The sequence below is a fragment of the Quercus lobata genome, chromosome 11 (assembly GCF_001633185.2).
Source record: "Quercus lobata isolate SW786 chromosome 11, ValleyOak3.0 Primary Assembly, whole genome shotgun sequence".
Lineage (NCBI taxonomy): Eukaryota > Viridiplantae > Streptophyta > Magnoliopsida > Fagales > Fagaceae > Quercus > Quercus lobata.
The window spans coordinates 52,106,155-52,165,077 of NC_044914.1; the positions used below are offsets into that span (position 1 = coordinate 52,106,155).

The 58,923-nt window shown below is 35.2% G+C and overlaps 1 protein-coding gene and 1 pseudogene across 2 annotated transcripts; both read right to left on the reverse strand.

The window, feature by feature from the left end:
- Positions 1–15,800: 15,800 nt before the first annotated feature.
- Positions 15,801–19,745, reverse strand: LOC115967115 (the record flags this gene model as incomplete). The annotated part of the gene is made up of 4 exons (XM_031086195.1): positions 18,479–19,745; positions 18,230–18,358; positions 17,226–17,407; positions 15,801–16,829 (listed from the first exon to the last, which is right to left on the reverse strand). Coding segments are annotated over exons 1-4 (2,607 nt in total), but the record flags the coding sequence as incomplete, so codon positions are not given.
- Positions 19,746–35,412: 15,667 nt separating this feature from the next.
- On the reverse strand, positions 35,413–54,051 carry LOC115967310 (annotated as a pseudogene). The gene is made up of 24 exons (XR_004086433.1): positions 53,927–54,051; positions 48,521–48,695; positions 47,498–47,569; positions 47,339–47,407; positions 47,190–47,261; positions 46,831–46,902; positions 46,633–46,703; positions 46,423–46,494; positions 46,259–46,330; positions 46,063–46,134; positions 45,897–45,968; positions 43,984–44,052; positions 43,391–43,456; positions 42,969–43,031; positions 42,853–42,888; positions 42,706–42,746; positions 42,095–42,471; positions 41,831–42,026; positions 41,395–41,535; positions 40,354–40,476; positions 39,997–40,207; positions 39,651–39,888; positions 37,748–37,943; positions 35,413–35,984 (listed from the first exon to the last, which is right to left on the reverse strand). The product of XR_004086433.1 is annotated as a probable leucine-rich repeat receptor-like serine/threonine-protein kinase At3g14840 (transcript).
- Between the last annotated feature and the right edge of the window lie 4,872 nt (positions 54,052–58,923).

The window sequence follows — 58,923 nt, forward strand, 5'->3', positions numbered from 1 at the left end:
CGTTTCATTTCATTGAAAAATTGAGAATAACTTAAGAGCTTTATTATTATTATATCATAGAATTTCAATCTATGGTATCTACTTTATGATAATTATTTTTTATCATCATACTAAGACACCAATTAGTTTTTAGTATAGGTAAAAAAAATAAAAAAATAAAAAACGTTTTTTAATGAAGCTAACATGACAACAAAAACAAAGCCTATAGCTTATTTATAAAATTTAAAAAAAAAAAAAAAAAAATTATGGACCGATCAAATTATTGACCCTATTAGATGACTCTCTCTTGCTATCTTGCCTTGTAGAAATATTTCCTATAAAATTCTACAATGACTAATAGCCAACCGCAATTACATTTAGTATAATAATTTTCTTAACAAAAAAGTTTTAACATAATACTAAACGCATTTTTTTAGATTACATTCTATGTACTATATAATGCATTGAGCTAGATTACGTACTAGGTACTACCATTACCGTTTTCTAATGCTTACCTAAGCATATCAGCTATCAACTCAAGTACAAGATTTTCTATTTTCTCAACCAAAAAAAAAAAAAAAATCAAGATTGAAAGCTCAAATAGTACAAAATATTATTGCTTATTTAGACCCTCAATTTGGCTAAATTGATTTTCCTCTACTTAACTAAGTGCGGAATGAGAGTAAATAAAACACAATAAACCAGAACTACTCTCTAACGTATAAACATAAACAATAAACAATAAATGTAAAGCACAAAGAGAAATAGAAGAGAGATGCAAACACAAGATAACAATAAGACGTGTTATCAAAGAGGAAACCGAAGTACTCGGTGAAAAACCTCTCTACGGTTCTCTAAGCCGAAATGATCCACTAGTGAATAAAGTTAGAGTACAAGAATATCAAAAAGACCCTCCAAGCCTAATCTACCTAATGTACTTGAAACCTCCGAATTCCAACTCCCAACAGACTTCACCAAGTCTTATCTTCACTATTTATCTGGATCCCGTAATTAGCTCCAAATTGCATCCGACAATCAATGGCTTCTTCCAATGCTTCCTACATGCACCAAAACAACTCACAACATTCAGATTGAGTGAGGTATGTATTTGGGCTAAGAACCTCTCAAGGATTTGTAATTAGAGAAGTAGGAGTAAAGGAAAACTAAGAAAATTTGTGTAGATGATTTTAGATTTACAACTCTAACTCTCTAGTGTATTTCAAGGGTTTTCTCTCTGAAAGTTTTCTTACAATTTCGTGGGTAAATGAGGGCTTAGTGTCGGTAAAGAAGTGAGGAAAGCACATTTAAAAACAGCCAAACTGAGAGTTTCGCGAATCACTCGTAACATGGTCCAGTTGCAAAATGACTCAAGAAATGCCTTCTGGCACTTGACTATTTAGCTTTCAACATATGTTTCTAACGTAGTCTTTCGCAGGCTGTCCAGTGGCGAACTTAACTGTTCTTCATAAATCTTCACCAAACTCTCACACTCAGTCCTTACATTAAATCCCACAAACATACAAGGAAAAAATTGATAGAATACAATCAAATTTGACACAGAATTAAAGCCAACAAAACGTAGTTGAAAATCACAACTTTACAAAGATTTTCTACAATTTACTATGTTGATAAGAGTGAGAATTTTATATATACTATGTTTGTCCCACTTTGTTAGTCCTAATTAGAAATCCAACCTTATAAGGAAGGTCATTAATTTATTGCACAACTTTGTGGATTCATATATAAGTAGTAAATAATTACTCACAGTTTATCAAGGTATATTTGGAAATGTGTCGATAGTATATTTATTGACTTTTTTAAATATTACAAATTTTACTACATTTAGCTTACAAACTAATGTGTTAAAAATCATTATAAAAAAAATTAAAATTTTTTTTGAGTTAGTTGAAACTTACGAATAACATTCATTGCTACATCAGTTTATAAGTTTTAATTAATAAAATTCGTAGTACCATTAGCATTTTTCTATTGGACGAAGTATAAAATATGCATAAATCAATACGAAGATAGAGTTTCTTAAAAGTTATGTAATAAATATGAGAATTCGAGGGGTACATGCATGGTATAGTATTGCATCCGTACTAGTCATTCCAAACCAAGTAAAAGAAATAAAAAGACCCTTTGAATATACACCATTATCAATTTCTTTAAGACTTTCTCCCCTCTTTCCGTGTATGTGTTAAAAATACTTAGGGCCCGTTTGTTACTGTTGTTTAAATAATAGTTTTTAGTGTTTAAATAACATCATATTATATTATATATATAATAAAAGTTGGACTTAGACGCCGTGGTTGCGCCACATAGCTTCACCAAATTGCATAAATTTTAATAAATTTTTAGATTTTCAGAATATATATATACATAGTTTTTGGATAAATATGACAAAATAAGTAATGAAAGAAAATAGTGTTTCATTTACAACTATAACAATTGTGTCTATCTAAAAGAATTACCTAAGGATAGAATTTAAACCAAAAAAAGAGAGGAAAACAAAAAAATGACTGTATTTTTTAGCATTGTAGCTTTTAGTGGGTTCATTGGCTTCTAGTTTGACGTACAGCCATGTGACAAAGGAAATATAAAAGATGTTTCCAAATCATAAAAATTTATATACTAATATAATAATCTCATGTCATGAATTGTGATTATGCTAATGGCTAAGTGCTTATCTTTGATTTGCTACAATCTTCTGCATCACTCTAATTTATTCTTATCATTAAATAAAATTAGATTAACATTATTTTTTATTTGTTAGGATATATTTCTTAAATTAAGGAATAATATTTAACATACAAAAATTTAATTTAGATAATATTTATCATCTAATTAACATTATTTTATTTATTTATCAGAATATCAAGCTACAAAACTTGATTATTAAGGGATAAGCACAATCCAAATTCTTCAAGAGGTGATTAATATAAATCTATCTCAAGAAACAGTATATATCTTCAATAATTTGATAATCTCTATCTATCCAAAAAAATAGTATATAACTCCATTAATTTGATAATTTCTACGTTGATGACATTAAAATATATATAGATATATATATATATATATTTAAATTACTTATAGCTATCAACCACGTCTCTCTCTCTCTCTCTTTTTTTAATTTTTTATATATTACGTTATGTTGAATCAACTCTTTTTCTTTTTCTTTTTTCATTCTATTTATATGACCTTTTTTTAATTCTAATTTTTAATTTTTTATGGGATAAAAACAAAAACATTTAGTAGATATCTTTAATTTCAATAAGATTTAAATGAATTGAAAGTTCAAAAATGTGTATAAACACCTTTGAACGTTTAGACCCCCAAATTACAACTTAACCAATTCAAGCAATATGTCAAACAACTAGTGTGCGGAAACTTAACATATGCTATAATATGAAATTGGTTAAAAACTATCTAAGCCAAAACAAAACATAATCCACAGCAGATAATAAAAAGGCAAAGATAGAGAGGAAGGAAGATGCAAACACAAAGACAACACGCGATGTGTTATCGAAGAGGAAACCGAAGCCTCGGCGTAAAACCTCTCCGCCGCCCTCCAAGCGGTAAACAATCCACTAGAAAATACAGTTGGGATACATGGACAGCAATAGACCCTCCAAGCCTAATCTACCCAGTGCACCTAAGCCCTCCAAGCTTCTTACTCCAACGAGGTTGCGCCGAACCTTTTCTTTTCTAGCTTCCCGGATTCCGCTACTAGACCGTAGCATCAACCAATGAAGATTGGTTCCTTCCTAACTGCTTCCCAGATATCCAACCAGCTCTCTCACAGTATTGATAATGGTGAGAACCAGGTTTGGTATAATGCCTCTCAAGGATTTGACAATGGAGAGGAAGAGAGTTGAGAAATTTGAAGAGACTCTAAGGTATAGATTGTGGGTGAATCAATCTTGTTTTTCTTTAGGGTTTCTCTCTCAAAATTCTCTCTGGAAGCTCTCTTTCAATCGTGGGTAAAAGGGGTATTTATACTGGAGTGGGAGAGGAATGTGAAACGTCAGTTTTTACAAAACAGGGGTGGCTCGCAGCTTGACCTCGCGGCTTGACCAAGTCGCGAGATCCAGTCGCAAGATAACCGTATGGCCAGTTGTCCTGTTTTGTCCTGTAGTGCTCCAGCTAGCATGACTGTTCATCTTCCAGCATGCTTGGCACGTGTGCTGCGTCTGACGGCTTGCAGCCGCGAGTCACCCACGAGTCCCAGCCGCGAGTCTCTATTTTCTTGCACACTCTTGAGCAATCTTCACTCTATCTCACTCACTACCCTTACATCAAACCCACCTAAATACAGGGTTACTAAATGCTGAATTACAAGCAAATTTGGCACGGAATAAAGCCAATTAGATGGTTGAATAAATTCAACCTTACATGAATTATATTTCAAATGGAACTCTACCGATATATATAACCCTATATATCTTTTTTGGAGTAAAGCTTATATCAATATGTGAATGTCTAAATCCCATGACAATGCAGGTACGCATTCTTTCTTCTTTTATTATTATTATTTTCATTTTGTTTATTTTCTTTAGTGTTATTATTGGTTTTTTTTTTTTTTTTCTTCTTGTGATTTTAATTAATGAATTCAAAACATTGTCAAGTTTCTAAAGGCTCCTTCTTTGTTTTTGTATTTTGTTTTTATTAAATTGATTAGGTTTTGTGTATTGATTGCCTTTTGTTTAAACTAATTTTCTTAGCTTTGATCTAATTTATATGCTTAGGGTTAGGGTCTTAGAATTAATGATTAAATATGGTTAGAATTAATAGATTAATTTTAACAGTTTTCTTATTTGATTTTTATGTTACATCAAATTATCAAGATGTTCTTACTTACACTTGATAATTTTTTCTTTTATCTTTATTGAATATATTAAAATATATAATTATTTATACATTTATTTTATAAGCTTTTTCATAAAACCATGCAAAGCACGGGCTTATAACTAGTTATATGTATTTTCACATATTTTTTTACCCACATGTATTTTCAAAAAATATAAATAACGTTACTATAAATATTTTACCAAATGGACCTTTAGTATTCTCAAAAATATAAAAAATAAAATACAAAGAAATCTCTTTAACTCCGAGTCATGAGTCATGACTCACTACTACGCTCCAGAACAATGAAACATCATACAAAATAAAAATAGCCCGCCTTTTACAACAAATTCAAATAGAGAGACAGAGAGAGATATTAAAGAACAAAGAGAAATCGAAGTCGAAGACGATAAGGAAGCCACCATTGAGAGACGTATCCAACAACAAAAACAGTGTGTACAATAATGGCGGAAGGTTCTCGAAACCCTTGTATATGAAGAATCTTAGTTTTTTCAGAGAAAGAAGTAGAAGAAGAAGATGGATCACTTGACCGCCTTCTACTTGTCCAGTCCAATCTCGCCTCTCTCATCCATCAGGTAACTACTATCTCTCTCCTTACGATCCGTTTGTTTCTCGAGAAAATGATTTTGAAAACAAAGGATTGCATCTTGCTCTATGTATTTTACAATCTCGATGAGAAAAATTTGCTCAATCTTTCTTTCATTAGGCGAATGCAAGTTTGATCAGATTTGCACTCTCTCTCTCTCTCTCTCTCTCTCTCTCTCTCTCTCTCTCTCTCTCTCTCTCTCTCTCTCTCTCTCTCTCTCTCTCTCTCTCTCTCTCTCAGCTTTTGTCTTTGTTTGGTTGCTCGGAAAGTGTGGGAGGTTATATTTGTGTTTTTGAATACTTAAGCTTCAAAGTGAAAGAGAAACTTACTGAGTGCATTTCAAATTATAGATTGCACAGTGTTGTAGTTGTAGGTACTTGGATCTTATTGTATGATAAATCTTGTTTTTATTGTGATTTTGGTTTTGATTTTCGAAATGTATAGGAGATGTTTAATTTAGGAAATGATTCAAGGTGCAATTTTTATCTAATTATTAGTCTTACTGTCTTAGATAGTTGTTATAGTTTTATTTTGGTTTCAATTTCTTATTGTTTTCATTTTGTGTTGTACTGTTATATAATTCTTCTGTGATTTGGATTTGTACAAAGTTGAGAATTTTTACTTGGCTGCCTCACTCTTCTGTTTATTTGGATTTGAGTTGCTTGGTATTTTTAGGGAATATATTTTTAAGTGAACAAAATGGGTAGGTTTTTGAAATTGGAGTATGCAATATAAAGTTTTTATTTTCAATGTTTGTTTCATTTGGAAAATCTCTATTTTTCATCACCTACTTATAATTTTAGGCCATGGTGTTGTTTGTGCTTGTATTTTTTCTATAGATATGATAGAATTTAAACCTATGGCATCAACTTCATGATGATTTCTCTTTTATCATTAACCCAAGACACCAATTAGTTTTTGGTGTTAGGGGGGTTCAAATCCCAAATTTTTTATTTGACAACAAGAGACTTTATTAGTTAAACTAATTGGAACTTATGTGTTTGTACTTGTAATTAGACACATACTTTTGCTTCTTCTTTTTTTGGGGGGGGGGGGGGGGGAGATTGAAAATTTTGGTATGAATGTTCACCTTTCTTGTTAGATATCCCTGATTTTTGTTTTAATGTGACATTAGGAAATATAGCATTATAATTTATAGAATAAGATGGGATAAACCTGGAAGGTTGGGCCGTGGGCGCATGAGGACAACTTGAATAGTAAATTGGTCATCTTTTGACAATCTTCACTTTTTTCTGTCCAGCAACATTTCTTCATTTTAGAAGCAAACTATTATTGGGGGAAGGAGATCGGTTGGATACAGATGTGCTCGTTATTCATTGTATTGAATTTACATTTTATTGAAACTTTTGTGCAAAACTTCTTTGGATGCATATTTTTACTAGAACTTGGGTTTTAGCATGACATCAACATGTGGCACTGCCAAAGGTGTTGACATGAAAAAAGTGGAATGTTGTGAGAATATGTTTGTAGTGGTTTAGGTTCAAACTTTCATATCCCAATCTATATTGACCTTGGAGAAGTGGTTAAGGAAGTAACTGTTTTTTCTAGTTTTGAAGAAGTTTCAAAACTTTTCTCCAGCAGATATGAATATGCATATTTGTACTTCTTTTACTATGCCGTGAGCCACTTATTATCATTAAACTAGTTTATGCCTATACACCATTAGCTTTTATTTTTCTGTGATTGATCATTATTGTCGTTTTGTCATTGTTTCTCTTACATGGGTTTTTTTTTTCCCAGACCTTTTTTTTTTGGTTGCTAAATTATGCATGAAATGGCAGGTTGATGAACTTGTTGCGCAAGCATTTAAACTGAAGTCAACGAGCAAACAGGGGAGAATAGAAATTGAATCTTTCACGCATTTCTTGTCTGAAATGCTTTCTTCTTTAAAGGTTAATCCTACCTTCTATCAGTATATCACACTTCCATTTCCATACATTCTCTTTCTGATATGGGTTATCATTTCTCAAAATGTAGCCATGGCTTCTCAGAGTCTGAAAATCAGTTGGGACAGACTGGGGAAAGTAAAATAGTTTCTTTGACTGGTAAAATTTAAAATGCTACCTGCAGCCAATACTTCTGGAGTTATTCAGTTTGTGATGAAAGAACTTTTTATAGCTGACCACTTGCACTTAAAAGAGGCATTCACTAAAGCTAGTGAAAAACCACCGTTTCTGTGGTTACCACTATTGAATTCATCTTCTCTAGCTAAATTGTTAGAGATTTACACTAGTCTTGGTGTTCGAAAAATATCTGAAGCTGTGCAGTTTGACCTACATTGTACTATTTCTGCGAGTAAAAAAATTGAGAAGACAGATTCCCTAATTGGGAAAGGTTTGATCAAATTGGTGTTGGCCCATGCAAATATGCCAATGGAAGAAAAACACAAGACTGCAAAATCTCTCCTGGAACTTCCAGTCTATGGCACTGAAGAAATATCAGTCCAGCATGCCTTACAGTTACCTTTGCAGAAAAGGAGGTTAGAAGTAGAAATTAAAAAAAAGGTGCTTTGGGAGAAGAAATCACAGAGACTGTTTGTCAAGAAATCAACCTGGAATAAATGGAAGAAAGATGTAGAATTCAATTCATTGCTTCTTTTGCACAAGCTATCTCGGAAACAGTTCTATCTAACAGTAGGGATCAAATGGACATGCTTTGCAGAATAATCCAAATGGGCATGGCACTTGGGTTAGAGGAAGATGCAGTGGACTCCCTGCTATGGACACAGAATTTGGAACTATCTTTTGAGGATAAGGAATTCCTTGATCGTTCATTTCCCTCTAGGAATTCCTTGATCGTTTTGGGTAAGCGCAAGTCTGTCAACCTGCCTTCAATTCCAAAAGGTTGGGCTTGTAAGAGGCCGCGTTGACAGACTTCAAATTCTCAACTTCGCTGTAATGGAAGAAGTCCTTTTGGTGGTTCTGCATATTGAATACTCTACGACTGTTGTCTTGTAATGGCAGGAACGACAATACGACATAATGTGCCTGTAACTGTAGCTGTACTTTATTATTGATAGATTAATCTTGAAGAAGCATGTTTTGGATTTGACAAGATTAGGCCTTGCTAATCTAATACAAGCAGATGTGTTTTCAAGCCTTTTTATTAAAATTTAAATATGAATAAAAAAAATACAACAATTAATATATATATATTTTTTTATATTCATGATTATTGTTTTTTATTATCAGGAAAAAACGCCAATTTATTTTGTGTAAACAAAGTTCAAACCTCATATCTCCTATAAATATTAAATAAGAATTTTTGAAATACATAATCTTCTTGATAATTTGATTTGACCATTAACAAAATGAAGTAGTGAAGTTATTACTTTTACGGTCTAATAATTTATATATACTATAAAATTGAAATCTTTGTTTTTTTTTTTTTTTTTTTTTTTTTTTTTCACTTTCTTAAAGCTTATCTTGTAGGATTTGGAGCTCTCACATTTTTTCACATAAGCAAATATTAAAAAAAAAATACTCTCTTTCTCCCCCAAAAACAAAACCTGATTCTTCTTCTAAAAACTAAAACTAAAATCTGATAAAATAAAATAAAAACTCTTTCTTCTCTCACATCATAATCCTCTCTACAATTTGTTTTTGCTTTGGTTTTTTTTTTTTTTAAGCCCTTATGTTAAACTAACAAGTACAATAATACGATATAATATATATATATATATATAAAAGTTCATTTATATTTCTCAACTTCTATTTGGTATTTTTCATAATCCTCTTTGCAATTTGTTTTTCAAAAAAAGAAAAAGAAAATAAAGAAGAAGAAGAAGAAGAAGAGAAGAGAACCGTCCTTAATGGGGTGGTTTAGTGTGCAAAGAAGGTGTGGTGCTGGAGAAAGAGCGAAGAATAGCAACGGCGTTGATGAAAAAGCAAAAAAAAAAAAAAAAAAAAAAAAACTTATCTCTGTTACTTAGAGTCTGTTTGGGAATAACTTATTTAACTGAAACTAAAAATGTTTTGCTGAGAGAGAGTGAGAGATGAAGATCTATGAGTTTCTTGATAAGGATGGAAAGGAGTTAAGATAAGTTAAAAACATGTGGATGTGAAAAAAGTTAAAGAAAAAAAAAAAAAAAACAAATTAGTGTCATGTTTTCATATATTTTGCATTGTAGTAAATAATTAACAATCATCTTAAATTACAAAATTCAATTGCTAAGGAAAGTGCTTTGATTATGGTCGTTTATTGGTCATGTCTTTTATTTATTACAAATTGTCATTTTAATTAATATGTTTATTTATTAAAGCTTTTGTTTAATCCATATTTCCATTTAGTAATTGCATGTTTCAGATTTTTTTTTTTTTTTTTTTTTTTTTTGGGTTGAGAAACAAACACACACAAAGAGGAGAGAAATTGGTTTTAATACAAAGGCACACGATGCACATCACAGACTCCACTCAAAAGATATAGTAACTTTTAATTGCATGTTATAGATTGAGTCTAGGAATGTTTTAGATTGAAATTCTAATCTACAATTAAAAAAAAAAACAAAAAACAAAAAACAAAAACAAAGAATTGTTTAAATATATTTTCCTATACTCAATAGGCTTTCTGATGTAACGCATGAATTAGCGTCTTAGCAACTAGTCAGAATAAATTGCATCAATAATCTATTAATAAAAAAACCACAAATTATAAAATTATTTCCAACAACGCCTTAAAATTGACCCAAACTAGTACATTATGCAAGTGGTATGGGACAAATTCTTGAGAACAAAGTCCTCCACTCAATTGTAGCACATGCTCTGTCTAGCCTTTCTTAAACAAAAGCTTCTCCATGCCGGCCATTCCTCCATGTGAATTTATTACCATGGTAACCAAGGTCAACTAAGCCACGGCCCACACTATATAATACTCCGAAAATTCTCCATTAATCGGCTTGGCTTTGGAATTTACCCTTGTTTCTCATCAGAGGTTAGAATTTCATTATAATCACCAATACATTACCATGGCAATGAAACTCTAGAATGTAGATGTCGTAAATATCCCCAAGATTCATGTTTGCGATGTTCCTCTGGATGCCCATAAAAAACCCATGATTCTCCATGGTGAATTTGGGTTAGTCATAACATGTGCATCAATATGATTGAAAGAATATGTTTGAACATGCAGATTAATATCTTCCTTCCACAACATGGCTAAATCACCTACTCTTCAAACATATGGGACTGCAAGCATCGAATGGTAATGTAAATCAACTTGCAAGCATCGAATGGTAATCTTTGTTTTATTAAAACACTTCTACTGTTTGTTTTATTTCCATCGAAAACAAAATTTTTAGAGCTTTTTCCCTCATCAAGTGAGAGAGAACGGTGCCTACACAGAGGTTCTCAAGTCCCCGACAGTTCCAACTTAAAATATTCATTGTTCTCGGCAGGACTGGGATAGAGCCTCTACTATTTTGCTTGTTGAAATTTCATAATGAATCTTTGATCGTTTTTGATCTCCAATTCCCTCTCCAACATCGGTCTTCAATTTATTTTTTCTTTTCTATCCCACCTCACCAACAACATAGTCTACCACAGACATGGGTTTCTTTTTAATTTTCCTCCACGTATGTGCTTTGGGCTTGCATCTTTGTTGTTTGTCACGTGACAAACTCTTTATTGCCGTGTGTCACAAGGTCAATTTTTCTCTTAAATTTTCTACCTGTGATGGCACTAAACCCACTGACTTAGTCTCAGCCAACACTCCACACTCACACATTGCAGGAAAACTTAGAACAGATTTATCAAGGGAATGCACACACACACACACACAGTATTTACAGGGCACCAACCCCAACCTTTATTACTCAATTTCAAGTACAAAGGAAGCCTGGAGAATACACACGAAATTCTCTAAGCAAATATAATACACTCTGCTGTTGACAGCCCCAACAGCCTAGGATAAATATACAGAATTAACTGTCACAGCAGTTACTGCCAAGTAACTGCCCCTTGTCCAGGACTTGCTGCCACATGTGGTCTAACTTAGGACACCTTCACCTGATGCTGTCTTGGCTTGTTTTCCACGTTTCCAGCCCCTACACAGCAAGTCTGAACATCCACAAAGTCAGGAACTGTTTGGTAACTGCCGATAACTACTGCTGTATACTCTGCACATACCAGCCCAAACTCAACACATCATCATGGGGCTTCTACACATGTTCCAGCAGCCCACACATAATAGTTCCACCACGTTTTAGAAGCCTTAGCCCTTTGCCCAAGCCCTTCTCATCAACATCACAGCCCACATAACATGTCCATCTGTAGCACACCAAGTAACTGCCATTAGCCCACTCACACAAGTCTATGCATTTAGCCAACACCAACTAGCCCAATGTCTTGTACAGCATATCATCATCACAGCAGCCCAGCACTACCTTGCACCCAAGCCACCAAGCCCACATATAAAGCAACCATTAACCAAGCTACCATGCCATGCACTAACACATAGGGTCAGCACCACCTACTGCTGCCCATCATCAAAATCTGTCTTTGCCCACCATGACCCTCCTCTGCCATGGCCTTGGGGCATCATGTGGGGTGCCTCCACATGCTGCCCCTCATCATGCTCATCAATCTGAATCCAGCAGGGAGACCGGGCTTGTCCCCCTCAAAGAGCAATTAGGAGCTTCACTAGATAAGCATGAGGAGCCATTGGTGTCTTGAGAAAACATTGAGCCATGTGACTGGCCTGATGTTGTCCAAGCACTCTAATTCCTCATGCCATCATCAGCAACTTGTAAAACTCCTAACACTGTGTCACCTTGGGCTTCATTGACAAGAGGCATAGTTTCATCCAAACTAGATAGGCACACTAAACCAACTATCACCCAAAATTTCAGGATTATGGTGTAACCCACCCTCATCAAAATTAACCATAATTTCAGGATTTTTAACTACATCCACTAAAGGAGTAGGAGATTGTGATCCATTCCCATGAAAATTGTCAACTGTTGCTGCCCCCGTAAAAATTGTCAACTGCTGCTCTCCATATTCCTTAACCGCAGCATCATCAACGGGATTGCTAGTTGAAGTCCCTGGTTCTGAACAAATTGTTGGCAGAGACGACTGGCTTCTACCATACCTATCATTGCTGCCATCAGCCTCATCCATATTCCTTCGTGATGGGCTAGGTGTTTGATGTCGAGTTGCGACCCTTGGCTTGCGAAATCCTGCTCTCAACCAATCTCCGTACGGACTCTCTCCACTCTCCTTGTACCCTACACTCTTGCATACCTTTGCTTCATGTCCTAATAGCCCACAGTTAAAACAAAGGCCCAATAAGCGTTCATATTGAAAGGCCACCCATACTTTATCCCCTTCTGTGCTCCTATTCTGATTGGCTTATCCAGCGGCATGTCAAATTCTTAAATGTACACACTTCTTGTAATCTTTTTTCTTTTCTTAATCTTAATTATTACTATTTTCCTTGCTGAATGACTACACAATAAAATAAATATTTCATACTTTGAAAATAGTATGGAATCACGTTTGTGGGTTTGATTTAATGATTTAAAAGCCTAATATATATCTATATATACATAAACGTAACCGTAAAGGAAATAATATTTTTTATTAAAAAAAATAAAGAAAAAAATATTTTATTATTGAAAAAACAAAAACGAATGAACTGGTCCAACTGGGGAAATCAAACACTATACCATGCAACAATGACCACTGTACTGCATGAATTTCAAACAAGTTCAATCCAAGAGAATAAATTAAGTTTAGTGTCATAAACTTTTTTATAATTTTAACGTAATTTTATTACATGACAACTCATAAATAATGAAATTATAAATTTACTATTTTATTTACTACTTATTATTCATTGCTTATCACTTAACAAAAGTTGTAAACAAGTAACACGGAACTTAGGCTGTGTTTGAATTGACTGAAAATCATTTCCGGAAATTATTTTCCGTAAAATCCACGTGTTTGGCAGCTACGGAAAATAGATTTTCCGGAAAATCATTTCCGTTTGACCAAAATTTACACTTGTTGACCCGGAAATCATTTTACATACTTGTTTTACCTTCAAATGATTTCCGTAGCTGTGAGAGCAACACACTCAGCCAAAACACCTGAAACACAAGACCAAACGCAGCGAGAGAGAGAGATTGTTCGCAGTGAGAGAGAGAGAGACCGATCCAGACACCGCGCCGATCGGCGTCGATCGTGATCGCGCGACGTCGCGCGATCGCTTGAAGCGTCGATCGCGATCGCGATCGCGCGAAGCTTCGATCGTGATCGCGCAAAGCTCCGATTGCGCCGATCGAGATCGCGATCTCACCGATCGTGATCGCGCAAAGCTCCGATCGGCGTCGATCGTGATCGCGATCGCGCGAAGCTTTGATCGTGATCGCGCAAAGCTCCGATCGCGCCGATCGAGATCGCGATCTCACCGATCGTGATCTCGCCTTCGTTTGTCTGGATTTGATGATTTTTTTCTAGGCTTTGTTTGTGATTTGAGGAATGTATTCGTTTGGTAACCGAGAAAATGTGAACAACAAGTAGAAAATGTATTTTCTATGGTATTTTCAAGAACACAATCAAACATCAGAAAATATTTTCCGAAAATTTTTTTGAAATACAACCAAACACATGAAAATATTTTCTTTTCTGGAAAATAGCATTTTCGAAAAATATCTATTTTTCGAAAATGCTTTTACACGAACCAAACGCAGCCTTACTAAAAAAGACTAGCATTAAAAGTTGTAATTTTTGTGACAAATGTTATTTTAGAAGGATGCAATCGAATTGAGAGCAGCCCAGCCCAAATAAACCATATTCCAAGCTTTTTAGACCGAACCCAAGTCTCATTGTCCATCAAACTGTCGTATCAAAATCTGCTGATTCTGACGAAAATCTCCAGTGTCATCAAGTCACTTTTTACTTCTTCCTAGATCTTTTGTTTTGGAAACTGGTCAAAGTGGTCAGTTTCAGCGTTCAGCTTAAGCTTTAGTTTCTCTGTTTCTTCTTTGATGAGCTTTGGAGACTGGTAATGGAATGCAAAAGTATTTGTTAGCACCGAATGGGTAGCCTAAGCCAGCCATGTTCACCAAAAGAGTGAGGCCATAGGTTTTACTTTATAATTCATCGATCCTTCTTCTCTTTTTTGTAACCGGTAAGTTCTCAGTACTTCAGTTCAGTTCAGCTTTTGTTATCTGGTTTTCTGAGAATGTGTTGTAACGGTATGAATGTTTCTGTCAGCAATTTAGAGAAGCCGGATGAATACCTATATGCGCACTAGTAGCCAAAACAGTGAGGCCATAGAAGCAAAGCTGCATATAGAGGATATAAGGAACAAAAATTATCAATCGGTGAAAGGTGTCCAAACCCTTTAACCGAAGATCTTCAAAATTTTGTGGCCAACCTCTCCTCCGAGCTCTATACCAAAGATGTCCATTTCCTTATGGAGCTCATTCAGGTCTCTCTCTCTCTCTCTCTCTCTCTGAAGAATTAAGTTTGTTATATGTTATAAAAGTAGTTTTATTCTGATGATAGCATGTTTGGAATTTTTGGGTTTCTTTGTGTTGGGTGGATTAGAACGCAGAAGACGACAAGTATTTAGCATGTGTGAAGCCGACTCTGGAGTTTGTACTGACAACCGCTGATATAACAGGAATTGTTGCACCATCTACTCTTTTGGTGTTTAACAATGAAGTTGGGTTCTCTAAACGAAACATCGACTCACTTTGTGGCATTGGAAGATCCACCAAGAAGGGTCAGAGGCACCAAGGCTTTGCAGACGAAAAGGTAAAACATATTTTCTATAAATGCTCGAAAATTTCCATGAATATTTCAGGAGCAAATTTGTTGATGCTAATATTAATTGAAAGATTCGTATTTGACGGTTTGAGAATTTTTTGTGTTGCAAATATATTCATGCATGTGAAAGTTTTTTGGTTTTTTGCTTGTACATCAATTGTTCATTTGAGAATGTTTGTTTGATATGTGTAGTTACTAGTTAGTTTGTGAAAGCTCAGATTTGTGTAATGTTAGAAATACTGGAAGAGTGTATTGTATTTCATAATAAGAGAATATACATCAGAGCCTTATATAGGAGGCGTAAGTGTGCGGTACAAGTAAAGTGTAGTACAAGTGTGCTATACAAGAAAGGTAATTGGGCCTAAAGCCCATAATACAATATACATTAACAGCCCCCCTCAAACTCAAGGTGGATGTGAGACCAGCTTGAGGTTGTCAGCCAAATCACGAGTGCGTCCCTTAGGAAGTGACTTGGTGAAGATATCTGCAAGTTGATCTTTGGAGGAGACGGAGAAGAGCTTGAGAGCACCATGGACAAGATGATAACGGATAAAATGACAATCAATCTCGATGTGTTTAGTCCGTTCATGAAAGACATCATTGTGAGCAATATGAATGGCACTCTGGTTGTCACAATAAAGGGGAGTAGCAGAGGATGTGGACACACCTAAATCCTTAAGAAGCCATCGTAGCCAAAGGAGCTCAGATGTGGTATCAGCAAGGGCACGATATTCTGCTTCAGTACTGGAGCGGGCCACAAAGGTTTGTTTCTTACTTCGCCAAGAAATTAAAGAAGAACCAAGGAGAAAGCAATAACCTGTAGTGGACCTGCGATCAGTGGGATCCCCTGCCCAATCAGCATCAGAAAATGCACGAAGTACAAGAGGAGACTGAGCTGAGTAGAAAAGGCCATGGAAGAGAGTGCCCTTCAGGTATCGAAGAATGCGCAGAACAGCAGCATAGTGAGTAGATCGTGGAGCAGACAGATACTGGCTCACCTGATGAACAGCATAGGAGATGTCTGGACGAGTAACTGTGAGATAAACTAGGCTGCCAACCAATCGTCTGTAAAGAGAAGGATTAGACAATGGTTTCCCCCCCGAGGGTGTCAAATGCGCATTAAGTTCAACCGGAGTGTCAACAGTCTTGCTGTCAGTAAGTCCAGCTCGAGATAAAAGGTCAGAAGCATACTTGGCTTGAGTAATATAAAGACCATCTGTGGAATGAGTAATTTCAAGACCCAAGAAATAACTGAGATGTCCAAGATCTTTCATCTCAAATTGCTGACTGAGAAAATCCTTGAGTTCTTGAATGCCACTGAGGTCATCACCAGTTATGATCATATCATCCACATATAGAAGAAGCAAAATGGTGCCTTTATCAGTACGACGAAGAAATAAGGCAGAATCATACGGACTAGCAGTGTAACCCAAGCGAAAGATAGTGGAGCTGAACTTGGCAAACCAAGCTCGTGGAGCTTGTTTAAGACCATAAAGTGCACGTCGAAGATGACAAACCTTGTTTGAGTCAACAGAGAGACCAGGAGGAGGTTGCATATAGACTGCTTCACTCAAATCCCCATTAAGGAAAGCATTTTTAACATCCATCTGAAAAAGATCCCATTTACTAGCAGCAGCAACAGCTAAGAGGGCACGAACAGATGAGATACGAGCAACTGGAGCAAAGGTCTCTTCATAATCAATCCCATACTCCTGTGTAAAACCCTTTGCAACAAGACGAGCCTTGTAGCGCTCAATGGACCCATCAGAGCGAGTCTTGATCTTATAGATCCACTTACAACCAACCACAGACTGTCCAGGAGGGAGAGGGACCAGATCCCAGGTATGGTTTTTGGTTAATGCATCAAGTTCCTCTTTCATTGCAATCTGCCATAAAGGGTCAGTGGAGGCCTCACGATAGGTTTGAGGCTCGTGAAGTGTAGCAAGGGCAGTGTAACAATGATAGTCAAGTAAATGTGTAGGAATGGATCTTACCCGGGTTGAGTGGCGATGTGGAATGTCTTGTGGAGGATCTTCAGGCGGAGCAGGGGCAGGGGACCCAGGCTCTAGGTGGGGTAGCTCGTCATCAACCTGTTCATCTTCAACCTGTCTAGGAGGAGTATCAAAAATATCTGGAGAAGGGTCTAAAGTATTTGTAGAAGGAACAAGAGACTCATCTGGAAAAATTTCTAAAACAGAGGAGGTAGTTAGGGAAGAACGAAAGTGAGAGAGTTCAACAAACAATCGATGTTCCCAAAAGATAACATTACGAGAAACACGAAGACGATGAGAGACAGGATCATAACACCTATACCCTTTTTGAGTTTCCCCATAACCAAGGAAACAACAAAGTCTAGATCGAGGCTCAAGTTTGTTGTGTTCATGAGGCTGAAGAAGAACGAAACAAGCAGATCCAAAGGATCGAAGGTGATGATACTCAGGAGGTGACCCAAAGAGACGCTCATACGGAGTCTGATTATGGATGACAGCACTTGGAATGCGATTAATCGCATGAACAGCATTAAGAGCAGCTTCACCCCAAAATGGAGCAGGAACTTTGGCAGAAAGAAGAAGGGCACGAACAGTGTCAAGAATATGACGAAGTTTTCTTTCGGCTCGACCATTTTGCTGAGAGGTACCTGGACAAGTTAGATGATGCACAGTGCCATAGGAATGTAACAAAGCTTGAAACGCATATTGAGTATATTCAAGAGCATTATCAGAACGAAAAGTTTTGATACGTTTGGAGAATTGGGTTTCAACCATTTTGGCAAAGTTGCTGTATATTGGTAAAATTTCAGAACGAGATTTCATAGGAAATATCCAACTATAACGAGAATAATCATCAATAAAGACAACAAAATATCGAGATCCACCAATACTAGCAACAGGAGAAGGTCCCCAAACATCAGAATGAATTAACTCAAAAATACTATTAGCAATGGATTCACTGTTATTAAAAGACAAAGCTGGTTGTTTTCCTAACTGACATGAAGTACAATCAAAATTGTCTTTGGACACAGAACCCAACAGACCCCTAGAAGCTAACTGTTGTACCCGAGAAGATGAAGCATGACCAAGACGAGAATGCCAAAGTGCAAGAGATGGTAAGGAAGAAACTGCAGCAGCTGCAGCAGCAACAGAAACAGGAGCAACAGGTGGAAGATGAAGATTGTCCACGGGAAACATACGCCCAACTCTAGGGCCGGTCCCAAGCTCTTGTCCCGTCCTCGGATCCTGCACAATACACCCAGAATAGTCAAAAATAAGGCGATAACCTAGTTCAGCTAATTGTCCCACAGAGCACAAATTATAGGATAGGTCAGGTACATGGAAGACTCCAGGAACAGAAAGGTTGGAGGTCGAAACAAAACCTAGACTATTCCCATGCATGGTGGAACCATCAGCTATATGAATATTTAGTGCAGGGTCAAGTTTGGAGAATAAGGAGGAGTGAGGTGTCATGTGATTGCAACAGGCAGAGTCAAAGAGCCAAGTTTGAGACTTACCGGGCAGAACAGAGAGAGCAGTGGAAAGAGATGCATTACCAGCCATACGAACAGCTTGAGCTATGATCTCCTGTAGTTCAGTGGGAGAGAGGTTGATAGTGGATCCAGAAGACTGGGACTCAGCTGAAATGGAAGCCATCGGCGGAGTAGGCTCAGTATTAGCAACAGCAGCAGTAGATTTGCTGCGACGATAACAAGTCTCAATGGTGTGGCCAGGACGCTTGCAATAGTTGCAGAACTTTTTGTAGGTCTGCTTGCGACGATTGCTAGAGCCAGAGGACTCACCTGATTGTTGAGGTTGCTCTAAGGGTGGAGCAGAAGGTGTAATAGCTAAAACATTGAGCTTATTCTGAGCTTGAAGGGTTGCAAGACGAGCTTCTTCTCTAACCAACTCATTCACAGCAGTATCAAGAGAGGGAGCAGGACTGCGATTTAGTAGCTGGCCTCGAATGGGCTCAAAGTCCTTGTGAAGGGACATCAGGAATTCATAGAGGCGAAATTCATCTCTGATGGAAGCATATTGTTGAGCATCCTTTGAACATGCCCAAGTTGGATCAGAAAGGTCAATTTGGTCCCAAATGAAGCGAAGCTGATCATAGTAGTCATTGATGGATTGCCCTGGTTCCTGTCTGAGTTGATGCAATTCAACCACTAACTGATATTTCATAGAGCCATGAGTAGTGGAGTACCTTTTGGCCAACATATCCCACGCTGACTTGGCATCATCATAGCTGCCCAACAGGTTGGAAATGGAAGGAATGGAAGTGTTCCGAATCCATGTGAGGATCATGTGGTTGTGACTATCCCATTCAATCATACGACCAAGAAAGACAGTATCTTCTTCACTAGCTCCTTTGACAGGAATAGCGACTGCACCAGTACAGTAATGCCAGAGCATACGACCCTTAAGAAAACTGCGCATAGCTTGAGACCAAGATAAGTAATTCTTGTTCCCCTCCAATACAGTATTGATGGGGCGAGGAAGAAAAATATCCTTTTTATCCATTTAGAGACACAATATGCAAAAACAGAATGCAAAAATGAAATCTACGCGAAAAACTGGGTAAGGAGAACCTGGACTGCAAAAGTCAACCCTGGAGAAAAGTCAACGGTCAAAGTCAACGGTCAGTCAAAGTCAACGGTCAACGAGCAGTCAACGGTCAACGGTCAGCAGATGACGTCACAGGATGACGTGGCGCTGACGTCAGCAGATGATTGGATGCTGACGCAACTAGGGCTGACGTGGCACTGATGACGTCACAGGTGACGTCAGCTGGATCTTATGGCGGCGCGTGTGGCGCGTGGGGCGCGTGGGTCTATGATGCAGAATATTCAGGCGGCGCGTGAGGGCGCGTGCGGCACCTAATGACTGCGAGGCTTTCACCGCTTGGTAGATCGGTTCAAGACGAACACAGTGATATCTCCAGAAATTTGATCGGAGCAATATTCGTGGCGGCGATGACACGTGCAGTGTTCTGTGCAGTGTTGGACTACTCAACGACAGCGGCTGCAGGTCCGGAACCCAAGGACGACGGCTGAAGACGTCGGAGTTTCAACGGCGAGAGGCTGCGGCGACTGTTGGGATAGCGGAAGCGATGTTGAGAGTGGAGTAACACTAATACAGAAAAGACTGCTAAGAAAAGGTCAGAGCAGTGGCTCTGATACCATGTTAGAAATACTGGAAGAGTGTATTGTATTTCATAATAAGAGAATATACATCAGAGCCTTATATAGGAGGCGTAAGTGTGCGGTACAAGTAAAGTGTAGTACAAGTGTGCTATACAAGAAAGGTAATTGGGCCTAAAGCCCATAATACAATATACATTAACATGTAAAAACACAAGGTCTTGTTTCAGACCTCCAAATAAAAATTACGGCCAGATAACTTTTACTCAAACTTATACTAAGTAGGGCTGTCCACGGGTTGGTCCGGGTCGGGTTTGTGCCCAACCCGGAACCGACCCGATCAGATCGGGTGGGCAAACTTTCAACCCGCTGCCGACCATCAGAGAAGTCGGTTCGGACGGGTTGGAACATCAACGAGCGGCGGTCGGGTTCGGTCGGAGTCGAGATCTGGAAAATAAAGAAAATCTGGCTAGAAAATGATGAAAATCAGCCAAATCCTTTGAGTTTTCGCTGAAAATAGCCAAGATCTCAACTAGATCCGGCGAGGTTGCGAATCCGGCGCAACCTTGCCGGATCTAGCCAAGAACTCAACTAGATCTAGCGAAATCTCATCGGATCTAGTCAAGATCTAGCCAAAATACATCTCAAAACTCGCCGGAATTATCAAATAACGCCGGAATCTGGGTTTTGCTTGCGCAGAACCTGGGTTTTGCTTGTCGGAATCTGGGTTTCTCACCGGATTATGGGTTTTCGTTGGTCGGTTCGGGTTTTTCGGATTTTGGGGGGGAAAACCCGCCAACCGACCCGCCTGTTACGGGTTCTGGAGGCGGAGACCCGCCGCCGACCGTCACCAGCGTCGGGTCGGCCGGTACTCGGGCTGAATCAGACGGTTTTTACAGGTGGGTCGGGTACCGGTTTTCTGTGGACAGCCCTAATACTAAGTGCGGAACAAGAGTAAATGAGCGCAAATAACCGATATCACTACCTTAAGCCATATTCATCTATTATCAACAATAAAAAGAATGCTTAAGAGTAGAGAAGAGATGCAAATACAAGATATCACTGAGACGTATTATAAAAAAGGAAACTGAAGAACTCGGTGAAAAATCTCTCCGCGACCCTCTAAGTCGAAATCGATCCACTATAGAATAAAGTTGGAATATACGAATAGCAAAAGACCCTCTAAGCCTAGTCTATCCCATGTACTTGAGCCCTCCAAGCTCTTGCTACCAACTGTCTTTTCGAATCCCGTAATTCAGCCCGATTGCATCCGCCAATGAATGGCTCCTTCCAATGCTTCTTAGTAGCACCAAAATCTTACTTTATACTCGGTATGAGTGTGGTAAGTGTTTGGGCTAGCAAACCTCTCAAGGATGTAAAGATGGAGAGGTAGGAGTTAAGGAAAACCATAAAAAAATGTGTAGATAATTGTGAGTATAACAATCTCTAACTCTTTAGTGTATTTTCTAGGGTTTTCTCTCCAAAAAGCATTCCTTACAATTTGTGGGTAATGAGGGTATATATAGTGTGGGTAAAGACTTGGTAAAGCAAAACTTCACTCTTTGCCAAATAGAGAGTTTCGCGAGTCCTTTATGGGTTGGCCTTACTCGCGAGACACTCACGAAAACCTCCAGCCTGGTATGACCCTTCATCTTCCAGTCATGTGCTTTACACATGGCTCTTTCGTGGGTCAACTTCTCGCGAGACACTCGCGAAAACCACTTGTTCATTCTTTGAAGCTTGAGTCTTCACACTCTCTCACACTCATCCCTTACAATTAGAAACCCACATACATACAGGAAAAAATGATTGAAGAAATTACAATTAAATTTGGCATGGAATTAAAGCCAACACAAAATAGTTGTAAATCACAACTTTACAGTTTGTGTATTGGCCTACAGGGTTTTTGTATTGTGTGCCCTTTGGCTTGCGGAAGTTTGATTTTGGTTTTATCCATTGATAGATCAGAGAGAGGGTCTGCACTTTTCAAGGTTTCTGTCAATAGTTATTATCCACATTACTCAATTTACTTGTAGGATGTAAATGGAAATTCAAGAAAAATTTAGATGCAGATGGGTCCATTTTGTTCTGAACTAGTAGTTAAGGGGTATCTTGAGGATAAGGTATCCATATGTTGTGAGAAATATGATGCATATGCCATATACATCAGATAATTATTGTATAAAAGCACTTAATCCCTTTCTTTAGATAACATGCTTGCCTAAGTTAATGGCACCAATTGCATGCGTTTAGAGCATTAGAATTCATGAGTTGTTTCTCAGAAAAAAAAAAAACAAAAGAATTCATGAGTTAAAAGGCCAAGGACACTCTTAGAAATCCTCCTGACAAACTTATGATTTCAGAACACTCTGACTTGTCACCTTTGGACCTAGGAAATGGCAGGTAATTAATGTAAGTGTATAGTCCAACGTTTTACCATATCTCCATTTGTCATGATATTGGGCTTAATCTAGTTGTCAATTTTCTGACATGGCTAAGACGTATGGTACACTTGTGATAAGATTTATACAAGTCTTGAGGATTATTTTTAACAGTTTTGATCTATAAACTATACACCCCATTGCTTTTGTTAATTATATTCCTCATGAAAACGTATGCAAGTTTTTCTAACTTCAACTCTAGCAACTTACAGGAATTGGATTCAAAAGTGTGTTTCTTGTCAGTGCACTACCGCACGTATTTAGCAATGGGTACCAAATTAGATTCAGTGAAATACCCAATCTAGATTGTGCCATTGGGTACATCGTCCCTGAGTGGGTTTCCACAAAACCAAGTTATTCAGACATTCAGGCCATTTATGGGTCTGGCAAGGCTCTGCCAAATACTGTGATTATTCTCCCTTTAAAGCCAGAAAAAGTGGAAGTTGTGAAGAAACAACTATCAGAAATTCATCCTGAAGTATTGCTCTTTTTGAACAAGATCAAGTGATTGTCAATACGAGAAAGAAGTAGTGAAACTTGTATTGCAGACTCTATTTCTGCAGTTTCTATCTCTACTGAGACTAATCTTGTCTCATTAGAGACTCGGTGCAGACTGCCGCATAGTCCATCTTTCAGTTTAGGAGGAAGCGGACATGACTGAGACCACATGACCTTATTATATATGGAAACAGGTTTTCCCTATAAAAGCTAATAACATGGTGGATGCAAGGAAGGATATAAAAGAATGGGTGATATCTCTGGCTTTTCCATCTGGTGGGCAATTCTCACCAGTGAAACGGGGGACTTCTTCTACTGGTGTGTTTGCCTTCCTACCTACTGCAATGGTCTCCAACTTCCCTTTTATAATACAGACAGACTTCATACTTTCATCTTCTAGAGAAATCATTCTCTTGGAAAACAAGTGGAACTCCGGAATCTTGGACCATGTGCCTCACTCCTTTTGTAGTGCTTTTACTACTTTTATGAAGTCCACATTGTCCAAAAAATACTTTTCTGTTGGTCAAGTACTTCATCTCTTGCCTTGCCTAGAGTGTTCATACAAAGAACTTAATAGAGTGAGGCAATTCATCATGACATTGTTGGAGGAAGAGTGTATTGTTCCATGTGAGACATTTGTTGATGAGAAGATACACTTTTGCGTGCCAACTTACATGATTAGAGTCCTGCCTGAGTTTAGGAAAATCCTGGTTAGCATTAAAGAACACAGTGTCCTTTCCCGTGGCATTTCTTCTTGGGTGAACTTTGTAGTGCATAATTCAGTAGACCGCAACGAATATGATGATGCCTTTGACTTTCTCAGAATTCCTTCTGCTGGTACTTGTAATGACTGGTATGGGAAATGCATTCAAGCATGCAACCTCACTTGTAGAGCTTCTACAAAAGAATATGTGGATCTTCTTTGCTTTCTTGCTGAAAACTGGAAAATTTTGCCATTAACGGGTGTCAATAGTATACCCCTTTTCAAACACATTACTTGGAATGGAGAAATAAAGTCATTTAGTTTACAAGCAATCAAACAAGAACGTCTAAAGATCCATATTGTCTGGGAAGCACAAGAACATGCCTGACTAAATAAATGGAACCAAGTGATGGGTTGCCCAGATGACATTTTTTTTCTTCCCTGATACCTTGGTGGCTGCTTTGGTAGGCTGTGGGATGGAATACAGCCTGAAGCAATGGTTGATAAAGAAGGTGGGTGTGGCAGTCACCACTGTTTCTAAATATTGTTCAGAGCTTGAATTTTGGCTCAAAACAAAGAAAGACCCAAGACTTGCAGTTTCATTTTCTCATTTCATATATCATACATGGTTGAAAAAATACATTAGAGAGAGAAATTTCTGAAATTTTGCGTTCCATGCCTGTTATTGATTAATGTGGAAATGTAATTTTGTGAAAGAATACTCTTGTTCCGGCTTCCCGTAGCAAATGGATAACACTGTTTAAATCTAATCCATTTACAGAGGATAATGGCAAGTATGTTGAACTAGAGGTGGTATATGAGCTGCTGAATTTGCAGGAGAATGCACTCCGGCAAATGAACTATTGCAAATTTTCAAAAAGTATGGAAAAACTTCTGATTTTCCAGATATAATACCTCAGGACATGGCGTTGCAAGTTGCTTCTAGTCAACTAACATGTGAGGAGGCATTATTGCTTCTGGACTAGCTCCGGAATCTGAGAACTAAGAATTATGAATTTCCTGTAAGGTTCATTGAAAGCATACAGAACGGGAAATGGATTAAAACATATTCAGGTTTAATTCTCCAACTCAGTGCTTTCTTTGTGATGGAACTGGGATATCAACTCTCTTGGAGATAGAGAGGACTCTAGAGGTTTTATCGGCTGTTGATGAAGAGTATTATATGGACAGGATAAGATCATTCAAAGATGAGTTGATTTTCATTGGCATGCGGATCGGTTCTGAAGATATGTATCAGCTTATCAGCAATCACCTTAAGCATCTTGCTTCCTCAGCAATGTGCAAAACACTTGCAATTTTGCTGCTTAGCTTTATAAAGTACTCAAATGACCAAAATAAGCTTGATGAAGACTTATTAAAAACTGTGAAATCAGGGAAATGGTTGAAGACAAACCAGGGGTATTTGACTCCTCCAGGAACTGTCTATCTGATACCTGATATGGTAGATGGTTTTGTACAAATTACAGATCTACATATTGTTGACAGAAGATACCATCAAAACCAGCTGCTTGTTCTAAGGGGGAGCTAAAGTTGCTAGGCGTTCTCATTGATCTTGAAGATGTTTATAAACTAATACCGGAGCATGTTCAATTTCCAAAAGATCTTTCAACTTTAACAAAAAATAGTGTTTTTTTGTTGCTTGGATGCATTCAGCATTTGGGGCTTGCAGGTAATAGTCTTGTGCAGAAGATTAAAGACAAACCCTGGATGAAAACTAGTTCTGGTTTCAAATGCCCTTCAGAGACCCTTCTGCCAGGTCTTAATTAGGACCACTTATTGAATATTGTTCCTTTGCCTGTTGTTGATAAAGAATATTATGGAAGCAGAATTGGCTCGTACAGGGCTGAACTTGAGGCAATCGGTGTGGTGGTAGATCTTGATGGGGCATACAAAATTCTTTCCTTTACACTCAAGTCAACATTGTCTTCAAGTGGTTTAACCAGCGCCAATGTGTTCTCCTTACTCAATTGCATCAGGTGCATGAATATAACAATGCAGTCACAATCACACAATATAATTCGCTGCTTGTCAGGGGAGAAGTGGTTGAAGAATTGTCAGGGCTATAAATCTGTCCCAGAATCTATTTTGTTAGATCAGAAATGGGGAACAATCTCCAAGATTGTGGACCTTCCTTTCATTGATGAGGCTTTCTATCAGCATCCACTCATATAAATGTGAATTGAATATGCTCAGTGTTGTGATTAATTTTAGTGAAGGGGCTCATTTTGTTACAAGGGTTCTTAAGTTGCCAAGAGAACCAGCATCTTTAGCACCGAAGGGTGCTCTCTCACTACTTCAATGTGCCACATCCCTCAGAAATAGTTGCAAGTCTTCCGACCGCTCTACATTTAAGATTTTACTCAACAAATTAACAAGAAGAAAATGGATAAAAACACATGAGCTACAGGTCCCCACAAGAATGTATCATGTTCAATCCAGAGTGGAAATGTTATTTAACACCAAATGATAGGCCTTTCATTGATGAGAAGTTCTATGTAACCCTTAGTTCTCTAGAAAAGGAAGATCTAAAAGCCATAGGGGTGAAGGTGGATATTGAGGAAGCTTGCAATCTTATTTCCCATGCTCTAACGTCTCACATTCAAACTTCTGCTGTCAGGAGAATTCACAGATTCCTATACAAATTTAACTGGAATCCACAGGTACAGGACACACGTTCCTCTCAGTTATGGATCCTCGATCAACAAGTGGGTAAAGGAAAATGGGTGGAAAATTGGCGCTGTGTACTCCATGACCAGGATAATCTATTTGATGCTCGTCTGCATGCTCCTGATAAATACTATGAGAAGGAATTGCTACCTTTTCTGTCAAGGGCTTTTGGGGTTCGGGAAGTTCTTTCATCATTTGATTATATAGATATCTGGAACGACTGTGAGGTTACACAAGTGTGTACTGCTAAGTTAAGCTCCTTTCTGGGGAAAATATCCAGAAATTGGGAGAACTGGGGTTCTTACCCTAGAAGTTTCCTCAAAAGACAGTGCAACAGGCTACCTGCAGCAGTGCAGCCAATACTTCAAGAGTAGTTCAATTTGTGACTAAAGAAGTTTTTATTGCTGACGATTTGAAGTTGAAACAATCATTTACTGAAGCTAGTGAAAAGCCACTATTTGTATGGTTCCCACCAAGGTGTTCATCATCTCCGGATAAATTGTTAGAGATTTACACGAGTCTTGGTGTTCAAAAAATATCTGAAGCTGTGCAGTTTGACCTACATTGCACCATGTCTGTAAGTGAAAAAATTGATAAGACAGATTCTGTGATTGGGAAAGCTTTGATCAAATTGGTGTTGGCCTTTGCAGAAATGCCAATGGAAGAAAAACACAAGATTGCAAATTCTCTCCTTGAACTCTCTGTTTATGGCACTGAATGCCCAATATCAGTCCGGTATGCCTTACAATTACCTTTGCAGAAAAGGAGGCTAGAAGTAGAAATTGAAAAAATGGTGCTTTGGGAGAAGAACTCACAGAGACTGCTTGTCAAGAAATCAACCTGGAATGAAGCAAAGAAAGATCTAGAATTCATTGCTTCTTTTGCACGAGCTATCTCAGAAGCAGTTCTACCTTACAGTAGGGATCAAAAGAACAAGCTTTGCAAAATAATCCAAATGGGGTTAGAGGAAGATGCAGGGGACTACCTGCTATGGACAGAGAATTTGGAACTATCTGTTGAGGACAAGGAATTCCTTGATCGTTTATTTCCCTCTGGTAAGTCCTCTCCTGTTTTGGGCAAGCGCCAGTCTATCAACCCTTTACTGCCTTAAAACTCCATATGGTTCAGCTTGTAAGAGGCGGCTTTGACAGAAATGGAACTAAACTTCCTTTTGCTTTGTATGATATGTGACTGACTGTAAATTCAATAATGCAATATGCAAGATGTAACCATGTAAATGTTCTAAACTTAGCTGTAATGGAAGTCCTTTTTGTGGTTCTGTATATTGTATACTCTTTGTAATCGCAGGAACGTTATAATGTGCAGGAACGTTATAATGTGCATGTGACCGTAGCTGTACTTTATTATGGATAGATTGAAGAAGCATGTTCTTTGATAGGCACCTTTGTCTTGCTATAAAACTGAAATATACCAGAGGGAGGTGAAAGACTCACGTTTGCTTTTCTACCATTTATGGTGGTGATTTTGATCAAGTAATTGATAATCCATGATTAATGTTGGTAATTTTGCTATGATTAGGCCTTCAATTCTGCAGTACATGATGATCCTTCCCTAAGGGGGAACCACCTCCTTGCAATAACTTCGCTGGGGTTCCTCCCGACCCTCTCTTCTTATCTTGGAATGTATCCTTTTGTTTCCCATAGCTGACCCAACTGACATGCTCGGTCGAGAAGGTTCAAGAGCCCCATTCCTTCTTTGACTCATCATCCTAACCCCAACTAACTTCTAATCCTACTGCTTAGTGGATTTCCCAGAGAGTAAAAAACACAAAAACTAAAGAACTTCTTGAATGTTCTTGATCTACACAACAAATTTATGAATAATGAGGGGGTGAAATTTACAATGGGAGAACTAAACAAGTAATCAATGGTAGGAATGATTGAATCAGTACTTTATACATGTACAAAGGGTTTTCTCGAGGTGTGGGTACAAGGGTTAGAGAGGTTGAACACTAATGAAAACTCTCTCCCTTTTCTCTCTATAGATTCTCTCTATAGATTCTCTCTACTCCTTTTCTCTCTCTAAATTTCTGAACCTCTTTCCTGTTGCTCTCCCCCTCCTTTTATAGCCTCTCTTCTCCTCCAGCTATCCTGCCCTTTAGCCGGAGTTTTAAGGTGATACATGTCCCATTATCACACTTCTTTGTCATTTTGTGATCATGAGGGTACACTTTGGGAATGTTCTCCCTGTTCAAGTCAGTTAATTAGCAATTAATGCAGCTAACATTAGGTGAGAGCATAGTTGTCAGTATCGTACAATTATCATGTGTAAAAAGTTTCGTATCATATCGGCGTATCGTAAGTGCTCATGAATCATACGATATAGTGTGCATATCATATGAATTATATCGTATTGTAAAATCGTATGTATCGTACGATACATAGACACATGTTTTAAAATGAGTATTTTTTTAATTAAAATTTATACTTTTATTTGAATCTAATAAGTTGTTAGATTTGTTTTTAACACAAAATTATTAGGTTACTTAATTTAGCTTAATAAAATAACATATTCATAAGTTTTTTTTTCCTGTCTTTCTCCTACAAAATTTGGACTACACAGTATACACTTACACTTTACTTTAATATTTACAAGTTTAGTTTCTATACTATGAATAAGATACTAATTGACAATATAATTATTTTTTTTATTTTTGTCACTATAATTCTGAGTCCAAGAAACTAGAATGCTAAGAAGAAATAATTTAAAAAAACAATTATTAAAATAAAAAGAACAAGAAGAGATAGTAAATTTCAATGACGATGAAGAAAATTTTAATGAAGAAATAAGTTTACAAAACGATAAACATAATAATAGGATTGACTTAGATGGGGTTGATTAGGCAATATGATGAATATAGATTATTATTTTTGGGTTATTTGTAATATATTATCACTTTTGAATTTAAGCAATTTGAATGTGTATGTTATAAACACATGCTAGTTTGATTATTTAGTTAGTTTATTAAATATTATTACATAAGTAATGAATAAATTAGTTATTAGTTGAATATATTTAAAAATTATAATGAATATACTATTTATATATGTATATCTATAATTTTTTATAAATTTTATTAAGTGTTTGTGTATCTTACGATTCACAATACAATATAATACACGATACGGAAAAATCAAAAATCGATTCACGATACAATTCACGTTTTGACAACTATGGGTGAAAGGAGTCTTAAATGCGGAGGTGACTATTGTGTTGGGTTCTGCATTTTTCCTGACATGTTCCAATGAAGTGAGGCCTTGTTTGTAAAATGGATAGGCATTCCAGGTAGGATCGCCCCTCATCAAGAACACGGGCTCCACGAGTTTCCCAAGTGTGATCCTCAACTTGCTTCTTCCGGACAATGGACTCCCTTATATCCCCTGGGTTTTCAGGCTAACACTTTATTGTGGAAGGGATGCCTTAGTTTTTCTTCCTCGAGTTAACATCTTTGGGGTAGACTTGGGTTTATTCCCCCACATAGATAATATCTGATTGATATGAGATTTGGCATATGTATTAAGAATATAGAGAATGTAATTTAACTATGATTTCAAAAAACAAGAATTTCCTCATTCTTTGTTTCATTCGCCTTTTGTTACTATGTGGGAGGTTATATTTGTGTTTTTGAATACTTTAGCTTCAAATTGAAAGAGAAATTTACTGAGTGCATTTCAAATTACAAATTGCAGTGCTGTAGTTGTAGGTACTTGGATCTTATTGTATAATAAATATTGTTCTTATTGTGATTTTGGTTTGATTTTCCATTAGTTAAGAACTGTGGGGAAAAAGATTGGTTTTGTTTAGAAATGTTTAATTTAGGAAATGATTCAAGGCGCAATTTTTATTTATTTGTTCTCAATTGAATATCAGTTATTTTATAATTTGTTAATCTTAGATAGTTGTTATAGTTTTATATTGGTTTCAATTTCATATCGTTTTCCTTTGTGTTTTATTTGTGATTCAAATATGTACAAAGTTGAGAATTTTTACTTGGCTGCCTCACTCTTCTGTTTAATTGGATTTGAGTTGCTTGGTATTTTTGTAGTATTAAAAATGTATGAATAACACAAAAATATTTGTGGTAGTCTTTTGCTGATGTTTTGTTAGTTTGTGAGAGTTGTGTCTGACCAAGATCTGATGGAGGGTTAGGAATCAAGAAGTACAAATTCATGAAAAATGCTTTAATCACTAAACAATGCTGGAGAATCTTCCAACAACCCAACATGCTCTTATCCAAAACCCTCACCTTTAAATATTGCTCTAAAGACAACTTCCTCACCCATAAACCCAAACCATGTAGCTCTTGGACCTGGAAAAACATTTTGAACAAAGCAAATCCTAAGCTGTGCCAATGCACTTGCTAATATATTCCACTCAACCACCCTGCCTGGTTTAAACCAAGATACTCTCCCATACGACCATACCTAACACCCCCCCCCCCTTCCTCTAATGTCTTGTGTTGTGGATCTCATCAATCATTCCACCAAAACTTGGATCATGCCCCTCATCCACTCCATACATAATAGAGAAGAAGCAAATCTTATCAACAACATTCCAATCCCTAAAACAAACCCAGCTGATTCAAATGATAGGCCAGTTTGGCCTTTCTCCACTAATGGCAAGTATCAAGTTAAAAGGGCTTACTCCATGCTTCTTAATAATCAACCACTATCTCACCAAAACACACCACACATCTATATATATATCAAGTTAAAAGGGCTTACTCCATGCTTCTTAATAATCAACCACTATCTCACCAAAACACACCACACATCTGTATCAAGTTAAAAGGGCTTACTCCATGCTTCTTAATAATCAACCACTATCAAGTTAAAAGGGCTTACTCCATGCTTCTTAATAATCAACCACTATCTCACCAAAAAGCCCAGCCCAACGCTACACTTATTTAAACATCTATATCCAGCTTGGACACGGCCAGCGGCTCTTTTTCCCTTTCTCTCTCTGCGTTTTGAAACCCAGAAAAAGGGCGAAAATGGCCAAATGGCCATCAAATTCTAACTATTTAGTTAATAGACCCATTTTGAAACTATTTAGCTTATTAGCAATTCGAGTTTGAGAGTCGATTTTGGATTTCAAAATCGAGTCTCTAAGACTCGATTTTCATCATATTTCAATTGCAAGACTCGATTTATAAGCTTATACATTCAAATCAGATACAGAAGAAAAAAAAAAAAAAAAAAGACGACGAAGAAAAAACCCAGAAAAAATCAGATCCACCCAGGCCGCGGCGAACCTCAGGCAGCGCGAGCCTGGCGGCCTGACTCGCACGGCCAGGGGTCGCGCGGCCAGGGGGCGCGTGGCCAGGGGGCGCGCGGCCTGGGGCTCGCGCGACGGCCTGGCCGCGGCGTCGCGCTGCCCAGGTCGCGCGACCCAGGTCGCGCTGCCCAGGTCGCGCGACCCAGGTCGTGCGGCCTCTGATCTGGTCTCCCTCTCGGCCTCTGATCTGGTCTCCCTCTCTCTGATCTAGTCTCCCTCTCCCTGATCTGATCTGACTCTTTCTCCCTCTGTGATCTGATCCGATCCGGTGAGGTGAGGCTGCGCTTGAGACTCAAAGTTTTAAAAAAAAAAATTTGTTTGTAAATCGAGTCTGAGAGACTCGATTTTGGATTCCAAAATCGAGACTCTCAAACTCGAATTGCTAATAAGCTATATAGTTTCAAAATGGGTCTATTAACTAAATAGTTAGAATTTGATGGCTTGTCGTTGATTCTAGAGTATTCACATCTGCCAGCACATGATTCATGGGCAGTATACACTCCTGTGCGGCAGATGTGTCCAAATCTGTTATTTGGGGGAATACTCTAGAACCAACTATAAGCCATTTTTCATCGATCCACCATTCATTTTTGACACTATTGATCTTCTCGCTCTTTTCTCTCTTTTTATACATATGGCGATCATTACTGGGTACACTGATGTGGCAGTGGCTGTGGCCGCGGCGCCGAAGCACCCAAACCCTCCTGCTAAGACCGTTGATACTCAGTCTGTTTTAGATTTGGGTTTGTCAAAAATTTGGGTTTTTCTTTATTTTTTTTTTACTTTTCTTTAATTATATGTTGATGATTATTGAATGTATGTAGAGAAGATGTTTGTTGAAAGGTTTCTTAGAGGATAAATGGGTTGTTTTGGGGTCTGGGTTTATCCATTTGTTATGGGTTATTGAGTTCTTGTGTTGGATTTTTGTTTCTGAGTTTGTATGGATATTGGGTTCATGACCTGCACCTTCTATTAGATGGGATTTTGTAGAGTATTGGGTTTTTGGGGGCATGCCTTCACTAATTCAAAATGGCTGAATGATGTACTTGAGACAACAGTCACATTCCTACCCATCACAGATTCAGATCACTCACCACTTTTGTTAGATACTAAGGCTATCATAGTTGTTTTTTTATTTGTTTTTTTATTTAAATTTTAAAAAGGATTTTTTTCTTGCGAGATGTTTTTCCCATTTGTCAACAAATCACTTTGTCAAATTTATTTTCTACTGCATTTAGTATTTTTAGTGATTTGTTGGTGCCTCCACAATTTGCATGCAATTTAACCTAATTAATCGACTTGAATAATTGAATTAATTAATCGAGGTCAAGTTATCTTAACCCAACACATAAAAAATTACTAACAAATAATGAATAATCATAATAATTGGTATGTGTATGTGTGTGTACATATTTGCATATTTTCAAGTCATATATTGTGATTTAAGACAATTATATTGTATAAAATATTATTTAAAATATTGATAACTTTTGTCCAAAATAGGTGGCAATGACAAGCATGGTGGCAAGAGGGGTGTCCAAAAAAGCCTACAGTCCAATCCAATCTTATTAATAAGCCCATCCAAGTTGATTTTCAAGCCGAGTAAATAAGGCCCATTATTTTGATTGAATTTCCCTCCAATTCATAAGATATTTGAAGATTGATGAGTCATTTTCTTTAATGTTTTATTTGCAAACCGACATTTAATTCACATTGAAGTGCTATTACTTGATGTTGGATGGTGTTATATTACATTTAGACTTTAGTTATGGTCAACCCTATCTACATAAAAGGTAACAAAGTTTGGCAATAAATTAACAGACTCAAACCATTGGAAGAGAGTAGATGGCGGTCAATAGGTGATTTCAATCAAACACTGTAGTTGACATTTAAACTATCAAATAAAAACATAATGTGCCCAAGACCTTCTATGCTACAAGACCTATTGCAATTCCATCAAATCAGTACCTTAAATGCAGAAAGAGTTTTCTATACATGGAGCAATGGAAGACTAGAGGAAGACAAAGTTCTAGAAATAATTGACCAAACCTTCGCTAATTCAGAATGGCTGATTGATGTACTTGAGACAACAATCACATCCCTACTCATAACAGTTGCAGATCGCTCACTATTTTTGTAAGATACTTAAAATGAGTGTTTGGTTTGCCGTGATGTTATATTACGCCATAATATTACATTATTTTAATATTATATTAATGTAATCTCAATACAAAAACACAACATTACATTGTTTAGGTATATGATGAGATTAAAATTATGTAATATATTTTGTAATTTTAAATTATAGTAATGTTAGAAAAAATAAAATAAATCAAAAATCTTAATGTCACATCATCGTAATGTGCATCGCATGAAGGGCACATCATAGCGAACCAACACCCTCTTAAGCTATGTTATGTGGGAATTAATCTCATTAAACAAGCCAGGTCATGCCCACTAATAGGCAACCTAGTTGGCCAAGTTTGGCCAAATTCTAACATCTCTCACTCGCACATAGTGGGCATGGCCCAACCATGCATCTCTCATTCCATTATCCTCTTTGTTCATTTTGGTTAATAGGCTGTGCGACCATTGAGCACACCTATAGAAAAGATTTCATAGCACTATACCAAATCTTATTTAAAGACTAGGATAACAACATCCATAAAGTGTTTTGTTATGTCGCCGACCCATTTTGCCACATTTGATTAAACATCTCTAACGCTCTTGAATCTAACAGTTCAAAATTATGCTTAACCTCCACTAAGAAAGATAGAGATTATTTGGTGTGTGGTCATGACAAAGATTATGTGACTAATGTTTAAAGCCTCAATCTGTTAGTTATGGAAATTTAATTAACATTTGATGACTCCACATATTTGTAATATTATATTTCCAAGCATGGGTGGGAAAATAGTACACAAATTTTTTATTTTTTATTTTTTAAAAAAGAAGTCAATTATCATTAAAAATATTTGGGCTTTTTTATAATGGAGCTGGGGCCTTAGGCCTAGCTAGGCCTTGGGCCGGCCTGGAGGCAATTTTGGTATAAACCTACAGATTGTACCGATAAGATGCATAAAATGGCATATGGCTGACTTAAATTGCACCGGGGAGAATGTGGAATGAACCAACCAATGCAAGGCTTCGATCTGTGTTCGCTACTCCCATAATTAATCATCTGACTATACTGTCTAATGTAAAATTTACAACCATCAAGAAGGAATAATTTTCGAAAATACCGTTTAGCTTCACGGCTTCATCTTAGAGCAAATACTGGTCCAAAAGTTGACAACGGGCTAAATAAATGAGTGCGCTTTTCGCAGAGCAATATCTCTCCCAACCAAATCCCGTTCAAAGTATTATCTTGGTATTAAAACCACAAAGCTCATAGTTTCTTAGCACAATGCTAGTCACATAAGCTGGAGGCTTAGTTGCTTATATATATATATATATATATATATATATGAAATAAAGGTATACATTTTTTTTGAACCGTAGATTATTGTTAGATCTAACGGTGAGCAAAACACTATTAATTATGTCTATAGAGTTATTACAAACCTATGTGAACTAATTTTACTTAAAATCCCACATTTATTGCCATCCACACTCCTCATTCATTTTGATTAGTGGAATAGATGTTGTGGGCAGATGTAGAAGAAGAGCCAATCCATGTTGCATTTGCTGATTGAACAAGGCTCTGACTTTCCATTGAGTTGGGTCGTGAGCTCTCACCATATTGATCTCTTAAGGCTTCAAACCCCCATTCATCGCCATAAATACTTGGACCTCTGGTCAATTCATCAATGACTATCCGGCCTTCAAGCATGTTCACTACTGCAGTCATGACAGGCCTAAGCACTGGTGATGGATTAGTGCATAATAAAGCTACTTTAATCATTCTAAGTGCCTCTTCCTTGCTGAAATCAGACCCCAATTCTGGATCCACCAATTCCATCAAATCCCCTCTCTGTTGTAACACGATGGCCTAAAATGACGAATGAAAAGAGTTTGTAAGTTATTAAAAGAAAAAACAAACAATTCAATTCTGCTTTTTTCTATCAATGATGGTCCCCAAGTTAAGCAAACAATAGGCTACCATGTTAATTAAATGGGAAAATACTATCACACACATAGTACACACACTCAAAAAAAATAAGGGAAAACATTATTGAAGTCACAATTTGGAAGTTGAATGAAATCGAGACTTCAAGTCACGTTTTCCCTTGTTTTTTGTGAGTGGATGTACTATGCGTGTAATAGTGCGTGAAATAAACATTACTCTAATTAAAATATGAAAAGAAAATTAATAATTAATAATGAAAAAAAAAGAATGACATTTTCATTAAAATATAAAAGCAATTGATATCAACATTTGTTTTGTAAATTCATCCTTTTTCATTTATTAGCCAAACATAATTTAATTTTTCTGTATTTTAAAGATATCTAAGGAGTTTTTTTTTTTTTTTTTTGGGTGTGTGTCTGTGTTTTTTCATAACAGAAGTAAAAGTTTGGAGATCAAATCCAAGTTTTTCATGGAAAGAACTTACGGACATTTTTTTCCATCCGATAATTAGAACCTGTGGACAGTGTTATTAATTGAATTATATGATGTTAAGACAACATCACTCATCAGCACATCACTTTAATTCCAATAAATAAAAATTAGTTATGCTTGTAAGTGAACAAAAACTGTTTATAAATAGCTCAAAGTCGGCTTGAAAAAAGGTTTTTTTATGGGTTTTTTTTTGCTGAATGAAATATTATTAACCAAAACTAAGAAAAACATTATGGAGAATACTGGGCAGCCTTACCCAAGATAACATTAACAAAACTTGCTAGGGAGGGGGGCTAAATCCCATGTCAAAACAACTACAGATAGAGCTAGAGCTATGTAGAGACCACTTAGCTAACATATTAGTAGCAAGATTTGCATCCCTATAAACCCACTTGGATTTAATGGCTTCTAAAGCTTTATGTTTGATTTTTAGCAAACAAGTCAACTCAAGCCCAAGTTTGGGTTTGAATATTAAACTAGACAAACTAAAATATAATAATGTGTTTATGAATAAGCTTGTAAACATGAAAGTTTGATTTGACAATATATAGTGTTATAGTTTTATACGTATACTTGTCTAAAATTATATTTATATAGAATGGATTACGTAGGTTTGTAAATAGGTTCATATAATATCAAATTAGTTATTATATGTTATTGATAATATAGAGTGCTTTAGTAGTAAAAATTCATAGATTTGTGAAGGGATAAAAAATTTAGTCATGATTTTATTATATATGGGAAAATAATAAGTTGACCAAGTATCTCGCAAACAAGTTCGTGCTTGTTCAACAAGAAAATGGACTAAGCTTGAACATTAATCTTGTTTGGTGATGAGCTTGAGCTCAGCTTGTGTTTGAAATAAAATTAAATGAACAAACTCGAAAATTTTAATACTTGGCTTGGCTCGACTCGTTTACAGCCCCTTATGCAACTTGAACCTTGAAGATACAACCAAAAAAAAAAAGACCTGCATAATTTGCCTAACTCTCTCACATGTATTTTTTCAACTAAATGATGTTTATTTTCCAACTTGAACCCAGTGAAACATAATGCAGGTTGACCTAGTCAAATATAGTAGTTCCAAAAGAAGAAATATGGGGTCCATATTTCTACCCAAAAAAAAAAAACTTTGGTTCATTATATTCTTTTAGCTATACTTTTTAAAACAATATGAAAATGATGTATCTCACCCAATCTAAAAGAAAATGATGTATCTCACCCAATCTTTTTAGCTATACTTTTTAAAACAATATGAAGTTCTGATTTGGTCGATATTTCATGTTGTTCTTCCCAGCAATAATTTCCAATGCAACAACTCCAAAACTATAAACATCCGCTTTGTAGGTTAGATGACCCCATAATGCATATTCTGGTGCCATATAGCCTCTGTAGCACATAAAATTATCATGATATTTGGTTCACTAATATGATCTTATAAACTTCTAAATCCAAAAAGGCCAACATCAGTCAATTACCAACCATCAAATTACCAATCAATTGTTATGTATGCAACTTGCAATTAATAAGGCCAGCACAAGTGAGTTTAGCTTCATTGAGGTAGAAGCAATAATAAAACAACTAAAGCAAGAGTAATAAGTAAATTAAAATAGAGATATTATGTTTTCTAAAAGTGGCAAAGTGGATCAAATTTAATGAGTAGTTGCACTAAAAGTTTTTTTTTCGGGGGGAAGGTGGGGGGGGGGGGGGGGGGGGGGTGGATGGTTGGGAGGAGGGAATTATTCCATACATCCAGTCTACTATATCTCCCTGTTTATGTGAGAAGGTGGGGACATTATGGTTTGGCCATAGAATTTGACCTATAATGATAATTGATTTTGTTGGACTTGATTCATCGTGATTGGTGCTAATGGTAGTTTCAAGAGTGTCTAGTGTTACTTTGAATGGTGAATGGAAATGGAAACCACCAAGAAGTGAAGCTATTAATGTTGTATAGTTAGAACGCTTGCTGGATTAGTTGCATGATGAAGATAAGGTGAGGTGGACTCTTACAACAAGTGGTGGTTTTCTTGCCATTCTACTTGGGATGCCATAAGAGTTAGGAGTGTTGAGGTGGGTTGGTGGAAATTGGTGTGGAATACTGTTTTGGTGAGGTGGATTGCCATTCTAGTCCCTTCTCTCAAACTGTTTGTAAGTGAGTAGGTGGTGTCCTGGTAGGAGTGTCCCCTGTGACTAGTTGAAGTTTGATGCAATGGGGGTGTTCTCAGGTGGTTAGTAAAGTTGTTGTGGCAGCAATAGTATATCACATTTTGAGGTTGAGAAATCAGATACTGCATTAGGGCCCATTGATTTCCAAGAATCACACGGTGAAGAATATCTTGAATGATGTGAGATGGAAACCTGAGGCTTTTCTTCCTTCCATACCATCAATTAGTGGTCAAGCTCTCTGCTCTAAGCTGAGAATTCAGCTGCAAATGGGCTCTATTTCATGCTGCCAGATTTGTTGTCCAGCTTCTTATTGTTTGTGGCTGGCTACTGGCAAGGTTTAACAATGTGTTTGGGGTTTTGGAGGTTCATCTATTGTCCCAGGTGCTTATATAGCTGCTGGTTTTAGTAATTGCAGATAAGCTGCTATGTGTTAGGGTGAATTGTGTTGTTGCTTGTGGGTTTTAGGTAGAGGTTTACGTGCATCTGGGGGTATTGTAGGAGGTTGTTTTGACAACCTAGTGTCTATGGCATGGCAGCTTGTATATTGTGTTGTTTAAGCTGTAATTGTGTCGTTTTGGTTGATAATATTTGCTTATTCATTAAAAAAAGGGGATGTAACATTAGAATTCAATTTGAAGAGCATGGACCCTATTACTTCTTGTTGCCAAATAGATATAAGATCCAGTCAAGTACTTTGGTCAATACTCTTCTGACAATATTTTCTATACTTGTCTTAGTGCAGAGATTTCATTTTGGACATATTTTGGTGTACTTTCAGGGCACAACTCAAATTACCAATGTATAAGATCAACATTAATTCACTATACCTCATAATCAAGATCTGCAGAGGTAATGAAATAGAAGAGAGGGAAAAAATAGAGTCCAAAAGGAAGTATAGAGGGGGCAAAAGAAAGAAGGTCAGCTCACATTGTTCCAGCAATTCTAGTGCTAATGTGTGTGTTCTCCTCTTCATCGAGCTTGGCCAAACCAAAGTCAGAGATCTTAGGGTTAAGGTCTTTGTCAAGCAACACGTTAGTAGATTTGATGTCTCTATGAACAATTTTCAGCGTTGATTCCTCATGTAAGAAAGCCAGGCCTTTTGCTATACCAACACATATTTTCTGTCTTGCAAGCCAGTTCAATTTTAATTGGCTATCTGCAGGACCTGAAATTGATATCCAAAACCCAATCAATGAAATTCATGATTAGTGTATGTCCTCATTATTCTATTATCAACATAAAATGCATGGTAAGGTATAAAACATTAGCTTACCAAACAAAGCACGTGCAAGGCTATTGTTTTCCATGTACTCATATACCAACAATAATTGTTTTCCTTCAATACAACAGCCATACAGTCTAACAAGATTTGGATGTTGTAAACCAGATATCATGCCTATTTCGTTCAACAATTCACGGCTTCCTTGCCTTGATTTTGATGAAAGTTGCTTAACTGCAATTATAGTACCATCAGATAATATACCCTGCATCAAGAATAGAAAAATATACTTTTTCAGGTATGTGTTTTATTGTGTAACTCTTCAAATGTCTATCAATAAGGAGAATAAGAATAAGAATAAATGGATGAAAAGATAACTCATTCTAGAATAGAAAAAGTGTTGTCAAGTACCTTGTAAACTGATCCAAAACCACCCTCCCCCAGCTTGTTTGCAGCATTGAAGTTACTAGTGGCAGCTTTTATTTATTTGTCTATATGTAAAATAACCAGTTTGCAGGTCTAATCCTTTTAACTCTGTCAAAGGCATCAACTAAGATGTCAAAATGCATATTATAGTATAACAAGAACAATGTTTAACCAAAAAAAATGCATGCCTCTTGACTAGTTAGATGAATCTTAAAGAGGATAAGAAAATAAAAGGCTTTTGGATGGCACTATATTGTAGTAGAAGTTGCGCAGGGGGACACAGGGGGGGGGGGGGGGAGAGAGGGGGTGAAGGAGAAATATATGAAGTATGAACAAGTACAGGAAACCATAAGTTTTTAGATTTTATCTTTTTCCTCTTTCTCAATTACAAGTACTTTATTGGGAATCAAAAAAATTAAATGGAAAGGTGAAATATTCCATTCATTTATCATAGAATGAGATGGCTTGATACTTGTCACAAGATCATTTTGCAACTAAAATAAGAATATTAAACAAACAAACCAAATTTCATGCGATTTTGAGGACAAGTTGAGAGTGAAATCTTTCAAAATAATACTTTCTCTCTATCAAAAACTTGGTTTATTAGAACCTTTAGACATCACTCAACTATAGAGAACTTAAGCCAAAAACACATTATTCATTTGAAAATTTACTTTATGCAAATTTAAAAAAAAAAAAAAAAAAAAAAAAAAAAAAAAGCAATGATAAAGGCCTTTTTCTTTTTTTCTTTTTCTTTTTTGCATGATTCCATGGGCTCATTACCATCAAAATTGGAACTAAATGACCCAAATCGTCATGCATCATCCCAAAGAAAAGATCATACGCTTTGAGCCCAGAAATCCTATAGTTTCTTTTTAAAATGTACTTTGGAATGCTGATCATCTAGGGAAAGATAAAGAAAAATAAAATTTTTCAGTTTCTATACATTGTTCCAACTTCCTGCCATAGTAGGAGATAGTGAATATTGTCCCTCTATAATTTCCACATAAGATTTGCACAGATTACCATTTTCTCTTGATTTCCTCCCTCCCAAACAACCTTTCCACCAAAGAATGCCCAAAATCATAAAAATGAGGAGTAGCACTACAACTACAGCTCCAACCACAATGGATATCTTCATCTTGCCATCATCAGGGAGACTGAAATCTACAGAAAATAAAAATAACTAAGCACGGTAATTTTAACACTGCATTCTGAAATATATTCAACACCGTACAGAAAATCCAAAGCAAGATAGCAACAGATGGTTAAAAGACAAATAAATTTTTTGGTAGTCTTCCATCTAAATGTACTTCAACATGGTTTTGTGTCTTTCATCCAAATGCAAATACCTATGGATTTCTAGATCCACTAAAATCCTATGATTCCACAGTTCATCAATCTAATATGAGTATGGAAAAAATTGGACAACAAAAAGATTCTCAATTGCCAATACAATTACCAGCTTCCACAGAGATAGCTGATATGAGGGGACCATATGTTCCTCTCGTTGGGGCAGTTGTTGTTCCTTTCCCAGCCCAAAAAAAGCGAATCATCAAAACTTTATTTGTTACATTTGCTTTATATTCCCTAACAACTGCTTTATCAACCCCTGGTGCAGCATTTTCAATATCAAAATCTTTCAACACCAGTTTTTCCTGCAGCAAATTAACTCAATTAACTCCTTTACTATAATATACAGATAGAAATAAATTTGACAGAATACCTGCACATAAATATCAAATATCCGCCTTCCAAGACTGTAAAAAGATCTATTGTCTCTAATTACTATCTCCGCAAAGTGAAGTTTCAATTTATAAGTTCCGTTTGCTAGGCAGCGGGCATAGTATGTGATTGAAAGAGGAGACAGGCGTGCACTTGTGTATAGTTCAGACTCATTCATTTTGAGTATGGATACATTATTTGCTATATAGTCATTTGCGGTAGTGTTTACATCCCAAAATCTTCCAGAGCTACTGAATCCCCAATACTCCCTCACACGAACATATCTCGCTGCTCCAGCTGGGTCAACATCTGCTTCATACTTAATGTTTCCAATTGTGGTTGCTTTCCCACCACAATTTATATGCACTGAATACCAATCTACATAGAAGCAGTACCAAATCAAATACAAGCAGACATAATAGAACAGCAATGAAATTTCCATTTTATTGTTAAATAATTTATGTATTTGTCATGTACAAGATGAAATATTTAACTAAACTCTTTTATTCATTTTAGAAGGAAATTACAAAAGAGGAATGATTGACTAGACAATTAATGCATATACCTTATCATAATTTGATTCGAATTGATATATTCATATATGATTATTACCTTTCTGACATGGAGACTCATCCAAGCACTCACGAAGTGTTCTTAATTAGTTAAGTAGATAAAGAATGTCAGTTATCCCAAATAAATTGAAAAAAAAAAAAAAAAAAGTAGTGGTTCTTCGTAAAAGATTACAAGTTTGAAGCTTACAACTTGTCCCTTCCAGAAAAGCTTTTGAAGAAATTTCTGATGCAAAGGAAAAATCAGTTAGTTTCAGAAAAGGTTATGAAGAGCAAAGTGTATAAACCTCAAGAAGGTAGACTTACATGTTATCTGTACAAGTTGGTGTAGAGCCCTCTGACAAATTATTGTAAGAAAGATCTATTTGGCTGCACAAAAAGCAAGATTATTATATTGTACTTCACTAACACCAGACAAGAACAACAAAGTACTTTTTAAGAGTATTCTTCTTAAATTGTTAAAAATTTAAACTATTCATGGTGAAAAGTGTTAATATATTATGGTCCAAGAGACCAAAATCTATTGTAGGTGTATATTAGTTTAGAATTCTCTACTCTATAAACCATAAACCAGTTCAAGTCCACCACCTGAATCACCAAGTCTAAGAGCTGTGTCCAAGTTTATGTATATAGTATCATGGTAATAAACTTATAACTTTAAAAATATCTTTCTCTAGACTCACAAGTCAATGCAAAATTGAAGTAGAATTTAAGATGAAAACTCATACTATTTACTATCTCTGCTCGTGATCCAGTCCGGAACAAACCCAGTGAGCAAGTTGCTTGTCAGACACCTATTTAGTAAAAAAAAAACAATATCACCAACTAAACAAATATAGCATGACTAAGTTTGGCAACCTATAATTTTCAGTAGCTTATTTGCTAAAAGGTGGGAAAAAATATGTTAGCTTATTACAAAATGAAAAAGTTTATTTGGTAAAAGATGGGACAAAAAATGGATTTAAGCAAATATTTTGGCTAAACTAAGAGGATGCCAAACAGGCACATAGTGCATATAAGCTCATAGTTGCACTAACCAATAAAGGAAAAAAAAATGTTATGTTTTCCAAAGACAATTGAACTCAAACAATATGGCTATGTGTTTTACCATAATATAGTGCACCGTTTAACCTATTCTAAAAGAAATGGAGAGTGTTCTAGTTTTAGGTGTATACAGAGTGAAGTTCATTGTAGATTCACCCACGGATGTTGGCCAAAAGCCAAACCTTGCTACATATGGTTATGCGATTTAGTTGCCTAATTGTGTATTTGAATTTTCTCTACAATTGAATTAGGTTAAGGGTTTTGTTGTGAAGATTACAAGTATGTCAATTTTGTTAGATCACCAAAGTATGGAATTATTCCATCCAATCTGTTGAAGCTGAGATCTCTGCAAGAAAAAAAAAAGGTTTAATAACTGTAAATCTGAACTGAATATAGAAAAAGTTATAACACAAAATGTCAACTACTAAAAGAATGCAAGTTAAAATTAAGAACACAATATATTATAACAACTAATTGATTTAGAAACTCATTAATCAGTCGAGATAATTATGAGCTCTTGTAACGTTGTGATTTACAAATTTGTATTGTGTTGGCTTTTATTCCGTGCCAAATTTGATTGTAATTTTATTCAATCTTTTGTACCCTGTATTTGTTGTGGGAATTTATTGTAAGGGTTGTGTGATAGTGAGAGAGAGTGTGAAGACTCAAGCTATTGAAGAATGAAGTGTTTTCGCGGGTAGCTCGCGACTTAGCATCCCGCGAAGTAACTCATGTGCCCTACACATGCTGGAATGCAAAGAGTCAGGCTAGATGGAGACAACTGTGTCTCGCGAGTATCTCGCAGATAAGGCCTTCCCGTGAGACACCTGCGAGACATTCTGTTCTGCCAGCCTGTCCAGTCTGATACACACTTTCTATGCCTACACTATTTATACCCACATTACCCGCAAATGTAATAGAGAGCTTCTGAGAGAAAACCCTAGCTAAAACACTTGAGAGTTAGAAATTGTTAATCTAACAATTCTCTACACCTTTGTTTGTGGATTTTTCTCATCTCCTACCTCTCCATTTCCATACCATTGAGAGGTCAATAGCCCAAAAACTTACCACACCTTTTGAGAGTGTCCAATGAGGTTTTGGTGCTGCTGGGAAACATTGGAAGAAGCTAAGGATGACAGATGCAACATGGAGCTTGTTGCGGGATCTGAAGAGCTAGACAAGACATGGTTCTGAGAAACCTTGTTGGAGTAGGAGCTTGGAGGGCTTAGGTACAAAGGGTAGATTAGGCTTGAAGGGTCTCTTGCTTACACATGTATCCCAACTGATTGTCTAGTGGATCGATTACCGCTTGGAGGGCGGCAGAAAGGTTTTTTGCCGAGTTCTTCGGTTTCCTCTTCGATAACACGTTTCGGTGTTATCTATGTTTGCATCTCTCTTTCCTACTCTTGTTCATTTCATTTTACTGCTGTGTTGCTTTAAATATGGATTAGAGTAGCTCTCTTGCATGTTTGCTTGCGTTTACACTATTCCGCACTTAGTATTAAGTTAGTGTAAAAACAACCAAGCCGTAATTTGAATTAGGGGTCTAAACAAGCTCTGGTGTTTTCATACATTTCGAGCTTTCAGTTCTGTTACCACCAACTCCCTCAAATAGTACCCATTTTAGCTTAAGTTTCTATTCTAATTTTTATAGAAATAAATATGTGCTCTAAGTTCCAGATAATAAAGTATGACCCAAAGTTTAAGTCCGTAAATTTATATATATTAATATCCAGTTATTATATTTTAAGAGCATTAATTGTAATTCAATTGACATCTCTTAACGTTTCCATACGAATCCATTCAGGATTTAACTTCCCACTCTCTTACTATAATTATCAAATTGTTAAAATATATATATTAGAAAGAAAAAAATCTATTTATATTACCAAAAAAAAAAAAAAATCAAACCATCATATGTATATATATATATATATATATGAAAATTCTTCTCTCGCACTCCTTATACACTCATCGTACACACACTCTCTAGGTTAAGGGTTTTACTTGATTATTGGGTTGTTTTGGATTTTATTTCTGGTTTTGTCTTATATATATATATATATATATATATAATAATTGACCATGTTTTGTTCAAATGTCCAATCATCCGGGGCAGCAATACACTCATTTTCCATTAAGAAAGGCTAAAAGTAAGAGGGTCAAGGAGAAATGATAGTAGCACTATACAAGGTTTGAAGTTGGGTCATGTTCAATATAGATGTAGGAATTGATCCAGAGATATTACAGCTCTTCAACATTCTGCAATGTAAATAAACTTCTGGTGAGCAAAACTTTGGTAAAATTTTTTTTTTCATTCCAATCTATAGGATTGTTCAACAAAAGAATGACTTACAATCTATTCATTCGTGTGCTGCTTCCTAAGTTTGGAAATTTTGAATCCCCTCCAACTAAGTCACTGATCCTTCTACATAGATTTGCACCATCAATAACTGTTAGCTCTTCAGCATTAAATTTCATTAATTAAAACATCACACGAGCATATCCTAGAGATTAAGTTAAGAATGGTTATCTTGAAAGGCAAAACTCACAGCTCAGTTAAGTTACTCAAGATAGAAATGCTAGAAGGAATTGGCCCCTCAAAACCACTAGCTTGGATCTCTCTGTTAACAACACAATTCAAATGGATTTAGATCACAACTAAAACCTTTTACTTTAAAGAGATTTAGATAGGGATGTAAGAAAGAGCACATACAATTTCTCAAGTTGTTTCCAACTTTGGAAAAAGTCAGGCATTCTTCCAGTGAAGTTGTTACTACTAATTCTACTGCATGTATCCCAAAACAGAAACATTATTGAACAAAATAAAAATAAGAAGAATGCTACAGTCATGAAAATGACTAAAAAAAATTTCAAGGAATATCTTAAAGTACTATCAACCACAGAAAAGATTTCAACCACGTACAGTTCTGTTAATTTGGTCAACTTAGTTAGCGCAATGGCAACTCTCCTAAGAGATTGTTAGCACTAAGAATGCTACAGTAACCAAAATTAAAGTTGAGGTCATTTCATGTGTTCAAAATTAAGCAAATCAACGACAATTTAGAAATGACAAATCAAAATTTATTTGAAAAATTAAAGGAAAAAACACAAAGAAACTCACAGTATCTCCAAGTTAAACAACTTTCCAAGCTCAAGGGGAACCATTCCTGAAAACAGATTGTTCTCTATATTCCTGAATGTATAATATATTCTTAAATATTAAAGCCGGTTATACCAAATGGAAGTATGACATAATTTACTGTCTATATGACGAGTGATGATAGAAATACTTCAATTTTTCTGCATAGAGCTTACAATCCGATGTGTCACCAATCACCAATAAAAAATTCAAACATTCATTCATTAGGTGATTGACGTCCACTAATCACTTTTATTGCCACATCAGTTTGTAACTTTTATGTTGTTAAATTGGTAGTAACTCGAGTATTTTCTAGAAAGAATGATAAAATAAGAGCATACATATATCTAAGTGTGGTAATGTTTCCCAGGAAATTTGGAATTGGTCCTGATAAGTTGTTCACGGAGAGGGACCTGTAGCAAATCCATTTAATTAAATAAGAATGAGCCTTTAATGGCTAGTCTTGGACATGAGCTGAGGAATCACTTACAAAATTTCCAACTTCGTAGAAGCCCATTCGTGGGGTATGTTACGACTAAGGAAGTTACCATAGAGATCACTATAATCAAGAGGAAATTGTGCAATTATGTGGTTAAATCAATTATGGGAGTGGTAATTAGTAAAACAAATAATGGGTACTCTTTCTTACAGGTACGTTAGCTAGCGTAGCTTCACCAGAGATCGTGGAAGCACACCGCCGAGATCCTGCCGTTTAAGAATCCTGGGTGACAAGGATATTTTGAATTGTTTAGAATAAAGAGGGAGAGAAAGAGAGAGAAAAAGATAGAAAGTATTAATAAAATTTTGGGATAAGATCTCTTATTAATGTTCTATTTCCTTCTCATTTAAAAAAAAAAAAAAGATTATACTAACGAGTACTCGTAGAGCATTGGTTAACAATCCAATTAAAGAAAATTTTTATGGGAAAAGAAAAATAAAAAAGCAATTAATATTTTAACAGTTTTTTTTTTCATTTTCCATAAAAATGATGTCAAAACTTTCTTAAAATGGATTGTTGACCAATACCCTAACGGCACTTGTTAGCATTTCCCTTAAAAAAAATTATATAAATATTATGTGCTTACAACCAACTAAAAATTTGAGAGAATCAAGATTCAATTGGAATAGAGGGGATCATTTTCCCAAAATTTTAAAGAATAGTATTTATTACATACAAACTGTTTTACACACTTTTACATGCTCCAAAAGCAATGGAAATAAGTCTGAATTTGGAAATTGTGACTTTAATTTTAATTGAATAAAACAAACTCTACATATTGTATAATTTCTCAAGCAATACAATAAGAACTGTATATAGTAGAGATGGCAATTTTTACCTAAACCTATTAACTCATCCATGACCCACTTAATTTGGGCAAATCTTGACCCAACCCAATTAAATTTTTGAGTTAAATGGACAAAACCCAAATGGGTAATTCAATTAAATAAGTCTTAGTAGGTAAGCCAACTGGGTACTTAAGTATCCATCTAAAATTTAAAGTTTAATACACACACACATATATATATATATATAAAGAAGAAAGAAGCTACGGTAAACCCTAATAAGCTAAACCAGCTGCCACTTCTTCCATCTAATGAGGAGAAAACTTTCACACTATGCAGTTTGTTCTTTTGGTTGATTAGCAAAATAAAAGTTTAACTTTTTACTTACAATGCAACGACGTGGCATACACCATCAGGGTAGGAGCAATTGCAAAAGAGAGAATTGTTGTCTGGTGGCCTCAAATCCGCCAATTTTGGCGTTAACCAACTTAGGTCATTTATGCACACATTGGTATTCCAGTCTTTCTTTCCCAATTGTTCAGCTATTTCACCAGGGGCTTTCACTGCATGATAAATCAAACTTAATCAATTTCCCTTTAACCTTTTCCTTTTTTTGTTGGCTTTAGATTTAATATAGTCAATAGCATTCAAATTAATTCCTTAACCAAGTAATAAATTCAAATAATGTAATATTATAATCATAAAAATCTTAATTAAAGTTTAACTTAAAAATGTTATATTCACAACTTTTTCACAATAAATTTTAAGTACTAGGTTATTATTAGTTGTTATGAGTAGACAAAAAAGTAATTTAAGCTGTAGATTCAAATTAGAACCATAAAAAATTATCACCGTAAAACTTGAATCTTGAGATGCGCATTAAAAATTTTTAAAAAAGGGAAAAAAAATTCAATTGTAATGCCTCATTAATGAATAAGAAATGAGCTGTCCCAAGAAAATTAAAAGAATTAAGATCAAAATCTTCAAAGTTTTCTCAAGGTCTTTTCTTCTCCCACATTTTATTTTGAGCTATGAGAAATTGAATAAGCAATTGGGCTCTTTCATTGGGCCAATTGACTATGAGTACCCTATCTATCTATGTAAAGCACTAAAATGGTTGGGCTAATGAGGTGGCAGTGAGTTTGTTAATGCCTTCATTTCAACATAATAGGTTGAGAGGCTTGAACCTCACCTAATACCTTTAAGTGTTTCTAATTTAGCTGTTTAGGGAAGTAAGATTAAAACATAATATTGAGGACAAAATTAATTCTAAATTTTATTATTAGTATAAGAAGAAAATGACTTAATTTATTAAATGGAAAAAATATTAAAATAATAAATATAAGATAAATGTAACCTATAATTTGTTTTCCCATGCTTGGTTTCAATTGATTTTTTCATGCCTAGTTTAGAGTTAGTACATGCTTAAGCTATTCATTCATAATTTAAGCTCACTATAAATAGATATTTCGAACAAGTAAAAAAATATAAATAATCAAATACATAGTCATTCTCTTATGAAGTTCAAACTTCAAAGATTCATATAAATATAAGATATTCACACAAATTACCTGAATACTTAAAAAGTAAAATTAAAAATAAATTAACATAGAAGTATATATCTAAAATATGATCATATATTTGAAAATTTTAAAATATTCTATGTAGGCCTTGACTTTCTAAAGATGATGTATGAGTTTTTATTTTTTTTTATTTTTTTTTATTACCTTAAAAGTACCAATATTTATTCTTTCTATCTTAGATTTCATTTTTGAAGTATCAAAATATGGGTTGATTGCAAAAGACTTTAAAAAGTATATAACATTGTTAAAGAATTATAAAATTCAACACATTAGTAAGAAAATATTGTGATAATATATTATGATTTCAAGGTTACATATAAGAATATTTTCCTTGAATACAATAGGAGAGTTAAAAGTTATTTTTATAAAAAGAAGTTTCAATTTTGGAATATTATTTTCTTGGCACGATGGTCACTCTACAATTATAAATACTTATGGGGTGTGAGGAGTAAGAACCGGGGTTCAAATTTTTAGAAGAGAATTCTACACACATATACACTTAGATTATGTTAGAGTAGGTTGTAGTGTTGATCTGGGTTTTTTGGTTAAGTTGATCATGGTTATTTTTGGTTGGGTGCCAATAGTGTTGTTGTCAGTTGTGGGTGATCTACTAGTGGGTTTTTGGTTGGGTTAATCACAATAAGTTTTTGATTGGGTGTTGGTGGATCACGGTCGTTTTGGGTTTTGATAGTGCATAGGTGATGAGAACTAGTGGGTGATCATGGTGGTTTCAATGGTTGCTAGAGGTTGTGGATTATTCTGGTGGTATCATGGGTTATAGGAAAATGAATTTTTATTGGGTTGTATACTTGTATGTTAAAAGAAGATGAGATGTAGGGTGTATTATTAAGTAACGTGTTAAAATAAATAAAGCAGCCTTTTGACGTGTTAATTAAAGGTCTGTTTAGAAATCACTTATTTAGCTAAAATTGAAAAAATTTTACTGAGAGTATGCAAAAGAAAGAAAAATAAAAATAAAAAAAAGGCTAAAAGTTGACTAATAGTGCAATGGAACCCACTTTAAGATAAAAATAAGCTAGAAAATAAAATAAACTAACTTTTTCTCAAATCTCAAACACAACCTAAATACTAATTTTTTTAACATCCCAAATGTGAATACTCTTATCCCCAAAAGATTTGAAAAACATGCAAAAGTAAAATCACACATGCAGCATGTATGAAGACAAATCAATCACTGTCCATACTAAAGTTGGCAATGAAGGAAAGATTTGAATCCTGTTCCCGTTCTATAGTTAAGCTTCTTTCTTTTATTCTTTTTTATTATTATTATTATTATTTTATATATAACACATTCTATAGTTAAGCTAGTGCAAAAGAGAGTGAGATTGAGAATTAAAAATTTTAATTTTCAATCTTAACCTTAGGTGAGAAAAGTTGAAAAATTAAAAATTAAAATTAAACTCTGATCCTCTCAATCATTGAAAAATTATTGCATCTCCTGAGTATCAATCCTGGAAGGTAACATGTGGTTGAGGATGATATACCATGTTTGAAAAAAACAAAGGTCTATATATATCACTTTTATATATATACTAGTAATGGCTGCACGTGCAAGGCACATGCTGCCCCCAGAAGTGAGAAGCACGTGCTACCCCAATAGTGAGAAAATTAATATAGATTTTGTGTGTGAAACTGTGAATTTTTACTCACTCAATTTGATTATATTAAAAAAGAAGTCTAAGAATACAATAAAATATTACAATATTTTCATAATATCTTCATTTTTAGGATCCGAATAGATATATATTTTTATTTTATTTGAGAGAAATGCTACATTCATAAGATTTTTAGAACAAATTCTAAATGACAAGTTATTATTGGCTTTAAACTGATAACATTGTTATTGTTATTCTCAAAATATTTATTTTCAGTTGTGGTTGGTCACAGTCTCATATTTTATTATTTTATTTCGACTTGTAAGAAATTAATACTTCAATATTTGTAAAAATATTGTGAAATTTGTTGTGTTAGTATAACAATATATATGTCAGCTTACATAAATATTAAAAAAAAAAAAAAAACTTTAGGCATAGTAGAAATTAATGTTAAAATGTTGTGGATTTAGCATTTTTTTTATTTGATTTAAAGAAACTGAGATCTCAACAATTGTGAAAATATTGTGATAATAATAAGTGTTGTAACACTTTCTCAAAACATTTATTTTCAGTTGTGGTTAGTCACAGTCTCATATTTTATTATTTTATTTCGAATTGTAAGAAATTGGCACGTCAATAATTGTGAATTTAAAAAAATGTTACAACACTTATTGTTATCACAATATTTTCACAATTGTTTTCCCTTCACAATTGTTGAAATCTCAGTTTCTTATATATCAGATAAAAAAATGCTAAATCCATAACATTTTAACATTAATTTCACAACAAATCATAGGTAAGCTATTATTGATGGATAGCACTGGAGCTATAGTGCTTTTGGTTTATTCAACTAGCACTGTAGCAGTTTTTTTTTTTTTTTTCCAATAATCGGTTTGTGTTTTTTTTTTTTTTTGAAATATTTATGTAAGTTAGTATATATATTGTTATACTGACACAACAAATTTCACAATATCATTTATTTTCAATTGTGGTTGGCTACAGTCTCTTATTTTATTATTTTATTTCGACTGGTAAGAAATTGACATGTCAATAATTGTGAAAATATTGTGAAATTTGTTATGTCAGTATAACAATATATATGCAGGTTCTTATAAATATTTAAAAGAAAAAAAAGTACAAACAGAAGATTGAAAAAAAAAAAAAAAAATGCAGTAGCTACTGTAGCTACAGTGCCACTTGAACAAACCAAAAGTACTGTAGTTTTTACACATTCACCTAACAAGTGTCACAACATTTTCACAAAACATTTATTTTCAGTTGTGATTGGTCACTGTTTCATATTTTATTATTTTATTTTGACTTATAAGAAATTGACATCTCAATAATTGTAAAAATATTGTAAAATTTGTTGTGTTAGTATAACAATATATATGGAAAAAAAAGTACAAACAGATGAAAAAAAAAAACTGTAACTACTGTAGCTAAAGTGCCGCATGGTACTGTAGCTACCGTTCGAAACAAAAAAAAAGGCAAAGTGCCTCACCAATTTTCACTGTATATGAACAGTGATTTAACACTGATTGCACAGTGCTAAACTGTAGCAGCATAACCGCTTTTATATATATAAATATAAATATATATATATATATATATATATATATATATTCCATATAACTGTCTTTTTCATATCCATGACCAATTCTCTGACCAACCAAATTTTGGTGGGTTTGTTTCATATCCATGACCAATTCTCTGACCAACCAAATTTTGGTGGGTTTGTAAGGTTTTTAATATATATATATATATATATATATATGAGTTGGGTTCAAGTTACACCTGATATAACTCTAAATAATATTACATCACCCAATAACTTGTTATTGAATTAATATTTTGAAAATCCAACCGTTGAATTAATTGTTCTATATCTTCTTAACATGCATGCCAATTTTCATATCAATCGGATGTTATTTACCATTTGATCTATAAACTCATATTTTATGCATTATTTTAAACTACAAAAATTTGAATTTTAACAATTGATTAATGACATGGATATTAATTTTTGATTGCCTTAAAATTTTGTAAGCATAAAGAATATACAAAGATAATGTAATCTAACTGTGGATTTGTCAATATTCGCATCCAATTAAAAAATATTGAGTGATGTAACATTGTTTAGAATTATATTAGGTGTAACTTGAATCCAACTATATATATATATATATATATATATATCTGTTTTAGATTAAAATTTTGCGCTATTTAACTTTTCTGAAAAAGAAAAAAAAAATTTTGATGTGACAGAAAATTATTAGAGATTTTCTAAGCTCCCTTACGGAATTTTTTTTTTTTTTAATAGAAACAAACACACACGGACGCACATGATACATCTATATAGAACTTAAACTAATAAAGTAATCAAATAACAATAATCAATCGGAGCAATATATCGGATATCAACAATATACTGTTTTCGCCTACTCCTAGCTTCTAATGTTGACGATTTTTGTTGAACACAGCTGAATGTATAGATGTCCAGTTTGAATGAACAGATTTGATCCTATATATGAAGTAAAAATATACAGAAATATTATATAGATAGAAAACAGAGCAAAGAATTAATGTCCTGACCTTCATCACTATGAGTTGTCCCGCCTGTTCCAGGGTGTGCTGCCATGCACATAAGTAACAAGAACACTATAAAGCTAATGTAAGGAAGAACAAGCCTCGCCATTATTGTTTGCTCTGCTGACTAGCTATTCCACGAGCTCTGCTTGCAAAGTGCAGAAAGTCTCATATACCATGTATATAGATATACTTGTTAAATGTTAAGGGACCCTAGAATTTAAAGAGTAGGGCCCTTAACATTCAATAATTTTTGTTTTTGCTTTCGAATTTTCAAATGTTAGGACTATGTCCCATTCCTAAGACAAATGAGATTTCTTCAAATTACAAAACCAACGAAAAGCTAACTTTTAATAAAAAAGCCTTGTCACGACATTTCCTGTTGGCTTTTTAATGTCCCATCCATTTGTTAGACCTTTTTTTAGGTTTGTCATGTGCTTTTTCATTTAACGTTTAACTTGTTTGTTAATATGGATCTATTTGGATAACGCTTAATGTGTGTTTGCGTAATGTGGCCAACGTTTGCGTTTTGACTAATCTCATGGTACTACTATTCATGGACCAGCCAAGTTGCACAAAACATGTGAATAGTATTTTGGTTAGGCCTCGTCAATGGGTCGGGCCGGGCCAGCCCGACCTGTTTTTACTTGGCCCATGTGTCTAATGGGCTGGGCTTAACGGGCTGTTGACTAGTCAATGGGCTGGGCTGGATGGAAAAACCCCAGCTCATGGCCCTACCCATAGGCAATGTCCATTTGGGTTTTAGCGGGCTGGGCTAGTGAGGTGGGTTTCCATTTGGGCTTTAGCGGGCTGGGCTAGTGAGGTGGGTTTAATGGGCTACCCATAGGCATTTTTAACAGGTCTTCAATGGGGTTATAAAAATTTAACCAAAAAAATTATAATTATATATTATTACAAACTATCAAATCGAACAATTAAATCTACTAAAAAGATTCTATTAAAAAAAATACTAAGACATACCTCTTAAAAAGGTACTAAAATAAGATTAATTAACTTTTATTGATAAGAATAAATAAGTACATTGAATAAAATATCAATTCTTAAAAGAAATATATGAAGAATCAAATATCAACTCATTAAGGAAAGAATTTCTTCCAACCAATGGTAAGCCTTTTTTTTTTTTTTTTTTTTTAAGGAATTTCTTCTATAATTGTAACTTGTAAGGAAAGAATTGGAATTTATCAAAGGAAAAAATGACTTTCTTTCCAGAGGTACAGAGGTAGGGCAACAGTCATCTTAGTAACTTTGTTTTAAAAATCAAAGCTACTAGACTAATACCAAAATATATATTTATTATGCATATTGTATCACAATCATTCCAAGTATTTAGTGGTTATGTGTGTAGTCTTAAAGTTTTTATAATGTCTAAAGTTCAATCCCTCACCCACCCAACCCCCAAATTATTTTGTTATAAATTTTGGGTAATGAGTCAGGCTAACGGGTCGGGCTACTGGGCTGGGCTAACGGGCCGGCCCACCGGGCGCCCATGGGTAAAGAAACCAACCCATAGCCTGTCCCATTGGGCTACTGGGCTGCCCACGGGCTTCAATATTACCGGGTTGGGCTGCCCATTAGCCTGGTGGGCTAGCGGGCTACTGGGCCAGCTCATGGGTCATGGGCTATTTGATGACCCTTAATTTTGGTTGTTTAAAAAATATTTTCCTACAATATTTTCAGCAATAAGTTTTCAGTTTTCAGCGAGTAAGCAATATCCAAATAGACCTTTATTACTGAAAACTGAAAATACTATAACAAAATAATTTTTAAATATGTGAATAGTGCTGAGGGACCCAATTTTAAAGTTATATTTGCTGAATTCTGTACTTGCGGGTCCCGTGAACAGTGTACAAGACCAACAAAAAAAAAAACGCCAAACGCACTGAAATTTGTTTTCAGTGCTATCCAAACTTACACTATGGGTCCGTTTGAATACAGATTATTTTGTTGAAAACTGAAAACACTGTAGCAAAATAATTTTAAATATATGAATAGTATTGTGGGACCCATTTTTTCTGAATAAAGTGGTTGTGGGTCCTATGAATAGTGCGTGAACAGTGTACTTTGTCTCTGCACAATGAATCCATGTGCATGAACAGTGCAATTACTGTTCATACGCGCTAAAAAAAAAAATGTGAAACTCAAAATGCAGACGCGCAATAAGCCCAATCCAAACGGGCACTATGTTTCTCAAAAAAAAAAAGTTTCTTTATATAATACTGATTTTTAAAATTTTTTTTTTTAATTTCAAGTATACTTTAACGAAATTTTTAAAAAATAAATAAATAAGCGAAATTAATTTATGTCAAAGTGATGGATGATCTTTACATATAAGTATATAACCCGTAAAAGTCTTTAAATTACGATTATGTGGGTTTTTTTCAATTTTTACAATAGGTAGTTGAGTATTTGATGCAATAGCCTTATTCAATAGCGAACAAATGGCTGAAATTAAAAAGTTGAAAAATCATTTTAATATCAGCCCTTGAATTATAATTTTTTAATAACTGCACGAGATCTCAATCTATAATTGAGTTGGTAGGGGTGGCTAAGTTAGGGTGGTAATAGGATAAGATCATCCTGACTTCAATATATATATATATATATATATATAATTACAAATTATATATACTTACAACAACAAAAAAATTCTATGGCCGCCTCAATGAGTTGGCTTGAATTATATTGTAATGGCGGCTACATGGCAAACCAGACTTGTCAGTTGTCATACGAATTATGACTAGTCAAATATTGTATCACTTTTGTAATGCTATTCTAACTCTGCTTTAGTTTGTCAGTCATGGTATGCTGAAAACAATTGCAAACTGTTGGATATTTTTATAAAAAATATTATATTTAATTTAATACTCATTTATGTGTATCAATTATCTTTTAATGTCAGATACGTTGATTGTTAAATTTGAAAATTCAAATATAATTCAAAATTTGAATAGTTTTTGTCAATTGTTTTAATCAGAAAATTTATGAACATTAACGTGATATTAATACCACAATTGCCAGCATATTTGGTTTTATTACAAATATATACTTTTCATTCTAAACGTTTTGTATTCAAATGTTCTTAATTGAATATGACATAATAACGTCATATATGGTAGAATTTCAGCACTTAAATGTACAGTTATTGCTAAATTATTTTATGTTACCATATATAAACAAGTGTTTACTATTTGGTTTAAGGAGAGTCAAATACAAATGGCAATATTTATGTATATTTGAAAATTGTATTACACGGTTGGCTTTTAGTCTTTAACCACTTTATGAGTCATTAAATGCATAGATCATGATTCTTTCCTTTCTTGTTCTCAACGTACAAAGGCTGAAAAAGACTTGATATCCGGTCTAGATAATATTATATATATATATATATATATATATATATATATTAAGAAAGCCATTGATTATATTATTAATTTCAATAACTTTATGACCATTTAATGGATATCAAACCCCTTTTGATTCTTTGGCTAAAGATAAGTTATAAGTCCGGCTACTATATATATGGAAAGATTAAAAAAAAATAAAAATAAAAAGTTTAAGAGACACACATATTTTTTAATTTTGAATTAGAAAACTGCAGACTTTTCAAAAACAATTTTTTGTCTTAAACACTTACCATCTATTGGTTCTTATTGCTCACAAAATATTCTATCTTTTACAAAATTTTCTGGGAAAAAAAAGTACTATAGAGAGCTTATATCCTACGAGCAGTGTCGGCTCGCAAGGATAATCAGTAAAGGTGGCTGGGCTGTTGTATCCTAGGGACAACGTGCAGAAACTATTTGTCTAACTACATCGGATATACCGTAGACGGCACAATTTGTCTCAACACAGTAACTTGGTCCACGCCTCATCTCTGCCATTTCTTTTTGGTAAATCAAATTGTATAATTTTCAAGGAAAATTCAGGTATTATCTCTCCTTTATTTCCAACACAAACTATAAGACATTTTCTCTTGATTTGTGGTTTTCTCTTTTTGCCGAAAGTAGAATATAGAGCCGTAGTTTCTATACTTGTAAATTACGAAATATGGTTTTATGGTGTATTTAGGATTTGGAAGCACCACTAATAATTGAATCATCCCTATCTTAATGTGAAACTTTATCCTTGTCACTAAAGCCCTGTTTGGTTGTGGTGATTTTAGGGAGATGGAAAAGGGGAGGAGAAAAGTAGAGAGAAAATGATTTTTTCAAGTATTCGATTGGAATAATTTTAGGAGATAAAACCGGTAGAGCTTAAGTTTTTTCTCCACCCACCAAAACTCTTGTTCTTATATGCGTAGTCGGCCAAAACGGGAAATTAACATTAAATTTCAAACATTATAATTAGTAGTCTAAGTTTTCAAACTATATTTTTTACTAACATCTCGAGTCTAAGAGGCTTGATTTAGGACTTATAAATCGAGTTTTTGAGACTTGATTTTCATGGGTTGATCAAGTCTGATGTGGCATTTTTTCCACGTGGTGATGACCTGAAAATCGAGTCTCTGATAGTCGATTTATATATGATGTTTTCTCATTTCCCATTCCCAGCACGTGTTTGATGGGTTTCGTTCCTTATTATTATCTTCATCATCTCACATTTTCTTACCCAGCAAAACATTTCTTGGTGCTACTATCAGAGCAAGAGCCGCTTCCAAGAACATCAAGCCTTGGATGACGAGGTCTGGCCAGAACATCAAGCCTTCCAAGAGCAGTGGACCCAGGACCCAGGTCGCAGCAACGCGACCCAGGTCTTTCTCTCTCTAATCTGATGGGTTGTTTCCCTCTCTGATCTGAATCTGATCTGATGGGTTTTTGGGTTTTTTTTTTTTTTAATCTGGATTTTAGGTGCTTGTTGGGGGTAGATTTGGTTGGATGTTTTGGTTGATCTGTATTTGTGTTTTGTACTCCAACACTTGTTGAAATTTCATGAAATTTCAAGAACAAATCGAGTGTTTGAACGTCGATATATAAATCGAGTTT